This window comes from Vicia villosa, linkage group LG2 (assembly GCF_029867415.1).
Source record: "Vicia villosa cultivar HV-30 ecotype Madison, WI linkage group LG2, Vvil1.0, whole genome shotgun sequence".
NCBI classification, from domain to species: Eukaryota; Viridiplantae; Streptophyta; class Magnoliopsida; order Fabales; family Fabaceae; genus Vicia; species Vicia villosa.
The window spans coordinates 172,819,572-172,891,660 of NC_081181.1; the positions used below are offsets into that span (position 1 = coordinate 172,819,572).

Genomic DNA, 72,089 nt, shown 5'->3' on the forward strand with positions numbered 1-72,089 from the left:
CAGAAACCACCAATTCCTCCTACAGCGCATGGGAGATGTTCCCATCTGCAATGGTTATATCCGACGGGGGTTTCAGCAAACTGATCGTCGGATCCGTAAAACGCAAGTTCGACGAGCTAATCTCGGCCAGCGCAAGCGTAGCCTCGACCTTCGACCACGCCAAAGGCAGTCCTTCCTCAATATCTTTTTACAAAGAAGAGCTGCCCGGAGGAGCACCTAACGCGACCATCCCACTCCTCATCCGAGCCCGGATGGCTAATTTTGATGTGCGACGCATATTGGTCGACCAGGGAAGATCAGTGGACATCATGTACTCCTAACTATTCAAAACATTGCAGCTGAACGACAGTCACCTTACCCTATACGTGGGGTCGGATTTACAAGGATTCAATGGCACGGTAACCAAGCCATGGGGGTTCGTGGAACTCATAGTTTCGATCAGATCGGTAGAGGCCACAAGGGTAGTGAAAGTCTAATTTCTGGTCATCGACTGTCCATCAATATACCAGTGCATCCTCGGACATCCCACTCTGGCCGAACTAATCGCGGTCCCCTCAACCGTACACCTCAAGCTTAAATACTATACGACCAAAGGACAAGTAGCAACACTCAACGGCGACATTGAAGCAGCAAGGAGGTGTTTCGAAGCCTCCGCCAAAGGCCTGAGCACGATAAAGACACCAGCCCAAGAGAAGACGGCGACCAGCGCTACCTCAAAAACCAACAAATATATGCCCCGCATCGACACTGTCGACCTCGACAGTCGTTTTCTGGGAGAACCTGAGCAGAACATCAACTCAAGCGCATCAGAAGGGATCCTCCGGCCGATCCCTGACGGAGACTTCAAACTCGTGGCCCTCGGAGAAGATCCGACCAGGGGAGTCAAGATCGGATCAGACTTGCCATACCTGGCCAAAAGACAACTCAAAGCTTTCCTCCGTGAAAACGCCAACCTATTCGCTTGGAGCGCTGCAGAGATGCCCAGACTCGACCCAGAAGTGGCTTGCCATCACCTGACCATCGACCCTGCCTGCAAGGCCGTCGCTCAAAGGAGAAGAAAACAGTCACTAGAAAAAACGGCTGCGACCGAACTAGCTGTAAAAGACCTCCTAGAGGCCAAGTTTATATCTGAGGCCAAGTACACTACTTGGCTCTCCAATGTTGTACTTGTTAAAAAATCAAATGGAAAATGGCGCATGTGCACCGACTACACCGATCTTATAGGGCTTGCCGAAAATATGCTCATCCTCTCCCTAACATAGATAAACTAGTCGATAATTCCGTCGGTTTTAAATTACATTCATTTATGGACGCGTATTCCGGGTATAATCAAATACCCATGGCTAAAACTAACAAGAGATACACGGCCTTCATGACCGAATCGGGCAATTATTACTACAACGTAATGCCCTTTGGTTTGAAGAACGCTGGTGCGACATACCAGCGCATGATGAACAAAGTATTTCGAGCCGAGATAGGCGATATGCTCGAAATCTATATGGACGATATGATCGTCAAATCCAAAAGGGAAATCGATCACGCCGCTCACCTTAAAAATGTTTTCGAGCAAGCCCGAAAGTGTAAAATGAGATTCAATCCGGAAAAATGCACAGTCGGCGTCCGCGCTGGAAAATTCCTCGGCTTTTAATTAACAGAAAGAGGAATCGAAGCCAACCCGGATAAATGCAGGGCCTCCGCGCAGCATGCCCTGCCACTATTCAAACTCCTGCACAAAGAGACCGCATTCGAATGGACGGAAGAGTGCGAACGCGCCCTCTCCCACCTCAAGCGGGCACTACCCAGCCCACCAATTTTATCTAGGCCAGAAGCCGGGGAAATCTTGTACCTCTATCTCGCCGTATCCATCGAGGCCGTCAGTGCGACCTTGATACGAGAAACCCCGGAAGGCCAGAAACCCATTTACTTCACCAGCAAAGCACTCCAGGGCCCCGAGATCAGATATCAACAGATCGAAAAGGTCGGACTCGCGTTAATAACCGCATCCCGAAGACTCAGACACTATTTCCTAGCACATACCATAGTCGTGCGAACCGAGCAACCCGTAAAACAATTGCTTGCACGCCCCGACATGGCCGGGAGAATGCTCCAGTGGTCGTTGGAACTTGCAGAGTTCTACATCAAATACGAAGGAAGAAAAGCCCTTAAAGCACAGGTCTTGGCAGATTTTGTAGCCGAAATGGCCTTCCCCGAAACAACAAACAACAACGCCCGAAGATGGACCTTATACGTGGACGGTGCTTCAAGCTCAACCGGCAGCGGAGCAGGGATCATTCTTGAAAATGGAGAAGGAACCCTCATAGAGGCATCCATTTCACCATCATTCCCAACGTCCAACAACCCAGCAGAGTATGAGGCCCTGCTAGCCGGGTTGCGCCTCGCAAACGACTTAGAAGCCGAAGACATTGAGGTGTTCACCGAATCTCAACTGGTCGCATCACACATATCGGGCGAATATCAGGTCAAAAGCGAAGCCCTCGCCGAATACTTGGCCCTCTTAAAAGAAAGACTGGACCGATTCAGGAGCTCCAAAGTAAAACATATCCCAAGGGAACACAACGCTCGGGCAGACGTCCTATCAAAACTGGCAAGCACAAGAAAGAAGGGAGGTAACAAATCCGTAATCCAAGAGATATTGCCAAAACCCAGTAGCGAGACACCATCCTCAATATCACTCGTAAGCGTAATTGGGGACACGTCTGGTTGGATGAACCCCGTATACAATTACCTAACAAGTGACATCTTGCCCACTGATCCAAAAGAGGCATCCACCATCCGAAGGAGAGCCTGCTCGTACGTCTTAGTCGAAAATCGCCTCTACCGACGAGGATTTTCCATACCTCTTCTCAAATGTATAGACGAGGGCACAGTTCCCCACATACTCCGAGAGATACACGAAGGAATCAACTCCCAACATCTAGGGAGAAGATCACTCGCTCGGAAAGCCCTCCGAGCAGGCTACTATTGGTCGACGATGCAAGACGACGCCAAAGAATACATGAAGAAATGCAACAAATGCCAACATTTCGAGGACATGCACCTCGCACCCCCCAACGAACTCAAGTCCTTATCATCTCCCTGACCGTTTGCGTGGTGGGGGATGGATCTCCTCGGGCCATTCGTGACCGGAAGCAATCAGAACAAGTACCTAATAGTTGCGGTCGACTATTTCACCAAGTGGATCGAGGTCGAGCCATTGGCCAAAATCACATCCTTGAACGTACTCCGCTTCTACAAAATAAACATCCTCGCCCGGTTCGGGGCACCATTGGCTATCATCACCGACAACGACACCCAGTTCACAGACGGACGCTTCCAAGAGTTCGTCACGAAATTGGGAATGAAGCAACATTTCGCGTTGGTCGAACACCCACAAACGAACGGGCAAGCAGAGGATGCTAACAGAGTAATCTTGAGGGGCCTCAAAAGAAGACAAGACGAGATAAAAAGGGGATGGGTAGAAGAGCTGCACAGCGTCCTGTGGGCCTATCGCACCACCCCACACTCCACCACCGGGGAGACCCCTTTCCGACTGACGTACGGAACGGAGGCCGTGATCCCCGTCGAAATACATGTGCCCTCGAGACGCATCAAAGAGCCACTCGAGACAGAGCGCAACGTCGAGACAATCAGGGAAGAACTCGACCTGGTCGAGGAGATTCGCACCGGGGCCTCTCTACGCGAAGCTTCACTCAAGCAAAAATTCGCCCTAAGACATAACGCGAAGGTCATTAAACGGGAATTTAAAGTAGACAGCTTAGTGCTAAAAAGAAACCACAAAGATTCCAGAGAAGGCAAACTGGCCGTGAATTGGGAAGGCCCCTATCGCATCCGAGCAAGGACAGAAAACGGGGCCTGTTACCTAGAGAATTTGCAAGGAGAAGAACTCGTTCGACCTTGGAACGCTGAAAAACTTAAACAATACTACAGTTAAAACCACAGGTGCGGCCTGTTATGCTCCGAGCACCTATAAATGTAACAAAATGACAGAAGCCTGCTCTGTTAATCGAGCAGAATCCTTGTCCTTCGGGGGGGCCCGAATACCGAGCATCCCCGTCGTAATCATGTACCACGAAGGTAGAACGCCCCGCTCGCGAGGGGACCGTTCACGCCATGAGCCCCGAAGCTCAGCACAACGAAATCCGAGACTCACCCAACGTCAGGCACATGTCCCAGGCAATCGACCACAGATCCACACACTGGGCGATCAGTAAATTATAATTCGAGCAAATCTTCATAAAATGCAAAATAAACACACAAAAGAACAGCAACGATATTTTTATTCATCGTTCATGAAAATTACAAGACAAACACCAATTGAAAAGAAAATGCTTCATTCCTCCCGATTGGCAAATTCCTCCGAGTGAATATACTGATACCAATCTTCATCCCACTCGGTCTCAGAACCATTAGCGTCAACCACGAATCTCACACCAGTCACCCGAACACGAGCATCTGAACTAAGAGAGCCATGAGAACGAGAAGCAGAACCGGTCGAAGCCTGCTTCTTCTCCTTCACCTTTTTCACTTCACGGGAACACGAGGTTGAGGATATCTTCTTCTTGTTAGCTCCACCCATCCCTGCGAGAAATGAAGAAAGAGAGGTCCATAAGACCTCCTTTTATATAGGAAGAAGGGGAACAACAACATCGGGAAGCAAACAAAGCCTTTAAAGAGAAAATACGTTGGGAACCAATAACACATTTCCCAAAAACGCATAACGCATGCGCACAAGTTCCAAAGAAAACAACATAAGCGTTAAAAACTAAGTACGATTAAATAAAAACGGGCAAAAAACCCGAAAATATGCCCAACTACGGCCATCTAGGCCGAACTGGTGAATGTGCATACAAAATCAAAATGGGGGGCATACCCCCCAGAAAAACAACATTACAAAATACGGGCGCGCAGGCCCCACACTTAGACACAAACAGAAAATCTTCAAACACCTTTCTCAACTTGGACCTCCTCGGCTTCCTGCGTCACTGGCTCCTCCCCGAAGGCCGGAGAAACAATCTGGTCGCCCTCCACTCGATGGTAAGGCCCGATACCTTCGATCACCAACTCCACCCCCGGATTCTTCAATTTAAGCTGGGCCACAGTGGAGTGATAGGTATCCTCGGCATCCGCCACACAGTCGCTCCCCAAAACTCTGATATATTGAATCAAGTCTGCCCAGGTTAAAAGAGCCCTCTCCTCTTCCGACTCATCCTCAGCAGAAGCCTGAGAACGGCGAAGAGAGGCCTCCCTAACCGAGGAAGACAACATTGTTCCCTATAGAGTCCTAGAGAGCAAGGTGTATTGACTTTGCACGTCCACCAGAGCAGCCTCCCTTTCGTTCAGCCGAGCCTTCACCGCGTCCAGTTCCTCGCCTTGTTCTTTCAGCAACTGGTCCTTATCCTCCAAGGTAGAGGGCTTTATATTAACCTGTTCCTGAAGCAACCTCGTTGCTTCCACGGACAAAGGTGCCGAGCGAGCATAGAGGGTAGCCATCTCCAGAAGCCGAACCATGGCCGAAGCATCCTGCACAAGGAACCTTTGACGAACAGAAGGCTCCAAACCCTCAATGTGCAGAGATTCAGCACGCGGAATAGTCAAGGAGGGCCCACCTTCGAAGAATCTAGGCTGAAGAAAGCACGAAGGGAGGGTGAAGATATCAACATACTCTTCTTGAGTAAGATCCACGGCTTCGGTTCTCTGGCGCTTGCGGCGGACCAAGGCGTCCGGATCGGGCTGTGGGCAAAGGGGAGAAGAAAGCACCGTAACTGGCCTCAAAGATTCGTCCTGGTCAGAATTCCTCAGGGGGGAACCAGCAACACCAGCAGAGGAGGAGGAAGAACCCGAACCCACAGCCGGGGACCTTTGCACAGCTGCCAACTGAGGACCGGCACTTTTCTTAACATCCCCCTTCAACTTGCTGGCCTGCCTAAGCATCCGGTCATGACGGGCACGATCAATTGACTCTGCAAAAAGAAAAACGTGAGAAATCTACCCCTCATAAAACCACTAACAAAGAAAGCTACTAAAACAACAGAGCCAAAATAAAAGACGGGGAGAAAAAGAAGGAGCAGATACCCAAATAGGCAAACGCCCCCTCATCGGTTCCCTCAGCTAGAAGCTCCTTAATATTAATCACCCCGGCTCCCTGATAGGCTCCCCGTACTCGCCAAGGATAGGTATCTCCGAGCGATCCACTTTGGCGACTACGGGAAGACCCTGCACTAGCCGCTGGAGAGCAGCATAATCCCCTCGAGCATCATTGTCCAAATCCGAAAGCCTGGTGATATATTGATCGGTTCCATATCTGAAGTGTTCCCGCGACCAGAAAAACCTAAACTAATACCGACGAGAGGTGACAGGATCCCCAATGTCGTTGAGCACCGGACGACCATGGACATCCAAAGTCGGCACACAATCAAAGACACTTTCTCGAGCTTCCCGAGAGAGGACGAATGAGGAAGAAGCGAGGCTTATAACCCTTCAAAGAATCAGAATAAGACTTGAAAATTTTCTTGGACTGCTTTAAAGACACCCATCCATAACGGCCATCCTTCACCGTACGCTGAACACAGAAGATATAAAAGAACAGAGGGATTGTTGCCCCTATCTTTAAATGCGTACGGACCAACTCAAAGGCCCGGATAAAATCGATTGAGTTGGGGTGAAGATGCTCGGGAGCCACCTCCAAATGGTTAAGCACCGCCACTTGAAACTCGGTGAAAGGGGCACGAAAACCCATATCCCGAAACACAACCTCATACATGGGAATCAAATCCGGGGTGTACACATCACAAATGCGGTCATCCTCGGCCGGAATCAGAACCGACCACCCTTCTCCCACCTCGGTAAAAATATCAGAATCATCCTCCACAAAATAACTCTCTATGTCCAGTGCTTCCTAATGCACCCAGGCCAACTGAGGCGCCTCTTGCCGGGCTGGAGGGGTAGAGGACGCGAGTCCGACGCCATCGGACGAGTTTCATCGGTCATTTTCACCTGAAACACAGGAGAGAACAGTGAATTCGACAATTAAATCAAATCCATTCTTCCACCATCGTCCAGAGTGAAAGGGCACATCAAACGGCCCATAGACCAGATGAACCACGTCCTTGCCCCCTCCATAACCACAAATTCTGAGCTAGACAAAGTTCGCGCCCGGGAAAAGGACAAAAACGCATGACATCTAACTATGACGCACACATACGAAGAGAAACACCAAGAGAATAATCAAACGAATATCGACGATACAGAAAGCTAGAATCTAAAGATAAACTCAACAAGACGCAGTCGTGGACGACGAAGAAACCTCCTATCTCCGCCATACACCACCACATTCATCATCTATTTTCATCAAAGTCTTACTAAAAACCTACCCTAACCACATGCAATCAGTTCTAAACAACGATCGAAGCATAAAAATACAGAAAGTAAGGATTAAAGATTGACTTACAGGTACGATTTTGATGAAAGGTTGAAGAATCTGTAACAAACACCACTGCAAGAAAGAAAGGTCGGCGGAGGGAGAACGAAGTGACTGAATTTGAAAAGTTTGGAAAAATGAGGGGTTCTTCTATTTATAAGATACCTAAGGCACCACACGCGCCGCACGTGCTATACTGTTCAGAGGAATGGCAATCATTAACCCTATAGCCTAGGGAATAAATTAGCCATCATTTCGCATTAAATGCGACACGCCCCCTATCAACTTTTCTGAAACGACACGCTTCCCTACTCCCGGTCTGGCCTTTCTTCTCCCCGGAAACGCACGACCTACCTCTCTCGGATATCTTAGGCTCGGACCCCCGGATCAACTTCCTATAAGTTGTCACTCCTCTGATCGGAAGCAACGAATTGGGGGGCTCCTGTCCTGGACCGACCCAATCTAGTCAATTGGGCCATTCTCGCCTTCGGCCCAATACGCGTTGGGTCACATATGGCAGTTTCTGCCCGACCAGACCGAGCAAACTTGCCAAGCACCTGACCACGAGGACCCCTCGTGCTCGGCAAACAACCAGTCCACGCGTCTCCTAAATATCCGCCCCAGAATGAGGAGTTTAATCCGCTCAAAAACATCATATAAATAGCCCTCTGCATACAGAGGGCAAGGTATCTTTTCTTACCCCAAAAACCCTCTCACTTTGTTGTACCTTGTGGAATACATACTTGCTTTGGCATCGGAGTGCCTTGCAGGTACAACCCCTTTTTTACATATACAATCAATCAAATTCCTTACACTTGCCATGTCATATTAGTTTCTTTAAATTAAAATTGTGTTTTAATTGGATACATGATTGTGATTGGTTGACAGTGTAAAAATATTTTACTCTGTCAGTGCATATTCCTTTTTCTCATATATATATATATATATATATATATATATATATATATATATATATATATATATATATATATATATATATATATATATATATATATATATATATATATATATATATATATATATATAATGGTTAAAATTAATAAATATTATTTTCTCTCTGCGTATTTAATTACTTATTGATTTTAACCATTAGATTGAGAAGAATCAATGGTCAGATGAGGAGTAAGTCTTGATAACTTACTTTTGGAGTAAAAATATCCTCCTTTTATATATATATATATATATATATATATATATATATATATATATATATATATATATATATATATATATATATATATATATATATATATATATATACACACACACACACACACGAAGGTCAAATAAAAACTTAATTAAAATATTATTAAAAATTAACTAAATACATCCATATTCACTTATGTTTACATTTGAGATCGAGGGAAAAATATATATTAATTCTTAAACGAACAATATTGTAACATTTATTTTCAGAATTCCCTCATCTTCAACAATTTTTTTATAAAAAAAAATAATTATATTTTGGAATATTTCAAAAAGTTTATCCAAAAAAAATCAAAATGTAACAAAGATCAATAAAATTAAAAGAACTTCAAAATTGATACCTATAAAAAAAACCAAAAATTAACAAACATCAATAAACTTAAAATATATTATAATATTAACAAATAAAAATAAATTAAAAAGTTATTGTTATAACAGTCATTTTTTAGTGTTTTATTTTCCAAAATCTAACTTCTGCATCAAACCATAATCTTATCTTAATCTTAATATCTTAATCTTAATCTTAATATATATAAATGCAAGGTTGTCATGATGGCAACCCTAGCCACATGTCAACCTGATAACAACTCTAAGCCCAAACTCTAATTCTAAATTTACTAATTTGACCCCACACCCTAATTTTAACTTTACTAATTTAACCCTACATTATGAATAAATATAATAATAATAATAATACCATTAATAATAATAATCATAATATAAATAATAAATAATAAATATTTATTGCCACAATCTGAAATCTATTAGTTATTGAATTGACATAATATTAATAATAACCATAACAACAACAACAAAAATAATAATAATAATAATAATAAAAAAATAATATTAATAATAATATAAATAAATAATAAATAATATATATTTATTGCCACAATCTTAAATCTATTAGTTATTAAATTGACAAAATATAAATAATTAAAATAATAATAACCATAACAATAATAATAATAATAATAATAATAATAATAAAAATAATAATCATAACAAAAATAATATTAATAATTATTATTCATCTTAATATATATAAATGCAAGGTTGTCATGATGGCAACCCTGACCACATGTCAACCTGATAACAACTCTAAGCCCAAACTCTAATTCTAAATTTACTAATTTGACCCCACACCCTAATTTTAACTTTACTAATTTAACCCTACATTAAGAATAAATATAATAATAATAATAATACCATTAATAATAATAATCATAATATAAATAATAAATAATAAATATTTATTGCCACAATCTGAAATCTATTAGTTATTGAATTGACATAATATTAATAATTAAAATAATAATAATAACCATAACAACAACAACAAAAATAATAATAATAATCATAAAAAAAATAATATTAATAATAATATAAATAAATAATAAATAATATATATTTATTGCCACAATCTTAAATCTATTAGTTATTAAATTGACAAAATATAAATAATTAAAATAATAATAACCATAACAATAATAATAATAATAATAATAATAATAATAATAATAATAATAATAATAATAATAATAATAATCATAACAAAAATAATATTAATAATAATTATTAATATTAATAATATAATAATAATAATAATAATTAAAATAATACTAATCATAACAAAAATAATATTAATAGTAATATTAATAATAGTTATTAATGTTATTATTAATAATAATAATAATTATTATTATTATAATATAAATAATGAGTAATATATATTTATTTCCACAATCTGAAATCTATTAGCTACTTAATTGACATAATATTAATAATTAAAATAATAATAATAATAATAACCATAACAACAACAACAAAAGTAATAATCATAATAAAAATAATATTATTTATAATATAAATAAATAATAAGTAATATATATTTATTGCCACAATCTTAAATCTATTAGTTATTAAATTGACAAAATATAAATAATTAAAATAATAATAATCATAACAACAACAATAATAACAATTAAAATAATAATAATCATAACAAAAATAATATTAATAATTTATTAATATTAATAATATAATAATTAAAATAATACTAATCATAACAAAAATTATATTAATAGTAATATTAATAATAGTTATTAATGTTATTAATGTTATTAATAATAATAATAATAATAATAATAATAATAATAATAATAATAATAATAATAATAATTAGATATGGTGATGTATCATCTTCAAAATAATTGTTGCACAACCCTAATTTTATATTCACTTTTTTGTCCATCTAATTTATCAAATTATTATTTATACAAAATAAATTATTTACTTAAATACTATTTTTTATTAAACTCCTACATTAATAATTAATTATAACGATAATAATAATCAAAAAACTCTTCAATCTAAGCATAAACCCTAATTTTAATTTTACTAATTTGATCCTATATAAAAAATAAATACTAATTATAAATATAATAATAATTATTACAATAATAATAAAAATAAAAATAATAAAGAATATATTATTGAATAATTTACACAATAATATTAATTAAAATAACAATAATAATAATTTAAATATAATAATAATATAAACAATAATATAAAGAATAAAGAATAAATAATATATTATTTAATAAGTGACACAATATTAATAATTAAAATAACAATTTTATTTATTTTTTAATCTCTAATAAAACTAAAAACAAATATCATAAAATTACTATTTTGATATTCTATTTGTGTAGTATTTTATTTATATTTTAATCTCTAATAAAATATCTCAACAAAATATTAAATAGAATTGTATTATTAATCTATTTAAATCTCTCATATTTTATTTTTTTCAATTAATCTATTTCATCTTTGTTATTCCATAACCACCTACCATTCATTCCATCGGTTATAAAATTTATTTGTACATTCAATTAATTTTCAATTTTATTCTTCAATTACTCTTATTCATTAAGATGGCCTTTTATTCCATATCTTCGGTTACAAAATTCATTTACATATTCAAATGATTCTCATTTTATTCTTCAATTCTATATATTCTGTCACATCTTTCCTGCTTCTCAACTATCCTAATTATTCTCACCACGGATTCCAGTCATATATTTCTCAACAATCTTACTAATACTACGTCAAATACTATGATTAAAGTTAGAATCAGTCAGATGTGAAATAATATGAACATTACTAGAAGAAAAGAATTTATTTACACATATATGATCTTAATAGATGAAAAGGTACTCTCATTTCATCTATTTTTTTATTAAATTATTTTTTGTTAATATTTTCTTTTACTTTTTTAATTTTAATTTTTTTTAGCAATTACATACATGAAATGATACCAAGAAAGTTTTCATGCAAAAAAAAGTTTTGGAAGATGAGATGATTTATGTTATCGAAGGTTTTAAGGTATTAAAGACTAAGACAAAATATGATGTTGAAAATAATTATTCAATGCTTCAATGGTGTGGTGCTACAAAAGTGACTGCTCAAGAATGCGACTACAGAAAAATCTCTAGCTACATTTTTTACTTTGTTTGCTGTGTTTGCTGTGTTACTTTATTTAATAAATTTTAATTAATAAAATGAAGTACTGTCGCAACCTTATTTGAAGTGAATGATGAAGACCTGCAACAAAATATATAGTACAGATATATAAAACTCATTTACCAGTTATGTATTTATATACATAAGAATGATTATTAAAAAGACAATAACTCTTATTTTGTAACTCATATGTTACAAAAAAAAAATTGTAACCGACCGTATTACCAATTAAAATCTATTATTAACTAATATTAATTAAATTTTTGTATTCTAATTAAAATATATTTACTTTTATCTTCATTATAATAATTTCATAGTATTGCAAATGACGAATATTTATGGAATATATTTTAGCCAAGTAAAAAAATCTAAAATTATGAAATTTGTTTATGTAGAAGTTTATATCTATAAAATGAATAATAATAATCAATCAAAATATTGACTAATTATTTTTAATAAAATCTTGTCCTAATAATTTTTTTTCTCGTATTAGTCCTAATTGGTCAATCAATTATTTTTAATCAAATATAAGTAAATAAAATCAAACATTATATATTATTAAAATAAACTAAGTTTTTAAAACTAATAATAAAAAAATTTACATATTAAAGTATTGACTTCAAATATTTTAATATCAATTTTTTTTAGTAGTGAGACAATTTATTAAAAATTATTTATTTATTATAATAAAATTAGGGTATTAGATTGGATAAATGTGATGATTTGGTGTGAAGAATAAAAAGTGATAAAAATTCAAAATTTCAATAGGTTTCTAATATGATGCCACATTGGATTTAGGGTTAGGGTTGTTTCAAAGGTTGTCATCATGACAACCTTGAATCACATATGATCACAAAATAATATTTTTTAATTGGCATGAGTGTAAATTGGGTAAGTGAGAATATATTATTTTTTAATCATCAAATAATACATTCATTATTTCTTTTGGTTGCTAATATATTCCATCTTTTGTATACTATTTTTTCTCTCCATTCATTTTATACATACATATAAATTTTTAAAAATATATGGTTACTTTGTTACCTGCGCTATTTGTGTTTTATTATATGATTAATAAGAAAATCTTAGTAATAATATTTGTTAATTACACTAATTTTTAAATATTTTTCAATTCTATTCCTTAAATATTAAATCAATCACTTAAAATGATATTAATTAATAATAAATTTTAATTAATAAAATTTATTGTCTTATTAATATTTATTATTTTGCATACAAAGGTATAACTGGTCCATATTTTAGTAATGAATTGTTCTTTGTAACTTCTATTATCATTGTAAGAGTCATGTCATGTATGATATTTTTAATTTTTAATTTACAAAATATATTATTTGGCATAAAAATATATAGTTGGTGTGTATTTTAATAATTAATTGTGATAATATTCAGATACGGTAAGATGTTAGAGTAAAGAGAGTGGGTCTTAAATATTTTAATGATAAATAAAATTAAAAGTTAATAATAATTTGAAAAATAAAAATTTAATAATAATAACATTATTAATAAAAAATACAATTTTGATATAGTATTTAAGAGTTTAAAATATGAAGAATTCATATTAAATAACGAATAGAAACAATATTATAGAAGGATATGTAAGAAAAATAGAATAACATAATATAAAAAATTGACACAGTAATAAAATATTCTAATCATGAGGCTCAATTCTTGATTTCGTCTTACAATTAAAGTGAAGGATTTTGATTATAACTTTTATCGCAACCCATATTTAGAAATTTATAATTTTTAAGTTTGTAAATTTCTAATAATCGAGGCTTATAATAGTGAAATAAAATTTCTTAAATATTTTCTCTTACCTTTTTAAAATAAGAAAAAAATGTTAAATTGCATTAAAAAATGTTTATAATGATGTAAGTAAAAATTTTGGGATTTTAACACATAATTTAATGAGTCGAAATATTCACTTTCTAAAATATATAAATGGTAATAAAATTTATTAAAGTTAATGAGTATTAATAAAGTTTAATGATTATTAACAAAATTTAATAGTAACATTAATTAAATTTATTTACACTGATCAATATAACATTTGAGAAGTGATAATAAAAAAGTTCAAATAAGTTTATTATACTAAAAGAAATTAATATAATCTTTAAAAAATTTAAATATTTCACTCCCGCCTTTTATTTATATGGAATCCTAAAAATTATCTTCTATTTTTTATTTTATAATATTATATCATATCATTTAATCAATAATAAACATTGTAATTTATTTCGTTAATATTTATTATAGGAGGTTAAAAGTAATGCACTGCACACTGAATGTCTCCTAAAAAATTGTAACACAAATGAGTTACTATTAAAAATTTAAATAATAATAAATAGGTAAAATATATAAATAATTACAACAACTAAAATATACTTAAAGTGTTTATATGTGCAATATTATAATTAAATATAATATATTATTTAAATTTATTGAACACTTTATAGTTAACAAAAATTATCTTAATTAACTTTATAACATTTATAAAATTTAAAATCTATATTTAGATGCACTCTCGAATTTTAAGTAATTTATTATATTTTTTATAAAGTTTAATATTAAATACATGTACATTACAATATTTAAAAAATTACTTTATAATTTAATTTAATTTATTAAAATTATCAATTTTATATAATTAAAAAAACGTAAACTATATATTCTGAAAAAACCCGTGCAACGCACGGGTAATTTACCTAGTTAATAACAAACAAACCATAAAAAAATATTAATGGTGTGGAGGAAATTATTAGAAAAAAGAACGAATGAATTCAATATACAATTTCTCTATTTTTGGCATGTTGATACTTATAAATTCAAAATAAAAAATTAAATAATTACAAATTAATAAAATAAATAAAACATAAAAAAATTTAATTATTAAAATTTAATAAAATAAAAACTTAAAAACTTTATAAGTGTTCAAAGTTCAAATTCTCAAAAATCTTCACCAAATCCATTATTTATGATAGGTGTTCACTTATTTAAGATTTAAAACAATTGTGAGTTTTAAGTTGAGTCATTTGTTTAACATGCATGGAATGCTGCACAAAAATATCAACTCCATATCATTAAAATGAACACCCAATGAACTAGTATTAATTAATCATAAGCATCTTAATATATAAAATGAAGGTAAACACAATATCTTTAAAAAAAAAAACCAAAGGTATAGAAACGTAACATTTTTTAATCGATTTTTAGTCAGTGGCATTTATTAATCATTAATTGGTAAGTTATAAAGGATAAATTAGTAATAATAAGAAATAATAATAATAATAATAATAATAATAATAATAATAATAATAATAATAATAATAATAATAATAATAATAATAATAATAATAGAGAACCAAAACAGAAATAGAAAAAAGAAGGCCTACATGGAAACCAAAACAGAAAACTACATCTGATAGAGAACCAAAGGTACCAAAAGCAGGGATAGCACAGGAGACACCAAAAGAAGGCCCTACACAGGAGGTAACACAAGAGGATTGGAAAATAGTTGGCAACACTAGTAATCTGAAAGGCAAGAAACCACTGAACTCAGGCCCTGAGACTGTTATTAGATGTACCAATGTTTTTTAGGCTCTCAAGGTTGGGGACTGTTTTGAGAGTGGTGGACCAAGTGTGATCCATGATACTTAGCTGGAATACAAGAGGGCTCAATAAAAAATCTAGGAGCATTGAGGTTGGAGCCCATCTCAAGAAGCTTCAGGTGAGTTGTATTGCCCTTTTAGAGACTAGAGTTAAGGTTAATAATGCTGACCATGTAAGGAATATCTTGGGTAGACAGTGGAACTACATTGATAACTATAAGGATCATGAAAATGGGAGAATTTGGCTTTTGTGGGATTCCAATGTCTGGGACTTAAAAATGTTGCTATCTACTGATCAAGTGATATTGTGTGAGGTCTGTAACCATAAGGGTGAATTCTCTCATTATATGTCAGCTATCTATGCACACAACCAGTTAAAGAAAAGGAGAATTATGTGGGAGACTATTGTAGAACATAGTAGGAACATTAAGGGGCCTTGGATCCTACTTGGGGATTTTAACAATGTTCTAAAGGTTACTGATAGAATGGGAGGAAAAGAGGTTCATAGTAAAGAGTTTGAGGATCTGGAGAGGATGATGCAGAGCCTTGGTCTTACTGAACATGAAACTAGAGGTTTACCTTATACTTGGTCAAATAAACACTGGACAGGTGTGATCTACTCCAAGATTGATAGGGTGCTATGCAATATTGATTGGTTCTTGAAATACCCTGAGAGTGACTTGGAGAGTTTAAATCCCCATATGTCAGATCATTCTCCTCTGAGACTGACTATGCAGAATGGGAGTACAACTCAGAGAATAAGGCCTAGATTTAAATTCCTCAAATGCACAGGAGAAGATCCTGAGTTTATGGATATTGTTAGGAGCAATTGGACTATAAATGTTTCAGGCAGACCCATGCATACACTATGGCAGAAACTTCTTAAATTGCAAGGCCCTTTGGGGAGATTGAACAAGAGGATGTATCAGAGAAGCCAGAGTATACAAGAAAGCAAAGAAAGTTTACATGTAGCTCAAGACCATTTGAGTAAGGATCCCTTCAACTCAGAATTACTCACAGAGGTTACAAAGTTAACTGATGAGGTAATCCTGAAGATTGAGACTGAGGAAAAAATCTTGATGCAGAAAGCTAAAATTGAATGGATTCAGTTGGGAGATGGGAACAACAGATATTTCTTTGCCAATCTCAAGGAAAGAAATAGACAAACTTCTCTTACCAAGCTGGAGGATAAGAATGGAGCCAGAATTTGGGATTTCAAAGATATTGAAACAGAAATCTTGCAGTTTTATGGCAAGCTGGTAGGGACTACCACCCCAAGCATGATTCATGTGGATCTTGAAGCACTTAAAAGAGGGCCTCAGCTTAGTAGTGACAGTGCTAATAGCCTCATCAGGCCTGTTACTGAAAATGAAATATGGCAAGCATTGCAAGGGATTGGAGATTCAAAAGCCCCTGGGGCTGATGGCTATAATTCTAGTTTTTTTAAGCAAAGTTGGAAAATTGTTAAAGGTGATGTAATTAGTGTTGTCCAAGACTTTTTCTGTCATAAAAGGTTGTATGCTGAAGCAAATTGCTCTTTGGTAACCCTCATTCCAAAAACAAAGGAGGCCAAAACAGTAAAGGATCTAAGACCCATAGCTTGTTGCACCACTATCTGTAAAATAATATCCAAAGTCCTCACTAGGAGATTGAGTAGAGTGGTGGGAGATATTGTTGATGAGAGCCAGTCTGCATTTATTCCTGGCAGAAATATCCAAGATAACATCCTGATTGCTCATGAGTTAATTCGAGGCTACAGTAGAAAACACTTGTCCCCAAGATGCACCATTCAAATGGATGTGCAAAAGGCGTACGATACTGTGGAATGGATAGCTTTGAAACATATAATGCAAGAGTTAAACTTTCCTGGAGAATTCATTGAATGGATTATACTTTGCATCACTACTGTTACTTACAGATATGCTATAAATGGGAGAATTAGTAGTAAACTCAGAGAAAAAAGAGGTCTCAGAGAGGGGGACCCCATCTCCCCCATCCTGTTTGTGTTAATTATGGAATACTTGCATAGGTGCCTAGAAAAACTGCAAGATAATCCACAGTACAAATACCACCCGAAGTGTGCTAGACTAAAGATTACTAACATATGCTTTGCAGACGATTTATTATTATTTGCTAAAGCTGATCCCATGTCTATAAATCTGATGATGCAGGTCTTCAACCAGTTTTCTAATTCCACTGGGCTGAAAGCTAACCCTAACAAGTGCAAGGTTTACTTTGGTGGAACCAATGTAGAAGAAAAAGCAGCCATCCTGAGAATAACTGGGTATGAAGAGGGAGCATTACCTTTCAAGTACTTAGGTGTTCCTCTATCTAGCAGGAGACTTAGTATAACACAATGCCAACCTTTGGTGGATAAAATTGTCACAAGAATTCACCACTGGAAATCTCATCTGTTGAGTGCTGCTGGAAGGAGTCAGTTGGTTAAGAGTGTGCTATTCTCAGTCACATCATACTGGATGCAGGTATTCCCTCTCCCAAAGAAGATTATAAAACAGGTAGAGAGCATATGCAGGATCTTTCTATGGAGTGGAAAACAAACTAACAGCAACAAAGCACCTGTGGCATGGGAAACAGTTTGCAATCCGAGAAATGCTGGAGGTTTGAACATCACCTCTCTGATGGAATGGAATCAGGCCACTATGTTAAAGCTCTTGTGGAATATACAGGGTAAGAAGGACAAGCTATGGGTTAAGTGGTTGGAAACTTATTATGTGAAAGGCAGAAATGTACAAGAATGGATCCCACCCCAAGACTGCTCATGGATAATAAGGCAGATAATGAAAAGCAGAGGCCTTATTGATCAGCAAGACTGGGAGGTTAGGCTTGGAGAAGAGAAATTCTGTTTTGCGAAAGTGTACAAGCATTTGAGGGGAGAAAAACAAAGAGTAGATTAGAATGTTGTCTTTTTCAGTAACATGGGTGACCTAGGGAAAAATTTCAGTTATGGATGCTATTCTTGGGAAGGCTTGCTACTCGAGATAGGCTGAGGCGATTTGGCTCAAACATTGAACAGTCGTGTGTGTTCTTCCCTGAACCGGAATCCATTGATCACTTATATTTCAATTGCAGAGAAACCAAAGGAGTATGGCATAGCATTCTTAGATGGCTTGGATACACCCATGAAGGACAAGGATGGAATAGTGAAAAGGATTGGCCTGTGCAGGAACTAAAGAAGAAAGGTTGGAAACGGCAGCTACTTAAAATTGCGCTTGCAGAAACAACCTATGCATTATGGAGGGCACGAAATGAAGCTGTCTTTAATAACAAACCGATGACACAAGACTTGACAACCAATATCAAGTATATGGTTGCAATGCGTAGCAAGTTACATAGGAGCACGCGTGAGCATGTTTGTATAGAAACTCTTAGCATAAAGTAAACTGTGTTAGGAGTCACTTTGTCTGTTGGGTATTTTGAAATGTATGGATGTCTGGACCTAAAAGAGGTCGACTTGTATGCGTGACTGTTTTTGAGGAATAAAAAGTTATCTATTCTAAAAAAAACAAAATAAAAAAACAAAATAATAATAATAATAATAGTAATAAAATCAATTATAACTATGTTATTTTATCCATTTTAGTTGGGAGTTATAAATGAACTAGTTAGAGGGTTAATGAATTTTATTATTATTATTATTATTATTATTATTATTAATCTTAATTAAATATTTTCATTATTATTGTTAAAATTTTATTTTAATTTTTAATTAATTAATATGTAAATTAATTTTGGAGAAAAATTTTGGGAGAAAAAGTTGTAGGATTATAATTTAGTATAATTATAATATGTAATATTAACTAAAATAGATTATATATTTTGGTATTTTTTTGGGAAAAAAAAACACTATTTACTTTTGAGTCTAGAATAAAAAGATTAATTTGGAAAAGTAGAAAGTTGTTTCATTATTAGAATACACGTATTACCTGCGGAATTTCCTGCAGAAATACTTCCGCAGGTTTACTTGAGGATTTTCCTGGGACTTTCTTAAATAAAATAAATTTTCCTGCGGATCTTGAGTTGGCAGAAAATTCCGCAGGTATACCTGCGGATTTTGCTGCGATTTATATATTTCAAACATAAAACGAAACTATAATGCAAAATCCGCAGGTAAATCCACATGAAACTTTCCTGCGAATATCTATTTTATTAAAAGGAAACTATTATACAAAATCCGCAGGTAACTCCGCAGGAAAGATTCATGCGGATGTTGCTACAAATTTAACTATTTTCTTAAAATAATAGTAATTTTTGTCTTAAATTTATTCTAAAAATGAATCAATATATTTAATGGTTAATTATTTATTATTATTATATTAATTAATATTTTAATGTGAATTATGTTATTTTTAAATTCTCATCTTAATTTTTTAATAAAATAAAAGGTATTAAAAATTTTGAGAATGGGTATTCAAGATTTTTTTTATAATAATCAAGTTTTCAAAAAAATACATAAGTAAATCATATTTCAAAATATTACTTCAATAACCATGTTTGACCATTCTATATTGCGCCTCCTATTTTGTTAAAACAATTTCAATAACCCGTGAATTTACTGTTACTTACGGATTTACCTGCGAATTTACCTCCAGATCGGACATTAAATTTAATTATTTAATTTTTATTAATTATTTGTATGGTGTTTTTATTTATTTTAATTTTAATCTTAATTTTTTTATGTTATTAATTATTTTTATAATGTATTTTAGTTAATTTTTAATTTCAATTTTAGTTTTTAATAAAATAAATGGTATGTAAATTTTATATATATATATATATATATATATATATATATATATATATATATATATATATATATATATAATTCTTCAACTAATATTTTAGTAATAGCTATGAAAGTTTTAAAACATAAAATTAAAAAACTAAAAAAAAATTAGAAAAAAAACTTTGATAAAAATTAAAATTAAGAAAAGGTAGGACTTAAACTCCTGTTCTGACATTCATTGCTCCAATTATTTACCACAGAGCTGTTAAAATGGGCTAGCCCGTCAGGCCCAAAAAATTATAGTGTTTGGGTCTTTTTCAGGAATTTTTTAACCCAATTCTGAAAAGTCCGCTACCCATTAGGGCTAGCCCATATGGGCCATGGGTAGCCCATTAGGCCCGCATAATTATAAATTTTAAAAATATATATTTATATTATCTTAATCCAAAATAGCATATTAATTTTACTTACTTCACTAAATTTTATCTCTATTCTATTTAATCTTTCTCTTTTAAATATTATAGATTAATATAATCAACAATTTTTTCACCGTATTATATTAATTTTTCTCTTATAATAAATTTTCAAGTATTATTTTATACAATTTAGTCATATATTGTATTTAGAAACACATTATTGTATTTATAAGAGATAATATAATGGACAAAACTTAGGTACAATTCACTAGGTGTGGTTCTTACTTTATTCCAATAAAAATATGACAAGTATATTTAAACATCATTTAAGGAGTGAAAATAGGAGCAAGAAAATTTGAGCAATTTGCATATGTGTAAGAGGAAATTATACACTTGTCATATTTTTATTGGAACAAAGTAAGAACTACACCTAGTGAATTGTACCTAAGTTTTGTCCTAATATAATACTTAAAAATATATTATGTTTAAAATAACATAATTTTTAATTTTATTTATAATAAATATTATGGAGTTTTTATTTTAATTTTTTTAAATAAGAAAACTCATTTAGGGTCGGGCTCGGGTAGTAAATCTCGAGCCCATATTACACATTGCCTTTTTGGCCCCGCCCTAAAAAGCCCAAAGCCCGCCTGGACCGGCCCGTTTAAAGTCGGTTAGTCCATTTTGACAGCTCTAACCACTAAGACACTAAATTCAATTGATATTTTATTGTGAAATTTAATATAAAAAATATAAATTTTAAATAAAAAATAAAAAATATTAATATGATAGGATATATAAGATAATATTTTCTTTATAATTATAATAATAATAAAATAATATTAATAAAATAATAATAATAATAATAATAATAATAATAATAAAATATTATGAATATAAATCTAAAAAAATAGAAAAAGAGTTATCCTTCAATGTCGAAACCCTATCGAACATTCTCATGCCACTCTCATCTCTTCATTGGCGATCGTTGTCGTTCGCGTCCTCATCGCCGTCCGCCGTCCACCGTCCTCCCATCCACTGTTCTCCCGTCCACCGTTCGCGTCCTCACCGCCGTTCACCGTTCTCGTCACGGTTCGTAATCTCATTCTTTGTATAGCTTTTAATCTTGAATGAGTGACAATGATTTTCTGAATATGAAGGATGATAAGATACATTTTAGAATCTTATTTTCTTTGAACTTCATGCCAATCATAGAAGTTTATAATCATTGGGTATTAAAGTTAAACAATAACATTTCATTTTCTGCTCTGTTTTATGACTTCTAGCTGTTTGATGAAATGCACAGCTGAAACAAAACTTAATTTGTCATATTTTCAACTCAGCAAGTTAGGGAAGGTTTGAATGACGAGTAAGGACAATGTTGTGGAAGAGACGCTAATAGTAGATGTTGTGTTTATTTAAAAGTGTACTACTGCCTTTCAGGATGCATTGGGTGGAGATGACATTGATATTGTAGCTGCTTCCCATGAAGAACTAGACGCGGAGTTAGAATCGTTGAGGGAAAAACTAGCTGAGGTAAAAAGAGTGCCAGAATTGATACTTAGTTTGTTTCTCATTTTATTTATATTGGTAATGAATATCTTTCTGTTGAAAAGTGTAACGTTATGTTTGTTTCGGTCAAATCGATGGGTGAATTCAGAAATACATCTCCAAAAACATCCATAAAAAAGTGAAATATGGTGCGTTCATATATACCTCTCTGAATTCAAAGAGTAAAACTATAATTTCGCCAGAAACTTCTAAAAAGGTTAAGGGTGTGTATAAAAAAATTCCTAAAAAGTTTAGAGATTGATTGTCTGAGTTTTTTTTTTTATAAAAATGCCAATTAAGTTAACAGTGACTAATTCTTATTGATCCACTTCATTTAAGTACCAGCACCATTGAAACCACATATTACCTAAGAGTTTGCCTAACGTTGTTATCCGTAGAGACTATGATGTAGTTATAGTCTACTAATACCTAGTCTAAGATAAGGTAAACAATATTTTGTTGTATGATTGTGTCAAAGACTAAGTGCAAGCACAAGTATCCTTCTCTCTATCTGTTAATCTTAAACTAAGTTCATCTCACTCACACTGCATCTATTTCTTGAGATAAGGTATGATGCTTTTCGATTCAGAATATCATATGGTCAAAGTAATTTGTTGAAGTCCAAACTAGATTCAATCCTATTACTTATATTTTACAATTTTCACCAATCTCAAAATAAGCTTTGTATTCTAAATCATTAGTCTTTTGTGTTCTAAATTTGACATTATTTCCTGAATTTTTATTCGACTCAAAGTTAATATCTCTTTTGCTTATATCCGTACATGACAGATACTGAGATGTTTTTCTATCATCAAGAAATTAAGTGACTGATTCATACATACCATACCATGGATCTTTGACTGACTGAATTTTGTTAATCATTTTATTAACAGGTTTCCTTAAATTATGGCAAATATTGCTATGGTTGTTGCAAGTAATGTGGGTAAATATTTGGCGGGACCAGCCATTCGGGAAATTCAATACCTTCTTTGTGTTAATAATGTAATCAATCTTCTTGAGAATGAAAGAGAGATGCTGGCAGCTGAAAGAAACAACTTGCAGACTCATTTTGCACAAGCAATGGAAAAAACTGAAGTAACAGCCATTCAAATGAGATTCTGCTTTGGTTTCTTCATTAAATACATATTGAATTGATGAAGGGAAGTATATCATCATCTGCTTGATTTTGTTACACTGAATTTCTTTTGCTATTAGATTCGAGGATTGACATGGCCTTGTTTGCTTGTTGGATTGGTTGCTCAGAGTGCAAGGTGCAAACATACTATTTTTTTTCATCCCTTCCTGTTTTCAGGTTGTTGCTTCGTATATGATGGCTATAATTAGTCTTTCCGCTTCTGTATTTATTTCCATGATGCTAAAGATTGAATACAATATTTTTGTTATATTTGTTGCTCTTTATCTCGAGTAGTCGAACCCTTAAATGTAACTGAAAGTTTCGATGTTTATTCAGGCTGGATAGGATCTACGATTTATAAGTTTGTCGACGACTGGATGCTTTTGTTTAAATGCTTTAGTATTATCGGTAACAACCCTTTCTTGGTGTACATAGAAATATTGCTTGACTAATTGTTCTCTAACACCCAATTTACCTCAATGCCAGATCTTATGTAGTAGATATGGTTTGCAAGGCTGTTGGTTTTCCCTTGTTGGATTTCAATGGGTGAGACTCGGACCTAGAATTTATAGAAAGTGCTAGTATTTTTTTGTGAACAAATACTGACATGGAAATATCGTGTTCATTAGGCTCGGTTTTTTGTGGCCCTTCTGCGCCTTCTATCTCCCAACGGCATTTTATACTCAGAAGAAAGAAACAAGCCAATATGAGCTGCAAAAGTTGAAGACTGCATAGTTTTGGAGCTACATTTTAATTTTAGTTCATTATAGATTATACAAGTATAAGCATGTTGTCTGTTACAATTCAGTGGAGGGAAACTACTGGTGCTGAGATGTATCAGAAACTAAGCAGGGAAATGGGGACGTGATGTGGGGAAATTAAACCCACCGCCCCTAACATATATCCTTGGTGATCAAAAGGAGGTGCCACGAGGTAAAGGTAATCGGTAAACCTTTCTATTTTTATGGTGGCTTTCAACATGAATCTGGCTTGAAAGCGTTGAAGCGCTGAATTTTTGGTTAACATTTCTACTGGTTTTTTACCCTCCTTGTAATACTTCTAGGGGAGCAAATATTAATATAGATATATATTTTTATTTTTTAAATATATTTCCTGCGGATTGTTTTCTGCGGATTTAGCTGCGGAATTACCTGCGGAACTTCCTGCCGAAAATATTGTCTCCGAAGGTTTTAGCTGGGGACAAGAAACCGCAGGAAAATCCCCAGGTAACGTGTTTCCTGCGGAAATTTAGCCAGAATCCGCAGGTAAATCCACAGGAAATTTGAATATTTCTAGTAGTGTTTCTTAAGTGAAAATGTTTTAGAAGTGAGAAATCTATCAAAAACTTTATTAGTGAGACTGAAAAAACGACTTGTTTAAGGAAGTGAAAGTGAATGAATGTTATTGTTAACACAAAAAAAGAGATGATTCTTACTTTATAATATAGCATTCACTCTTGAAAAAATAATTCAATATACAATAAAATAAAAATAATATAAAAATTGATAATGAAAAAAATAATAACATTAGTATTAAATTAATATCAAAATAAATTATTTTAATTAAAATCACTAAAAACTACTATTAAATTAAATAAGTGCAAAATCAATATTACAACCTAAAAGTTCCATTGTGAGAATATTATATGACGATTCGGGTTCGAATCCCGATCGCTATACTTCAATCTACCTGATAAATTTGATTGTAAAGACAAAAAATTCGTATACTTTCTCCTAAAGTAATTATAAATACTTAATAGTGTTAGTCATTATAAATTATTATTCATTATTTTTTATATAATATAATGCATTTTAATTCTAAAGGTAATTTGGGTATTTTTAAATAATTTTGTAAATTACAAAAAGAAAATACAAAACTTAAAAATTACATAATTAATTGGAAAAAAAATTAAAACATTGCAATTTTTTATTTGATGTGGTATTTTTAACATATCAAACAAGTACTAAGATAATATAATATTATAGAAATATTTTACAAAGTCAATTTAATGAATGATACTTATTCATAAGTAATATTTTATATGATTTTAAAAAAAGTTAAACATCTACAGAAATTTAACGTTTACGAATAATCTAAAATTATTTACGGTGTCGATGCATCTTATCTTATTAATTAAAGTTGTTAAGTCTCTTAACAAACTTTTTAGCGCCAAAAATCTTATTGATGTTTGTCAAGTCTTGATTTTTGTTGTTGTAATAATTATGTAATACCCGGTATAATTATCACTAATGGATGTCACTAATTAAATTTGGTAAGAACATTAATAGATAAAAGTATATTAGCACCTTATTTATTTATTATAAAAAAAATAATATAAATTCCATAAGAGTATTATTGTCATTTCACCCATTAATTGAACAAGTTAGGGACTTGTTTAGCATGTCTCACTCTCTCATTTGAAACAAAACCAGAATTTAGGAGGGAGAGAGGAGAAAGAAACGTGGAAGAGAGGAAGAAAGGAAGAGGGAGGCTCCACCAAGTTCAAGCTTCATCCCTTGTATGCATTTGAATATGTCCCAAGCCTAGTTTCGGATCATCATCTTCTTGTTGCTTAGCTTCTCCATCATCATCGAGGTGAGTTCAATAGATAGAGACTTGGGATTTTCGGGAAATGTATGAAATTTGGATTTATGGGATTGTGATGAGAAATTCTGGTTGCATGTTTGATAATCTATGTTCATTCATATCAAATTTTGCTATATGTATGTATAAACATGATTTAGAATGTTGTGGCATGTTGGGATTGATTTGGATTGGAGTTTAAACCTTTAATATGCTGAATTTTGGGGTCTATCAGCGATGTAATCGGTTTTTGGACCATGCAACCCGTTTATTTAACTCGTTCATGCAGTCTTGATGGCGTATTTACCATTGTGACGATCACATCTGCGTATGGTGATTGACAGGGCCGTGACGCCACATAGGCAATGTCACCATTGTAACTCGTCACAGATGAATTTCCATGTAGGACTTATCTGATTCACTTGCGGTGTGCGTGTGCAAGTCTCTTGACATTAGGCATGGGAGGTAACCCATCGAGGGTGTGATTATATGACCGACATAGAGGTATTAATGTGCTCCTAGATTCCTCGTACACGGGTACAGGTTTGCATACTTGTGTGTTTGATTGTTTGTTTGTTGCTATCTCATTGGTTAGTTATGAGATTTCCAATGATGATATTGTCCCTTTTGTGTATTTGTACCCAACTGTGAGGAAAATCCCGGATCCATAATGGATCTGTTGATTGTATGCACCTTGTAGAACCGAGTGAACCCTTAAGATAGAGAGACTCACTAAGATTTAGTAATCTCCCCCCATTCCAATTATCTTATTTTCAGGTGGTTTGAGGCAGGACAAAGACAAGGGTAAGATGACTTAGTCTTGCGACGGTGTTTCTTGGCGATGTTTCATTATTTTGTATCTTTCAACTATGTAGCTTTTGAACTACGTATTAGTACCTTATTGGGATTTATGTATTTTGGCTATGACATTTTCGATTTTTATACTTATACTTTATCCCATTCTACTGCTTATGTATGATATTCATGTACCGTTATAATATCATATACGTATTATCCTATGCAATGATATATATGGAATGTTATAAATTATTTTATGTAAACTTTGTATTTAGTAGTCAAATATAGCAGTTATTTTAAATTTTTAAAATTTAAAACACAATCAATATAAAAAAAAAACATTTATATACTACTATTTCATTTTACTCATTCTCTCTATTTCTCTCTTACAACTATTGTCACTATCGAATCTCATTTTATTTTATTTTACTCTATCTACAATCACTACCACCACTTACTTACTCTGTGAGATATTGGATCGAACTCTAGTATGGTCGAATGGTAGCTTCTTGGTTCGATAGTGAAGGATAGAAAAACACTTAAAAAGAGGGGGGTTTGAATAAGTGTGACTTTAAAAAACTCTTAAGATAAAAACAATTAACACAATTATTTTTATCCTGGTTCGTTGTTAACGAAACTACTCCAGTCCACCCCCTTAGTGTGATTTACCTCAACTGAGGATTTAATCCACTAATCAATCTTGATTACAATGATTTTCTACTTAGATACCCTTTAAGTCTTCTAGAGTATTCTGATCACAACTTGATCACTCTAGGAAATCACCACTTAGAAACTTCTAAGTCTTCTAGAGTCTACTGATCTCACTGATCACTCTAGGAACCTTTTACAATCAATGTAAAATAAATGTTTACAAGAGTATTGAAATGCTTCTTAGAAAGCTATAATCACAACTGTGATATTTCTCTTAAGTTCTAAGCTTAACTCTCATTAAGATTTTACAAGATAAGTGAGGTTGAAGATGAAGTTCGTGAGTAATGAATTCAGCAGCGTTTCAGTATTTTGCAAGAGTTGTTCTATTTCTGATTCTGATCAGAACTTCATATTTATAGGCGTTTGAGAAGATGACCGTTGGGAGCATTTAATGCGTTGCGTGTTCCGTACAGCTCTGCATTTAATGTTTCACTCTTTTGTCAACTACCTCGAGCCTTGCTTTTGTTGCTTTTACTGACTTTGCCTTTTGTAGCTTCTAACGTTCCTTTTGTCAGTCAGCGTAGCCTGTCATCTTGTACTTGCTTCTTATATGATGTTTGTAGATACAACGTTTGAATAATCAGAGTCAAACAGCTTGGTGCAAAGCATCTTCTTGTCTTCTGACTTTGAAGTGCTTGAGCGTGATACCATAAGAACTTCAGTGCTTCTGCTTCTGATCTCATGTTCTTCTGATGCTTCATAGACCATGTTCTGATTCTGCTTGACCATCTTCTGATGTCTTGCGAGAGCATGTTCTGATGTTGCAATCTTGAACCTTCTGAGTCAGTGCTTCTAGCGCTGAATTGTGCATACTCTTTATATATTTCCTGAAATGGAAAATGCAAAGAATTAGAGTACCACATTGTCTTATACAAAATTCATATACATTGTTATCATCAAAACAAGAATATTGATTAGAACAAATCTTGTTCTAACAATCTCCCTCTTTTTGATGATGACAAAAACATATATAATTGATATGAATTTGCAATTAGAATATCATATGACACAAGACAATTTCACAAATATAGCATAAGCATATAATCAGAGTGTGTGAATATGTCTCCCCCTGAGATTAACAATCTCCCCCTGGAATAAATACTAGAATAATTTATAAATAAAAGACTTCCCTGAGTATTTTCCATTTCGGTAGAGACGTTCACTTTGCCTAGAACTTCAGAACATTCAAAGCTTCTACTTCTTGCTTCCATAGGATAGCTTCAGAGCTTTGAATTTTTTCTTGAATCATAGCATGCTTGATTGTATCAGAACATTCTTGAATGTATCAGAGCATCAACAGAGCATCTTTACATCTTGAAATGTTTCAGAGCATACTAGACGAAAATAATCAGATCATGAATGGATCAGGACATTCTTTTAAGAAAGAGCATGTATCAGAGAAAACTTTGATAGATTCTTAAAAAGAATAGCATGTATCAGAGCATATGAGAGAAGAAAATGTATTAGAGTAATTCTTCAAAGAGAATATCAGAACATTCTTCTTGCTTCTGATCTTGAAGCTTCACAGCACTAAGCTTGCTTCAATTTTCCAAGAACATGCTTCTTTATAGAATTTCTTTTCCTCATGTATTTGCTTCTCATGTTGAGCTTTTTCAGAATATCTTCAATCCTGCAAAAAATCTCAAAGACATAGAACTTGCAAATAATGTTAGGAATGTTGAGACTTTATCCCAGCAACTGATATAATAAACCAAGTCAATTATCATGTTTCTGCCCCTTTTTGTCATAACATCAAAAAACATTAAAAAGATTCAGATGATAAAACAACATAAAAAGTGAAGCAGATAATATTTCATTAATCAACAAAATATCATAAGTACAAAAGGGATGGAAGAAGATGCAAGAAACAGATGCAAGAAACAAGAAAACATCTAAGACTAAGACACACTACGACTAGCCTAGCTTAGAAGCTATCTTGGACAGAAGGTTTTGAATCTCAGCAGTGCTTTCTGTCTGCGTCTTCATAAAAGATCTGAACTCTTTGTGAGTATGCTCATGCTTGTCCAGACGAGAAGCAAGACCAGCTTGCTTCTGTTGAAGAGCCTTCATGGTGTTCATCAGAACAGAAGGTCCAGCAGAAGAAGCATCAAAGCTATTGTCCATCAGAGGATTCTCAACAGCAGCATCGAGCATGAGAACATCAGCTTGATTTTCCTCAAGAGGAGGTTGCATAGCAGGATGATTCTCAGCATCTTGAGTTCCAGCACCTTGATTCCCAGCATCAGCTTCTGATTCAGAAGCATCTTCAACAAACATAGACGAAGGGATTTCAGCTTCTGAAGTCTCTAAAGCCAAAAGAATTTCAGCCAAATTCTTTGGAGGTGAAGGTTCAATATTGTGTTTCATGTGTTCCGTGCTTCATACGGTGTTGTAGTGACAAAATTGTGTTTCAGGTGTTCCGTGCTTCATACGTTGTAGTGTCAATCTTGTGTTTCAAGTGTTCAGTGCTTCAAAGATTGGACACTATACACTTAAATGATATGTTCAGCTACATCTGCAACCTTTTTCAAAGTGTTATTGATATTTTTTGAATATTATTCATAGCTACTTTGCCTGTGGTTTGTGAGTCTGTTTATGTATCTGAGTTTTGAGAAACATGGCATGATGGTGGGTGCTGAAAGATGTGTTTTTTTATGATGTGGGTTTCTGTAGAGTTATTGCTTTGTTCAAAATCAGAACTTTCTTTTATTATTTAGATTTACAGAAGTGTATTTTTTTTCTTTTGAAAATCCACTAAGATTGGTGACTGAGTTTAAACGAATAAAAAAAGTTTATTAAACATATGCTATTTGTATGTGGCTTGTATAGAAGAGTGCCGGGGAGGAATTGAATCTTGCTAAACATATTTGTCATGCATGAGAAAAGTTTGATAATATATTGGCTATATGTGACTAGTTTTTCTGGCTATATGCAGCTAATACTAACAGGGTGTGTAATTGTAACTAACCATAACCATCTAACTAGTTTTCTGCTACCTAGTTAAAAAGTCAAAAGTTTAATAAACAAGTATTCATATGTGGGAATTAATAGATGAAGCTATAAATTTGTTGTCTATGATAATTACATATGGTTTGAACTTGTAGGTTGCATCACAACGAAGGAGCTTGGAACTGTTATGCGATCATTGGGACAAAACCCAACTGAGGCAGAGCTTCAGGACATGATCAATGAAGTAGATGCTGATGGGAATGGTACCATTGACTTCCCTGAGTTTCTCAACCTCATGGCAAGGAAGATGAAGGACACCGACTCTGAGGAGGAGCTGAAAGAGGCATTTCGGGTTTTCGACAAGGATCAGAATGGATTCATCTCTGCTACCGAGCTTCGCCATGTGATGACCAACCTTGGTGAGAAGCTCACTGATGAAGAAGTCGATGTGATGATTCGAGAGGCTGATGTTGATGGTGATGGCCAAATAAACTACGAGGAATTCGTTAAGGTGATGATGGCCAAGTGATTGATCTCTCTCACTTTATTTCTATTACTTGTATAACAGTGCTTTGTAGTAGTCGTTGTCGTTTCTTACATTTTTAATTCATGGTTAAATGTTAATTAGTGGTAAGTGTTGCTACTCATGATTGTTGTCGAACGGTGTCTGTAATACGGTGAACTGACTTTTTATAATCGAAAAATGTCGCGGTTAAGCATGAGTCGCCACCAACTTTTATTTTATCCAAATAAATCAGAAAGGCCAAAAGAACAGAAAAAAAACCTTTTTAAAAGAAAACGGGTTCGGGGGATAATTTATGCAAAGGGAAGGTGTAAGGCACCCTTTGCATCCATGGTTATCCATGGGCTCTTAATTGCTTTGCTCGTTTGATTTCAGAAATGTAGAAGAACTGAATATGGACTTTAGCTCGTAAATGAGCGTAGCCATTTTGAAGGTTTATGAGAAAGAATATGAAAAAGATTTTTTAGAGCAAGGCAAAGCAATTAGGGGCAATTACCTTATAGTTTGAAAAAGAGGTTCTTTTAGCCTTTCAGGGTGAAAGGGTCTATCCATGCCATAAGAGGGCAGGAAGCCTTTCATTTGGAGGTTGAAGGGTCGTCGTATTATCGTTCGCCATAAGACTGACCCATGCCATAGAGAGGCAGGTAGTCTAAGGGAAGGATTAGAATAGCCTTTTTCGTAGGCAACCAGAGGATACCTCAGCCTTTTTCGTAGGCAACTTCCGAGGGTCGAGGTCATATTAGTGTATCGGAGGCAGCATCATTAGGAACTTATGACCTTTATTTGTATCGAGGCAACATGGCTGAGGTATCCTCGTATTCGAGGGACATGGCTATTCTACAAAAACACAAGGCAACAGGCAACAAGACAACAGGCAACAGGCAACAAGGCAACAAAGAGGTTACCAAAAAAGTGTGCGTGGGTGCAACAATCATGTGATTAAATTCAGTTATTTATCTTGTAATTAATTATTCTAATTCAGTTCAAGACTTGCACTCCCTAGGATTACTAACCACGCAATAGATACTAACAGTAGTAATGGGGAAGGGAAATTGTAACCAGTGGAGGAGAGGGGAATTGAAACCAGCGGGATATAATAAAAACAGAAAATATAATAGTTTAGGGTTTTAGGGTTACCGATGCGCGTAGCTTTGGCAATTGACAAACCCTGAAGATTGGAAAAGAAAGAATAAACAAAGAAGGGGCAGTGAGTGCATTATCAATTCAAACGATAATTAGGGTTAACCCTAATTTGTTAAATAAAATAAAATAAAATAGATCTTTGAAATAAAAATAGAACTTAGCTTTTGATTTGATCTGATATGGTTCGTAGTCGGGAGTACTCTCGAGCATTGACTCTGATCATCTGAGAATTGACAGAAAAATGACAAACAGTGAGTGTATGACAATTCTTCATTAACAGGGTAGAACAAATATTTTAAAAAGAATGAAGGAAAAATAATATTATATTAAATATAAAGAAATAATAAAATCAATCGGGACTTAGCTTTGTGAAATGCGTGGTGCGTAGTCGGAAGGCATCTGAAAAATTAACCCTGAAAAGACACAGAAAAAATAATATTTTTAGTGTAGGGTTACACTACAAGAAAATTATAGTTTTACGACACAAAAATTGCGACAATTACTTGATAACTGTCGTAAAAGTAATATAGAGACGCGTATCGCGACGGTATACACCTACCGCCCTTAAATTTTTAAAAAATTATTAAATTTAACGACGGTTATACACCTACCGTCCTAGAAATCAGGTCACGACTGTTTAAAAACCACCATAAATTATATGTCGCCCTTTAAACCAAATAACACAACTCTTCACCACGAGAAACTCATCAAAAGTCACGACGGTGAACCAACTGTCGCGCCCTCTTGCTTAAAAATTATTAAACTTCACGACGGTGAACCTACCGTCACTCACAATTACAAAACAATTATCGAGAAAAATAATCTCCTGCATTTGTATATCACAAAGTCACCTGTAGTCAAATGTAATATCAAGGTCATTTTAGCAATGACGAATTCAAAAATTTTAATTAATAGAGACAATATTTTTCTATAATTTTATGTTAAAAATTGTTTAACAGTGATGATATATTATCATTACGTTTTTGTTCTTAAGATTTTTTGCTATATCGATAATCGATAAAAATTATAAAACTTGTAAAAATTTATAAAATTATTTTTAAATTTTATTTATTTGAATTAATAATAAAATAAAATTGACAAATAATTAATTTAAATAAAAAACCAAAAAAAAACTTTAATAAATAATATTTAATCATTGCCTTATTTAATCATATAATATTTTAGTCATTGACTTATTTAATTACATTTTTTTCCAATTAAAATTTAGTCAGTTATACTTCTCCATAATATATTTTTCCAATTAATATTTTTTCAATATTTTAATTGTGTTCAGTATATCTAAGAAAAATTAATGTTTCCTTCATATATCAGAAAGGGCACGACGGTGAAACCTCCCGTCGCCACCTTTCACACGCAGATAACAATTTCGCGACGGTGATTTCACCCGTCGTCAACCATTAATTCATTTTTCGCGTTACCATTTATTCCGCTTCTTATGATTCTTCTTCTCTTTTTTTTTTAAATCACCGTCAAAGGCAGCTAAGGCTCTTGGAGAATCACCGTCAAAGCATTTCTCTCAGCCATTGCGAATCACCGTCAAAGAAACCACCATCACTTTGAATCTTAACAGGTTTGTCTTCTCAAACCCTAAATTACATCTCAAACCCTAAGTTCCTTCTCAAACCCTAAATCCCTTCTCAAATCCTAAGTTTTTTTTATGCAAATATGTGTGTTCGTTTCATATGGTATATCCATGGGTGTTTTTCCTTTCATCTTTCATCTCGTAAACCCTGATTCGGACGTAAATTGAGTAAAGCAACGCAATCGATTTAATTAATTATTGGTTTCGCAACCTAATTAATTAAATCAGAGAGAAAAAATAAAATCAGGCAAAAAAACCTTTTTATGATTTTTTATGGATTAAAATAAAGTAAATATGATTTTTATAACGATATATAAATAAAACATCTAAAAATAAATAAATATATAATATTAAGAAAATAAAATAATTTAAATAAACTAAGTATATTAAAATAAATAAAAGAAAAATGATAAATATTAAATATTAATAAATAAGTATATAATATAAAATAAATGAATAAGAAAAAAGATAAACAGTAAATATGTTAAAATAAAATAATTATTATTATATATAAAGAAAAAGGTTTTAGAATATATATATATATATATATATATATATATATATATAATATGACCGTTACCAACTGGTCTATGTCACTTATTCGAAACCCTTACCAACTGATCTATGTCACTTATTCGAAATAAAATGACATCTACAATATATGAAAATAAATTGTTCTGGAAAAACCATTTTTGCCCTTCTTTTCTCACAGCTTGCCACATGGATGCTCTTAAAAAGCTCCATTTCAATTGCTACTGCCTTTTATTTTTGACCAATTATTATATTATTAAAGATTTCTATCACTTTTGTTATCTTTCTCTCTTTCACATAATCCACTTCATTTTTTCTCTTTTTTTCTCTCTCTTCCTACGATCTCTCTTTCTCTGAGTTCTCATATTTTTCTCAAATCCCTGACCCTAAATCTTCTTATTTCTTCTCCTTCTACACGCCTTTTGCTTCCTTCTTCCTTCTCCATCTCATTCTTCCTTCTCCCTCTTATTCTTCCTTCTTCTTCATTGTTATTATTGAGTATCAGATATGTTTGATTTTGATTTACTATTTGTTGTTTCAGGTTTGGTGGTGTTGGCTCACGCGGAAGGAGGAAGGTTCGTCTGCGGTGCGTTTCTGATGATTTGTCGGCGTTGGTTGCAGTGTAAGACGATTAATATTTTGAAAGAGGTTCAATTTTAACTTTCTTTTTTTTCTTCTTATGATTTGTTTACATGTGCAAGTTTTTTATAAGCTTTATTTAGTTGTGCAGATTTTAGGGTTTCTTACTATTGAATCATATTTTAGAATTTCTTCCTCTACATATACTTTTAACTCATATTTTTGGATTTTGAACCATGAGTTTTCTTTGTTTTTTTATATTCATTGGAAAAAATATAATCTTTATGGTGATACTCTTGTCATTGACAATCATTTACCTGAATCGAAATAAACGGTGATACCTTGTATTATACTGATTATGTTGTTTACTTTAACAAACTGATTTGAAAACGTTTTACACTGAAGTAATTTGGATTATATTATATTAGCCTTCAAATGAGAAAATTGTGAAAATAAAAGGTTTTAAAAAACAGTATCTGATCTATGTTTCTAAAATATTGGAAATATTTTTATACTGAAAAATATTGAAATATTATATCTGAATGAAGCCTTGCAAAATGTTGAAATATTCTTTTTAATAAGCCAAAATGTTGATCTGATGAGCTTTTGCAAAGAAGAACGTCCTCTGATACAGAAAGGGCATTGGAACGTGCTGATTAGTATGTACTCTAAAAAGTTGCTTGAAATGAAAGCAGAGGCTCTTTTAATAGTTTGTACCTCATTCTTATAGTGTGCTCCAATATCACTAGAGCTTATATTATGTTTAATAGTATACATACCACACATAATATACATAGTAAGTATTTTAGTAAAACTAAATTTTGATTATTTTTATTTTTATTACATTTTAAAAATAAAAACGTGCGTACAACACCAATACCCGTGCGAACACACGGGTTTAATAAATGAAAAGTTAAAATATATATTATTGATGTAAAACAAAATTGATAGAACAAGTTTTTAAAAAAAATTGGTAAAACAATTTTGTTTTTCTAATATACACTTTTATTACATTTTAAAATAATTATATATATACGAAAGAAAATATTGAAACCAATTTATTATATCTTTTAAAAATAATAAATTATTTTCATTAGACAGTTTGGTCTTTTTTTCATTTTATTTTTTGATTATTTTATTACATTTTGAAAACAAAAGCGTGCGTACCACATCTGTATCGTGTGAACGCATGGGTAATCACATCAGTACCTTGTGAACGTACAGTACCGTGTGAGTGCACAGATAACTATACCAAAATTCGTGCAAACGCACGGATTATTATTTTTTTATACAATTAAAGAAAATAAACATAAAAAAAATGTCTTAATCCAAACACGATATAAATGTTTTGTTTTTACCACAACTCTATTAAGAATAACATTTCATTTTTAGCTATTTTGCACAATTGTTTTTTGTCTAAGTGGATGTTTAATATTTTTCTATACATTCTATTATTATTTTTTCATAGGTATCAGACATTTTTCTATACATTCGTTTATTATTTTTTCACGGGTACTAGACATTTTTTTATACATTCAATTACTATTTTTTCACGGGTACCAGACATTATTCTATACATTCAATTATCAATTTTCTACGGGTACCAGACATTTTTCTATACATATAATTATTATTTTTCACGGATACCAGACATTTTTCTATTAAAAATATAGATCTGAAACAAATGCGTGTCCCGTACTAGAACCCGTGCGAACGCACGAGTTTGTTACTAGTTTGGCAATATATGAGGGTAAATTTCGGGGTATGACAGTGTCTTACTAGCTTTTTCTTGTAATTTTGTTCCTTAAAAAAGTTGTAATGTTGATTTCACTTCAGGTTCTACCACTTGTCATTTTTTGGTGAATGGTTATGAAGGTTACATATGCGATTTTATAAGTTTCACTATTAAATTTATCCGCTTAAGTATTGTCTTTTATTTATTTAAGCGCAATAAAATAACCACAATTTTTGTTTAATAAAATAATGTATACTCAAATCACAATAGTAAAAACAATTTTATAAAAACAATTTAAACAATATAAATCAATTATTTCAAAAGAATAAAATTTATTATTTTTAAATTATAAAATATTTAATATTAAATATTTTATTAAAGTATTAAATAATGTTTTGAAATAATATTAGTTTTGAAATAATATTAATTTACAAAACTAGTCATTTAGTTTCCTATTTTATCTATTTCACGAAAAATATGTTGCAATTCTTTTAATAAATTACACATGTTAGATTTTTTTTTTTTTCAGACATATTTATAAGAAAAATAATTATTCATTTACTATATAATAATCAAAAGTAACACACAACAACTTTTTATTTCCAGTTATTATATAATAATCAAAATTAAGGCACAACAACTTCGTATTCGTTGATCAGAATTTCTATTTTTAGAGTTCTGATTTTTCGAATAATCTATTATGTTGTCCCCTTTATCTGAAGACGTTTTCTTTGAAGTGGAAATGAATTAAGTGCTGATGAAATTAGAAAGGCGTCAATTCCAGATCTATTTGTTGGCCTGACAGCATTTTCTGAAGTTATTCCAATTTTCTCTGAAACCATTTTTTTTTGGAAGATCCTAGTCCCGCCGTTTTCTTTGAAGTGGAAATGAATTAAGTGTCAATCAAATTATAGAGCCCAGCAATTCCAGATCTAAATGGTTGGAATTTAGATTTTTAAGAAATTTCTTAACTGATATCCACTTAATTTCTTACAAAATTTAGATACAATTTTTTATATGTGGTTGTTACTATTTTTTAATGAAAATATAATAAATATATGATTTTCTCTTAGACGTATATAAATTTCTCCTATTTTCACTCACTATATGATATTTAAGTATATTTGTCATATTTTGATTGGAAAATAGTAAGAACCACGCCTAAAGAATTGTACCTAAGTGTTGTCCTAAAGTTTATTAGTTTTTTATTTAAACATTACTAATAATTCTATTAAAATATAAATAATTCATCATTCTTGCGCAAGTCATATAAAAAATGCAACATATTAAAAAAATGCAATTTTAATATTTTTTGGATGAAAAATGACCATGAAGAACCAAAACTATCTTAAAAATAAAATAGAGAAACTGATTTCGTGAAATAGGTAAAATATGATAATCAAAACTGTAATTTAATCTACTTTTAAAAAAAATTATGAGTTTTTAATATATATATATATATATATATATATATATATATATATATATATATATATATATTCTTGTCTTGTATACATAAATAATAGAATTCAAAATTAAAAATAAATAGAAAGTGGACAAATCATGACAAAGAAAAAAAAGAATAGTAAACAAATGAAAATAAACTAAATAAGAAATAAAAATAGTTCCTACAATAAAACCTTTTTATATAATAAATTAATATAGTTAAATAATACAATTAATTAATATAATTAAAAAAATAGTTAACTCTATGACAATTATTTATATATTTTTATCAATAAATAATATAATTAGTGGTTAAAATAATAAGAAAAATATGAATTTTATACTTATAGATTTCATGAGCCTAATTAAATTTACATATATGAAGGTAAAATAAAAACACAATTGAAATATTATTAAAAATTAACTAAATACATCCACTTATGTTTACATTTGAGACTGAGGGAAAAATATATATTAATTCTTGAACGAAAAATATTATAACATTTATTTTCAAAATTTCCATCATCTTTAACAATATTTTTTTTTAAAAAGTATATTTTGTATAATTTCAAAAATTATCTAAAAAAATCAAAATTTAACAAAAAATCAATAAAATTAAAAGAACTTTAAAATTACCTTTAAAAAAATAAAAAATTAACAAACATCAATAAATTTAAAAAAATATTATAATATTGACAAATAAAAATAAATTAAAAAATTATTGTTATAACTGTCATTCTTTTAATGTTTTATTTTCCACAATCTAACTTCTGCACCAAACCATAAATAAGGAGCAAACAAACCATAAAAAATCAATATACAATTTCTCTATTTTTGGCATGTTTATACTTATAAATTCAAAATAAAAAATAAAAAAACAAAAAAAAATTAAAATTGATAAATAAATAAATGATAAATAAAAAATTAAATAATTTAAAATTAATAAAATAAAAACTTTATAAGTGTTCAAATTCAAATTCTCAAAGATCTTCATCAAAACCACTATTTATGATAGGTGTTCACTTATTTAAGATTTTAACAAATTGAGAGTTTTCAGTTGAGTCATTTGTTTAACATGCATGGAATAGATGCTGCACAAAAATATCAACTCCATGTCATTAAAATGAACACCTACAGAACTATTAATTAATCATAAGCATCTTAATATATAAAATGAAGGTAAACACAATATCTTTAAAAAAACCAAAGGTAAAGAAACGTAACATTTTTCAATCCATTTTTAGTCGGGTGGCATTTATTAATCAATAATTGGTAAGTTATAAAGGATAAATTAGTAATAATAAGAAATTGTGAGATATTGGATCGAACTTTAGTATGGTCGAAGGGTAGCTTCTCGGTTCGACAGGATTAGGCATGAAGTCGAAGGTTGTTCACATGCTTGTGTCGAAGATGCTTGGGTTGTTAGCATGTTAAATTAGGTTTTAGTGTTTAAACCCTAATTTGTTAAGTTAGCTTGTTTATTAAGTTGACTTGTGTAATGGGCCTTGCTGAAAAAGCTCATTAATTAGTATGTTATGATTTATTATAAATAACATACTAGTCTCTAATCATTGCTAAGCTGCAAATCCTAATTTAGGGTGAGAGAGATTATTTGTAATCTTGTTTTAAGAGAAAGTAAAAGAATAGCAGTTATAACCAATTCTTGTGTTCTCCTTTTCTTCCCTAATTCCCTATTATACTTTGTTATTGGTATCGTTTTTCACAATAAATTGGTGCGGTGTGCGTGGAGAAGATGCCTTCAACAAAGTATGAGATTGAAAAGTTCACCGGAGTGAATGATTTCGGTCTGTGGCGCTTGGAGATGAAAGCCCTACTGGTTCAGCAGGGTTGTTTGGAAGCGTTGAAGGGAGAGGCAACCATGAATGCTGAATTAACGGCAGCGGAGAAGACAACTATGATCGAGAAAGCCCACAGCGCAATTCAGGGTTATGGGCGAAACTTGAAAGTTTGTATATGACAAAATCGCTGGTAAATCGACTCTACCTAAAGCAGACTTTGTATTCATTCAAGATGATTGAAGACAAAGTGTTGGCTGAGCAGTTGGATATGTTCAACAAGCTGATTCTTTATCTTGAAAATATTGATGTGAAGATCGATGATGAAGATCAAGCGTTGTTACTATTGTGCGCTTTGCCTCGATCACATGCTCACTTTAAAGAAACTCTCTTGTATGGAAGGGAGTCCCTGACGTTTGAAGAAGTTCAATCAGCCATGTATTCAAAGGACTTGAACGAACGAAAGGAGCATAAACCTTTGACTGTTGGTGAAGGTTTGGCCGTTAAAGGAAAACTCTTACGAAAGGATGGCAAGTTCGACAAGAAGAAAGGAAAAAGCCATTCGAAGTCTTACAGTGGCGAAGCATCTGGCATTCGATGCTATCCTTGTAAGAGGGAGGGTCACACAAGAAAGGTGTGCCCTTAACGCCTAAAGGATCATGGAGGTAAGGATAATGGCAACGCTGCCATTGTTCAAGATGATTTCGAATCATCTGATGTTCTTGTGGTTTCAAGCAGTGACTCTAAGAAGGAGTGGATTATGGATTCAGGTTGCACTTGGCACATGACTCCAAACAAAGACTTGTTCGAGGAATTATGTGATCAAGATGGTGGATCAGTATTGCTGGGAAACAACAAGACTTGCAAGATTGCAGGTGTTGGATCTGTGAGATTCAAGCTCCATGATGAGTCAATAAGGTTGTTAACTGAAGTCAGGTATGTTCCTGATTTGCAGAGAAATCTGCTCTCTCTCTTGGTGAATTCGACAAGAAAGGATATGTTTTCCAAGGAGAGAAAAGTATCCTAAAAGTCATGAAGGGTTCGAAGGAAGTCTTGAGAGGCGTGAAGAAACAAGGCTTGTATACCCTTAAGGCTGAAGTTGTAAGTGGTTCGACAAATGTTGCATCCACGAAACCTTTGTCGTAGACAGAAATCTGGCACATGAGATTGGGCCATGTCAGTGAAAGACAATCATCTAACTAGTTTTCTGCTACCTAGTAAAAAAGTCAAAAGTTTAATAAACAAGTAATCATACGTGGGAATTAATTGATGAAGTTATCAATTTGTTGTTGATGATAATTATATATGGTTTGAATTTGCAGGTTGTATCACAACGAAGGAGCTTGGAACTGTTATGCGATCATTGGGACAAAACCCAACTGAGGCAGAGCTTCAGGACATGATCAATGAAGTAGATGCTGATGGGAATGGTACCATTGACTTCCCTGAGTTTCTCAACCTCATGGCAAGGAAGATGAAGGACACCGACTCTGAGGAGGAGCTGAAAGAGGCATTTCGGGTTTTCGACAAGGATCAGAATGGATTCATCTCTGCTGCCGAGCTTCGCCATGTGATGACCAACCTTGGTGAGAAGCTCACTGATGAAGAAGTCGATGAGATGATTCGAGAGGCTGATGTTGATGGTGATGGCCAAATAAACTACGAGGAATTCGTTAAGGTGATGATGGCCAAGTGATTGATCTCTCTCACTTTATTTCTATTACTTGTATAACAGTGCTTTGTAGTAGTCGTTGTCGTTTCTTACATTTTTAATTCATGGTTAAATGTTAATTAGTGGTAAGTGTTGCTACTCATGATTGTTGTCGAATGGTGTCTTACTAGCTTTTCATGTAATTTTGTTCCTTAAAAAAGTTGTAATGTTGATTTCACTTCAGTTTTCTACCACTTGTCATTTTTTGGTGAATGGTTATAGAGGTTACATAAGCGATTTTATAAGTTTCACTATTATAGATTTATCCCTTTAAGTTTTGTCTTCTATTTTTTTGTCTAAGTTTTTAAGTTATGCTGCACTTGAAATGTCATTTAAGCGCAATAAAATAAACACAATTTTTGCTTAATAAAATAATGTAATACTCAAATCACAATAGTAGAAACAATTATATAAAAACAACTTAACCAATGTAAAGCAATTATTTCAAAAGAATGAAATTTGTTATTTTTGAAATTATAAAATATTTAATTATTAAATATTTTATTAAAGTATTAAACGATGTTTTGAAATAATATCGATTTACAAAACTAGTCATTTAGTCCCTTATTTTAATGAGTGTTGTTATGATGTTGAGTTGCATTTCAGTGAAGTATTTGAGTTTTGGCTAGAGAAGACGACCGGAGTTGGTAAACTTTTGTTTTGTCTTTTAACAGAATACCATAAGATTACAAATAATATAAGTCACACGTGAATCATGGGCCTAATGCCTTTTTCTTTTTCACACCATCATAATTCAGGCCAATTACGCCAACAAAGGAATTTAGTTCATTTCAAAACTGTCAATGTTTGTTATACTTTTTGTTTTAATTTTGTTTCTTTTCTAATTTTTTATTGGTAAATTGATTTTAGATGAAATAAAAAATAGATGAAAATACATTTTAAATACTTTGATGTGTTTAGATATTTTTTATTTTTTTTTAGTTTTTTTACAAACTGTTTTGGTATTTTAAACGAGTCCTTAAACATGTTCTTAATTGTTGTTATTTTGATACTTCGTGCAATTTGATTTGATTAATTGACTTGTAAATTGAATTTTGTCACAGTTTTCCGTGTGTATACAGTAGAGGCAAATAATACTATGTATAAAAACTTAAGTTTTGATTTTAATTTTTGATTAGGTTTTATATTAATTCTTTGACACTCGATCCATGTATGTTTGTAGTTGTAGCTCATATGAGATGCACTTGTGCAATAATTGGAGTTCCTTTTGAAGACATAAAGGACCATTAGAGGTCTTAGGACATGTAGTTTGGTATTTTTTATCATTCCTTTGTGACTTCTAATTGCATGCTCGCTTTAGAACTAAATCCAAACTTTTGCTATGTTAATATTAGGATAGAATTTCCCTTGTCATTTCCTTTTGTTTTTCAATTTTCAAAACATCTCATAAATAATAATGCGAATCACACTATTACCAACATTAGTGGGAGAGAAATGAGTGAGTGTAGTCCTAAATCTGTTTCTCTACCATTTATATACTTTTGTGTGATTCAAATCGCAAATTAATTCTCTTAAAAAATACCAACAAAAATGCATAAAAGCCTTAATAAATATTGATAAGAATCATGTTTTCATTTACACAATGGAGAGAAGCGAATGGGTTTATTTCCTAATCTGTTTCTCTTCCATTCACACACTCACATTGTTTAAATCTCGGGGTTTAAACAAAGTTTAGAGGGGGTGAGTGACCCGGTAGTGGGAGAGAAATGAGTGAGTGTAGTCCTAAATCTGTTTCTCTACCATTTATATACTTTTGTGTGATTCAAATCGCAAATTAATTCTCTTAAAAAAAATACCAACAAAAATACATAAAAGCTTAATAAATATTGATGAGAATCATGTTTTCATTTACACAATGGAGAGAAGCGAATGAGTTTATTTCCTAATTTGTTTCTCTTCCATTCACACACTCACATTGTTTAAATCTCGGAGTTTAAACAAAGTTGAGGGGTGGTGAGTGACCCGGTAGTGGGACTCGTTTATCATTTATCTATATTAAAAAACAAAAAATAATTCATTTTCTTTTTCGTGTGAGTTTCAATTTTTAGGAAATTTCTTCCCAGTTAATTTCTTATAAATAATTTATTAGTTTTATTTTAAAATTACTAATAATTCCATTAAAATATAAATAATTCACCTGTTTTATACAAGTCATATAAACAATGCAACATATTTAAAAAAAAATAGAACTTCAATATTTTTTGGATGAAAAATGATGAGGGACTGATTTCGTGAGACAGATAAAATAGAAGGATTAAAACTGTTATTTAATCTACTTTTTAGAAAAAATATGAATAATTTATGAGTTTTTAATATATATATATATATATATATATATATATATATATATATATATATATATATATATATATATATATATTGAGTTCTTGTATACATAAATAATAGAATTCAAAATATAAAATAAATAAAAAGTACACAAAATCATGACAAAGAAAAAAAGAATAGAATAGTAAATAAATGAAAAGAAACTAAGTAAGAAATAAAAACAGGTCGTGGAATAAAAAATTGTTATATAATAAATTAATATAATTAAATATTTAAATAATACAATTAAATAATTTAATTATAAATAAGTTAACTCTATGACAATTATTTTTATATTTTTAACAATAAATAATATAATTAGTGGGTAAAATAATAAGAAAACAATGAAATTTATTTTAGGGGAAAAAATGTTTTCATTAACATTAGTAAGTGGTGGTAGTGGTGATAGAAAAAAGAATAAAATAAAATAAAATGAGATTGTGGTAGTAATAAGGTTGGTAGAGAGCAAGAGAATGAATACAACGACATAATGATATCTAAATGTTTTTATATTGGATTGTGCTTTTAATTTAAAATATATATTAATTATTTTATTTGACTACTTAATAAAAATTTAGATAAAATTTATAAATATTTTACTAATAAGATATGTGTAAAGCAACAATAATAATAAAAGTAAAAACAATTATTTTAAAATGATAAATGATAAAATTGAAGAGTTCAAAAAAGTTATACTTAGAGTTAGATTTCATGAGCGTAATTATATATATATATATATATATATATATATATATATATATATATATATATATATATATATATATATATATATATATATATATATATATATATATATATATATATATATATATATATATATATATATATATAAAGGTCAAACAAAAACTTAATAAAAATATTATAAAAAATTAATTAAATACATTCACATTCGAGAGAAAATATATATTAATTCTTGAATGAAAAATATTGTAACATTTATTTTCAAAATTCCGTCATCTTTAACAAAAAAAATTATAAAAAAAAGTATATTTTATAATATTTTAAAAAAATTATCTTAAAAAAAATCAAATTTTAACAAAGATCAATAAAATTAAAAGAACTTCAAAATTGGTACCTAAAAAAAATAATCAAAAATTAACAAACATCAATAAATTTAAAATATATTATAATATTGACAAATAAAAATGAATTAAAAAATTATTGTCATAACAGTATTTTTTTAGTGTTTTATTTTCCAAAATCTAACTTCTGCACTAAACCATAAATAAGAGCAAACAAACCATAAAAAAAAAAAATATATTAATGGTGTGGAGGAAATTATTAGAAAAAAGAACGAATGAATTCAGTATACAATTTCTCTATTTTTGGCATGTTGATACTTATAAATTCAAAATAAAAAATTAAATAATTACAAATTAATAAAATACATAAATAAAAAAATTAATAATTAAAATTTAATAAAATAAAAACTTAAAAACTTTATAAGTGTTCAAAGTTCAAATTCTCAAAGATCTTCACCAAAACCACTATTTATGATAGGTGTTCACTTATTTAAGATTTTAAAAAAGGAAAATGCTTATTAGTAAGAAAGTGGAAAAATAAGAAAGGCAAGAATAGATCACAACCATCAATTATCACCACAACCACCATGATCCCTATTAAAAAGGAAGTTAAATTTAAAAATAATTTAAAATTTACCACTAAAATAATGACACATACTCATTCTTGCATTTCTTCTTCAAATTGTTTCGTACTAAACAGCATTACTCTTTAAAAAATTGTGAGTTTTAAGTTGAGTCATTTGTTTAACATGCATGGAATAGATGCTGCACAAAAATTATCAACTCCATATCATTAAAATGAATACCTAGTGAACTATTAATTAATCATAAGCCTCTTAATATATAAAATGAAGGTAAACACGATATCTTTAAGAAAAAAACCAAAGGTATAGAAACGTAACATTTTTTAATCGATTTTTAGTCAGTGGCATTTATTAATCAATATCTGGTAAGTTATAAAGGATAAATTAGTAATAAAGAATTTTATTATTATTATTATTATTATTATTATTATTATTATTGTTATTATTATTATTATTAATATTATTATTTTTTTGAAATAAAAGAATATATATTATTTCAAAAGTAACTGTACAAACATACAAAATCCATTCAATGGACTAATTACATCATGAGTAAAGCTATTTTCCTTCTAAATTTGTCTTTTAACCAACCTCTAAACACTATGGATTCTATAATCTTGTGAACAAACTGTAGTAGTATCTTCATTTGTATTAGAACCAAAAATTTGTTCATTACGATACTTCCATATACCATGAACTGTTTCCGCTATTGCAATTTTCAGCACACTAGCCTTGAACCCTTTACCCTTGGTGTGCTGAAGAAGCTAGTTCAATTCCTCTTGCCATTGATGCGGTTTATGATTCACTTCTATCCATTTAAGCACATCCTGCCAAATATGCTTCGTAACTCTGCAACTGATAAGCAAATGGTTGATGTCTTCTATGTTTTCATTACACAAACTACAACAATCATCATGGAGAAGCCCAAGTCGTTTCAGTTTCAGTCTGGCTTTAGTAGCCAACCTATTGTGGCACACAAGCCAGAGACAAACTATGGCTCTAGGCAGGGCCGGTGATTAGCCCGTGCAACCAGTGCTTTTGAACAGGGCCTCCAATAGTGGGGGCCTCAAAATTTTGTTTAATAGCCCAGTCCAATTAACCATTATTATATAATAGGTTAGATAGGTTAATACTATTAAGTTTATTTATCTTCCGTCTTTGGCAAATCACAATACAATACTATAATTAATTTTCAAAATCAATTTTCTCAAAGGTACAATTTAGTTCGTCCACGTTACCGCATTGAGTAGAAATTTATGTTGGTTTCAAGTGAAATTTATGTTGGTTTCAAGTTATTTTGTCAAAAAAAAATTCTTTGCAATTTTGGAAAGACATGAAGATGATTATTGATCTTTGACTGTATCTTTATTATACATTTAAATACAAGCTATTTTAATATAAAATAATGTGGTGAATTTGTCATTAGTTTAAAATAAAATTTAGTTAAAATAATTTGTCACTAGTTTTTAGTTGTTATTTTTTTAATTGTTATTTATTTATTTGTTAGTTTATGATTTTATTTATAAATGTCTAATTATTAACATAAATTGCAACTTTGAAGACTTGTTGTAATTATTTTGAAGAGACATTAAAATATAATGATCAATATGATATTGATGGAAAAGAATTATACGTGGAGTTAAGATTACTAAGAGACAAATTGCCTATATAAAAAAGGACCTATTGATATATTGCAATTTTTGAAAGGCATGAATTGTTTCCCCAGTACGATTATTTCTTATAGGATTTTACTTACTATTCCTGTGACAGTTTCTTCTGCCGAAAGAAGTTTCTCAAAATTGAAGTTGTTGAAGTCTTACTTGCAGTCTTACCATGTTACAAGAAAGACTTAATGACTTATCACTAATAACAATTGAGAATGATTTGTTAGAGACAATTCAATATGAAGACTTGGATGATGAATTTGCTTCAAAAAGTATAAGAAGGATGACTCTTTTTAAATAGGTAGAATGATGATAATATATTAACTTTGAATTGTGTGCTAATGTTATTGATTATAGTTTTTTTTATGTTACTTACAAGCATAACTATTTTTGATATTATTGATTTTATGTATAATTTAAATAGAGAAATTTATTTGAAATTTGTACTTTTTTTAGGGGCCCATTTTTAATATTATAACAGGGCCTCCAAATTATTTGAGACGGCCCTGGCTCTAGGACGCGCAACATTGTGCTGGATTAAATGACACCAGTTAACATGTTCCTCAGACTGGATCATATGATCATACATTTGCTTCATGGAAAACTTCCCTCTGCTAATCATACCATTCCAGATTTGCATATGGTGATGGATGTCCTTGTTAGGTGCCAAATTGTGTTTATATTTAGTTTAATTAATGGCACCTTTCGACCGTTTTTATCGGATATTCGTGCAATTCCCTGAAGTTTTAGATAATTATTTATAGTTTATAATATTAAGCTTTCATTTTATGTTAATATGTGTTTTAGTTATGATTGTGTAGGTTTTGGCCAATTTTGGGATGTTTGGAGCTTGTCTTGATCTTGACAAGAGATTCACTGGCAGAAGTATGCGCGCGTCGCGCTGGGATGTGGGCGCGTCGCGCCCTGGGCAAGATATTTTGGAGCTTCCAGACAGAGAGTTGCGCGCGTCGCGCGCATGGGCGGTTTATAATTTTAAGTGTAATGGCGCGTAGCGCGCTGGAGGGCGCGACGCGCCCTGGACAGAATTCAGAAATGCTATATAAAGGGGTTTTCAGATATTTTGTGTTGGTTGGTTGATCTTGAGAGCTAAAGAACACTTGTGCACTGTAGCAAACAAAGAATTGAAGATTGGAAGCTTTGATCGTCGATTAATCGCCTTTGATGCTTGTTGATCTTCATCCTTTACTTCTTGAGCAAGCTACCATTCTCATGGATAGCTAAATCTCTTTTGTATCAAGATAAGATGTAATCTTCCTAGCCTTTTGTAGGTTTTTCTTGTGAATATATGTGTATGAACAAGTGATGATCAATATAGATGGTTTAGTTTGTTTATTAAAGCTTTTTCTTTGGTATAAGTGTTTGAGACATCAATATTTGTATCTAGATCTAACTTTATCATCTATCAAACTATAAATTGCAGACATGGATTTAGCGTTTAATGTTTACTTAGTATCGGTTTTAAAACGTTATTTGTATTGTTTAAACGGTGGAGAAATCGTCGGTTAAACAATACGGTAAATCTAACTATATCGTTGCGGACACGGACGATATAGGCGTCGATACGTAATTATGTTGATCGTTACCATGTTCATATACGTATATTTATAAGGAGACATACAAATTTAGGTCGATGAAATCGAATCTTGATACATTTTCTTTAACTTAGAACTTTCATTAATTTACTCTTTGCTACTAAAAGAATTGAATGACCTTTTGCAAACCCAAATTTAAAGTAACATTAACTCAAGACAAAATAGGCTATAGAACGGCGGTGATATCGCAATAATCCCTGTGGATACGATAATAACGAAAAGTACACCACAATACTCTTTCAACAAAATGGCGCCGTTGCCGGGGATTGTTGTTTAGATATTGCAAGCATTGCAATAGTTTGTTTTGTATTGAGTCTTATAATTAATATCTTGTTTCTAAATTTATTTTCCTTGTGTTTGTTAATTTGCTTGGTTAGTTTTTCAGATTACAGTTTATGCGAGGACGTGTACCTGCAGATCAACTCCTTTTTTATCCTGAGATTGAGAGGACTGCTCGTAGAGAGAATAGCAAAACTCGTAGGAGGAGACAACTAGCTAGGGAAAGAAGACAACAACAAGAGGCATCTTCTTCTTCAACTCCGGTTGAAAACTTAGTTGAGGGAGAAATGGCAGGAGAGATTCCTAATGTTCCAGTTCGAGGGCCTTGTGTTAATAGCCCTCGACTCAATGCACAATTTGCTCGTGATCAGGCCAATGGAAGAAACTCCGAGATGAAGACGGGGTTACTTCAATTATTATACCAAAATCCGTTCACAGGGGCAGATCACGAGGATCCATTTACTCATCTAACAAAGTTCTACGAGATCGCCAGAACAATTGGTGCTCCGGAAGACCAAGAAGAACAGGTGTTCAGGAGACTTTTTCCTCATTCCTTAATTGGAAAAGCTAAGGAATGGTACCTTGATCAACCTAATAATGTCATGACAAATTGGAACGAGTTAGAAGAGAAGTTCTTGGATCGGTTCTTTCCTCACAATAGGTTCATGGAAGCGAAAACTTCTATTGCGGTGTTCTCTCAAGGGTCGAATGAATCTCTCAATGAAGCATGGGAGAGGTTCAAGTCCATGGTTAGAAAGTGCAAAGGTCATGGGTTTGATGAGTTGTCTCAAATCCATATCTTTAGAAATGGACTCCAACCTCAACCAAAAACTCTTTTAGATGCTACCGCGGGTGGTTCGTTGATGTCAAAAACTGCTGCAGAAGCGATTGCTATCATTGATAGAATGGCTTTGAATGATCATCAAGGGCAACACAACCGTAGTGCATTGCAAAGAAAACCGGGAGTTCTTGAATTGAATACTAGTGATGCAATACTTGCTCAAAACAAGTTATTGACACAACAAGTAGAATTGCTCACTCAACAAATGTCAAAACTCCCTCAACAAATCAAAGAGAGAAATGGGAGCCCTTCTAAAAATCAACATGTGATGTGTTGTGAATTGTGTAGGGGTGACCATCAAACAGGTTTTTGTCCTCCACCGGGTGAAGAGGTGAATTATGTGTCTAATCCTAATCAAGGATATGGTGGAAGACAACAACAACAACCTTACAACAATAACCAAGGTTACAAACAAAGAGGTAATCAAGGTTATCAACAAGGATGGAGGCCGGAAGCGGGCCCATCGAATCGTCAAAATCCTTATCAAGGCGGTTACAATCAACAACCTCAACAAACAAAGCTTTCAATCGAGGACACTCTTAGCCAATTCATGCAATTGAAAATTGCAAGCCAAAAGAGTACGGATGCCGCAATTAAGAACCTTGAAACTCAAGTCGGGCAATTGTCAAAGCAACTTGCCGATCAAAACAAAGGTCCTTTTCCGGCTACTACACAAGAAAATCCTCGTGAGCATTGTAAGTCAATTCTAACTCGTAGCGGTAGAAATATTGATATGGGTGTAGGAGAAATAGTTGAGGAGGAAATTGTTGAGAGTGAAAAAGATAGGGTGAATGAAGTAGAAAAAAATGTTGAGGGTGATTTAGTTGAAAATGAGAAAGAGAAAGAATTAGTGGAAAAAGAAACTCTTGAGAAGGTTGTAGAAAAAGAGAGAAAAAAATTGAGTGTGAGTGAGAAGGGAAAGAAGAAGGTGGATGATTCTATACAAGTGAAGAAATTACCTTACCCTCCCGGTCCGTCAAAGAAAGAAGATGCAAAGCACTATGCTCGGTTCTTGGATATTTTTAGCAAGTTGCAAATTAATGTTCCTTTCTCCGAGGCATTAGAGCAAATGCCGATGTATGCAAAATTCATCAAAGACATCATCACTAAGAAGAGAAGATTCTTGGATCCGGAGGTAGTAACGGTGAGCTCTTGTTGTAATGCGTTAATTCAACGCACTACTCCGATAAAATCGAATGATCCTGGGCGGGTAACCTTACCGGTGTCTATTGGAAATGTTCACATAGGCAAAGGTTTGGTAGATACCGGTTCTAGCATTAATTTGATCCCATTGTCTATGGTGAGAAGATTAGGAATCAACGATTTGAAGCCGACAAGAATGACGTTATCATTAGCAGATAAATCCACAGCTCATCCTCATGGAGTTGCGGAAGACTTGCTTGTCAAGGTTGACAAATTTTGGTATCCTGTTGATTTTATTGTCATAGACATGGAAGAAGATCCTGAGATTCCATTGATCTTAGGAAGGCCTTTTATGAAGACGGCCCGAATGATGATCGATATTGATGATGGCTTAATGAAATTAAGGTACCAAGATGAAGAATTATGTCTTGATCTCTTTGAAGCCATCAAGCATCCTAATGATGAGGATGATTGTTTTAGAATCGATGCTACCGAAAGGGCTATTATGAAAGTGGAGAATCAAATGCACTTGTCGAATCCTCTTGAGAAGACTTTAATGGAAGCTCTCGAAGTTCTCACCAAAGATCAAGAGAAGGAAATTGAAGATTGCTTGAGAAATTTAGAGGCTTGTGAGGAGATGAATCCATTTGAAACTCAAATTGAAGAGTTGAAGGATGAACCTAAAGTTGAAGAGCAAAAGGTGGAGTTGAATGTGTTACCATCTCACTTGAAATACGTGTTTCTCGGTGACAATTCTACTAAGCCGGTTATCATTAATAGTGGTTTGTCTAACAAGGAAGAGCATCGATTGAAGGAAGTGTTGACGAAGAATCAAGAAGCAATAGGATGGGTTTTATCCGACTTGAAGGGTATTAGTCCGGCCTATTGTATGCATAAGATTATGTTAGAAGATGATTTTCGGCCCGTGGCACAACCTCAAAGGCGATTGAATCCAACCATGAAAGAAGTTGTTAGAAAAGAGGTTGTGAAGTTATTAGAGGCGGGGATGATTTATCCCATCTCCGATAGCGAATGGGTGAGCCCGGTGCATGTGGTTCCTAAGAAGGGTGGATTGACAGTTGTGAGAAATGAGAAGAACGAGTTGATTCCTTCGAGAGCGGTGACCGGGTGGCGTATGTGTATTGATTATAGGAGGTTGAACCAAGCAACAAGAAAAGATCACTTTCCATTACCTTTTATGGATCAAATGTTAGAGAGGTTAGCCGGAAGAAATTTCTATTGTTTCTTGGATGGTTATTCGGGATACAATCAAATATCAGTGAATCCGGCGGACCACGAGAAAACTGCTTTTACATGTCCTTTTGGCGTTTTCGCTTACCGAAGAATGCCATTTGGACTATGTAATGCTCCTGCAACATTTCAAAGGTGCATGCAAGCTATCTTCTCTGATTTGATTGAGAAAAGCATTGAGGTGTTCATGGATGATTTTTCTGTGTACGGGTCGTCATTTGACTTGTGCTTAAAGAACCTTGATGTGGTAATGGAGAGATGCATTGAAACAAATTTGGTTCTCAACTGGGAGAAATGCACTTTCATGGTGACGGATGGGATTGTTCTTGGCCACAAGGTTTCTTCAAAGGGTCTTGAGGTCGATCCGGCAAAAATTGAGGTTATTGAAAAGCTTCCCCATCCGGTGAATGTTAAAGGCATAAGGAGCTTCTTGGGACATGCTGGGTTCTATAGAAGATTCATCAAGGATTTCTCCAAGGTCGCAAAGCCTTTGAGTAATTTGCTCAACAAAGGTATGGAATTTAATTTTGATGAATCATGTCTAAAAGCTTTCCTAGAACTTAAAGCAAATTTGACCACCACACCCATAATTGTCGCTCCTAATTGGTCGCTTGAGTTTGAACTCATGTGCGATGCGAGTGACTATGCGGTTGGTGCGGTCTTAGGCCAAAGGAAGAACAAACAATTCCATGTTATACATTATGCGAGCAAAGTTTTAAATGAGGCACATGTTAACTATGCCACTACCGAAAAAGAATTGCTCGCAATTGTATTTGCATTGGAAACGTTTCGCTCTTACCTTATTGGTTCTAAAGTTGTGTGTTATACTGATCATGCCGCAATCAAATATCTTCTTACCAAGCCTGATTCAAAACAAAGGCTTATTCGGTGGATTCTTTTGCTTCAAGAATTTGATCTTGAAGTGAAAGATAAGAAAGGTACAGAAAATTTGATTGCGGATCATTTGTCTCGGTTAGTGAATACCGAGGTGACAAACAATGAAAAAGAGGTGAGGGAAGAATTCCCAGATGAAAAACTGTACATGGTACAAGAAGTTAGACCCTGGTTCGCAGATATGGCTAATCACAAAGCATCTGGCTGGATACCGGAGGATCTAACTTGGAATCAAAGAAAAAAGTTTTTAAACGATGCTAATTTTTATGTTTGGGACGATCCTCACTTGTTTAAGTTGAGTAGTGACAATCTTTTGAGAAGATGTGTCGCGGATGAGGAGGCAAAAAGCATTTTGTGGCATTGCCACAATTCGCCTTATGGTGGTCATTTTAATGGTTTGCGTACGGCCACAAAAGTCCTTCAATCGGGATTTTGGTGGCCTACTTTGTTCAAAGATGCTTACCACCATGTTGCCTCATGCGACAGTTGTCAAAGAACTGGTGGAATAGGGAAAAGAGAGGAAATGCCCCTCCAAAGTATTGTAGAAGTTGAGGTATTCGATTGTTGGGGCATTGATTTTGTTGGACCATTCCCTTCCTCAATGTCAAATGAATACATCTTGGTAGCTGTTGATTATGTGTCTAAGTGGGTGGAAGCGATTGCTTCACCCAAAGCAGATGGTAAGACCGTGATAAAGTTTTTGAAGAAAAATATATTTTCGCGGTTTGGCTCGCCAAGAGTATTAATTAGTGATGGTGGATCTCATTTTTGTAATGCTCCGCTTGAAAAAGTGTTGGAGCAATATGGAGTAAAGCACAAGGTAGCTACTCCATATCATCCACAAACTAATGGGCAAGTTGAGAGGACCAATAGAGAGATTAAGAGAATTCTTGAGAAAACTGTGTCTAGCTCTAGGAAGGATTGGTCAATGAAGTTAGATGAAACCTTGTGGGCGTATCGGACCGCTTTCAAAGCACCGATCGGTCTTACACCATTCCAAATGGTGTATGGTAAAAGTTTCCACCTTCCCGTAGAACTAGAGCATAAGGCATATTGGGCCTTGAAGCTTTTGAATTTTGACCACAAGTTGTGTGGAGAGAGAAGAAAAATCCAACTTAATGAGTTGGAAGAGAAGAGATTGCATGCCTATAAGTCCAATTCAATTTACAAGGAAAAGACCAAATTCTATCATGATAGTAAGGTTAGAATGAAGGACTTTAAGGTAGGGCAATTAGTTTTACTCTTCAATTCTCGGTTAAGACTTTTCCCGGGAAAGTTGAAGTCTAAATGGTCCGGACCGTTTTTGGTCAAAGAAGTGAGAAGCCAAGGGGCTATTGTGATAGAGGACCAAAAATCAAACCAAGAGTGGGTAGTAAATGGTCAGAGGTTGAAGGTGTATCGGGGAAGCGATTTTAATCGTGAAACTTGCGTTTTATCGTTTGGCGATCCTTGATTGCCTTTGACCGTCGAGCTGACCGACGTTAAACAAAGCGCTCTTGGGAGGCACCCCAAGTTGTATATATTCACTTGTATTTGTGTTATTTATGCAGGTGGGATTTTTAGGTTGTCGTCGAGCCAGAAGCGATCTACCGGTATTTTTGGGCGTGCTGAAACAATGCAGTTTTTCTGCTGTTTCTGGTGTAGCGCGCGTCGCACCCATTTGCGCGCGTCGCGCGCTTTGTGAGTTCTAAGACCCCTTCCTGGCAGAGATGAGGGCGCGTCGCGCCGGTTCTCCGCGCGTCGCGCGCTGTACATATTTTTGAAAAAAAAAAATAAAATAATTTTGGTTTGGGCCTACCCATGCTGGGCCCGACCCGGTTTCGTGGCTGAAGAGGTTCTTAGGGTTGTTGGAGGTTTTGCCTCCATTCTTCCCTTTCTCCTCTTTGTTCAAAGAAAAGAAAAACAACTCACACACTCTAGTTCTTAATCTCTTGCATTTTCCTCACTATTCTCGTCTCTCTATTGTCATCATCATCAAAGGTATGTTCTCTCTTCCCTTCTATTTCCATTAGTTTAAGTTTTAGAAGTTTAGGTTTTTAGATTTAGGAATTTTGAAAAAAAAACTAGGGTAGAAGACATCTTTTGCTGCATCTTTTGCCTGCTGGAACCCTTAGAAGGGAGGAGAAGCAAGTTCTTCTCTTCTGTTTTGCAGAAAAATGAAGCTTTTTTCTGGGTTTCGCAGAGCGCGCGTCGCGCCCTGTTCAGCGCGCGCCGCGCCCTGGGTTCAATTTTGAAATTTTTTTTATGTTGTCTGTGCTGTTGTATAGGTCTGTTTGATGATTGATGATGACTCTGGCTTGAATTGTGCTGTTAATTTTGAGCATGTGCTAGCTTTATTTCAATTGTTGTGTGTTTTGTTTGAATTGCAATTGTGCAGGAATGGCACCCTTTTTAAAGAGAAAGAAGACTGGTTCTGGTGAGGGATCTTCCTCACAAGCTGGCAGGTTTGATCGGACGAAGTTTCTAGGTCCGGAGCAAGAGGCGAGGTACCATGAGCTTGAAAGCCGCGTTGTGTGGAGTGAACGAACTGTGGTTCCTATTGACCACGGCCTCTTCCAAAGGGCGTGGACTGCTTTGTCTGAAACATGCTGGGACAAGTTGTTCACTCCACCACAATTCTATCAGGTGGAGATTGTCAGAGAGTTTTATGCAAATGCCTTGCCTCCGAGCAGTTGGTCAGGTACTGAAGCTTACCCGTTTAAAACATGGGTGAGAGGTAAGGCCATTGATTTTAGCAAAGAGGCTATTTTTGATTTTCTGGATAACCCTCTTGCTTTGGTAGAAGAGTGTGAGTACCATCCCAGGTTGAATAGAGGAAATTGGGATGCAGACAGCATTAGGGACAGGATTTGCAGGACTGGTTTCACCTATACTCTGACTAAAGCTGGGCTGCCAAAGACTTTTACTCGTAGTCAGTTGACGGAGGAGGCTCAGTTGGTGACTTCGGTGGTCCTTTACATCATTAGGCCACGGAGTCACACTTCTTCCCTCACCATTGATACGGCAGGTTTGGTTCAGGGTATTCTGAATGGTGATAACATTGATGTGTCCAGGATTGTGGCGAATGAGCTGAAAAGAGTCGCCTTGAATGGGACTCTTCATGGAGATGGGGTGAAATGTAGGTTGATTTTTCCTGGTTTAATAATGGGTTTGTGCAGGAAGGCTGGTGTCCGGTTCCCAACTGGTGGGATGATCCCCATGGATGGTGTTATAGATGATATTTTTGCTAACAGGTACTGTTTGCCTGGAGGTCGTCCTTTTGGTGTTGCTGCTGGTGCATCTGACCTTCCCGATGCTTCTCAAGCTGTTCCGGTTGCTGCTGCACCGCCTGCTGGTCCACAGTATGGTGATGCAAGTGATTGGAACTATCAGATGCATATGGCGCATCAGAGAGCGTTTTTGTTTTTGCAGGATTCTATCCGGCAGCTTTCTCTGCAGCAGCCTGTTGGTTCCAAGGATGATTTATCTGCCTATGCTTCATGGCCTGAGGGCAGGCCAGATCCTGAGGAGGGGATGGAGCAGGATGATCCGGAGACTTCCGATGAGGAGTAGTTTTGTTTTACTGTTTTATGTTTTATTGTTTTTAGTTTTATGTTAGAACAATTTTTAGTTACTTTGTTTTTAATGTTTATAGTTTTGTTCCATCCTTTTGGATGAGGTACTTTGAAAGGCTAAGTTTACGCCTTTGGATAGTTAACACCTGTTTGGTGTGGTTTTTATTTTATATAAGTTCAGTTTATTTTATTTTTGCATTTATTTATTTTTAAGTAGTTTATTTTAGTTTAGTGTTTATATTTTAGAAATAATGGTTTGATAAGTTGTCCTGATGATTAATTAGCTGGAACACGAATTTTTGTTGCCACGATGAATTTGGATGATGCAACACAATTTGAGTGGTGATGATATAAGTTGAAAACTGTACGCGCAAGGTACATCCTTTATCATTTTTTTTATCAAGTACCTTCGATTCTGATGCTTTTAATTGTACAAATTAGTTGTCATTAATTTCTGTGGATAAAATTAGTTCAATTGTGAATCACTTTAGCCTAGCTGTAGTTGTGAGGAGACTTTCCACTGTGTATATATATAAATTGTGCTGGATACCAGCAATGTGCGTTTTAACTCGTTTTTATTATGATTAATCTTGCATTGTTATTAAATTGTGTTAAGCATGAAAGTGATCAAGGCGTTTTGTTCTGCACTATGAGAAAAACTTCCAATCCAAATATAACCTACCCGGTGAGTGTGTGAGTATTTGCTAACCACTTTGAGCCGTTTTCCAAGATTCTTATCGGTTAAGCTTATGTTGTATATAGATCTCTATACCGATTTTTGATAGAATCTTGATGACCTTCTTTTCTTTCTACCTTGAACTGTTGCCATTTGATATGGTAAGGATTGATCCCTTTTTGCCTTAGAATAGGGAGCATTCTTAGTGATGTCTTGGTAATATACAAGTTGGGGAGAATGAAATAAAGGTGTACATTGGTGAGGATATATCAAAAGATAGTGCTCAAGGGGTATATATATTTATGTATATAATAAAGAAAAAAAAATAATAATAATAAAAAAAAAAAAAAAAAAAAAGAAAGAAAAGAATTCTGTGACCCTTGAGCAAGTAATAAATAATGTGGTAAACTTGGTTGTTTAGGTTGTGATAATTGAATTTGAATGCTCTCTTAGGTTTTGACATTTTCGATTCAATGGCCGTGAGATATGAGACACTTCCTTGTTAACCAAGCCAAGCTACAACCCGAAAGTCCTTAGTGATTCATGCTTATACACTTTTTATATATCTTATGCTTAGATGAGTTTATAATTAATTCGGTATGTTTGCGTCATTGTCTGGTGAGTGTTAGGATCCTCCATTTTTGTTCTCTCAGTAGAGAAATACGTAGGTGTGATTCATTCTTGAACTTCTTTTGCTTTGTGGAATTTCTGACATAGAATTTGTATATAGGATTAGCATTGCTATCATGGTATTTTGATGAAAACTGGTAAGGATTGATCTTTGTGTACTTTTGGAATTTGAACCATTCAATTGTTCTTGTTTCTACCTTGTTGTTTCATTTGTGATATTTTGTGTTCCCGGTAATTTATCATTGTTTTGTTTGAGGACAAACAAGAGTTTAAGTTGGGGAGAGTTGTTAGGTGCCAAATTGTGTTTATATTTAGTTTAATTAATGGCACCTTTCGACCGTTTTTATCGGATATTCGTGCAATTCCCTGAAGTTTTAGATAATTATTTATAGTTTATAATATTAAGCTTTCATTTTATGTTAATATGTGTTTTAGTTATGATTGTGTAGGTTTTGGCCAATTTTGGGATGTTTGGAGCTTGTCTTGATCTTGACAAGAGATTCACTGGCAGAAGTATGCGCGCGTCGCGCTGGGATGTGGGCGCGTCGCGCCCTGGGCAAGATATTTTGGAGCTTCCAGACAGAGAGTTGCGCGCGTCGCGCGCATGGGCGGTTTATAATTTTAAGTGTAATGGCGCGTAGCGCGCTGGAGGGCGCGACGCGCCCTGGACAGAATTCAGAAATGCTATATAAAGGGGTTTTCAGATATTTTGTGTTGGTTGGTTGATCTTGAGAGCTAAAGAACACTTGTGCACTGTAGCAAACAAAGAATTGAAGATTGGAAGCTTTGATCGTCGATTAATCGCCTTTGATGCTTGTTGATCTTCATCCTTTACTTCTTGAGCAAGCTACCATTCTCATGGATAGCTAAATCTCTTTTGTATCAAGATAAGATGTAATCTTCCTAGCCTTTTGTAGGTTTTTCTTGTGAATATATGTGTATGAACAAGTGATGATCAATATAGATGGTTTAGTTTGTTTATTAAAGCTTTTTCTTTGGTATAAGTGTTTGAGACATCAATATTTGTATCTAGATCTAACTTTATCATCTATCAAACTATAAATTGCAGACATGGATTTAGCGTTTGATGTTTACTTAGTATCGGTTTTAAAACGTTATTTGTATTGTTTAAACGGTGGAGAAATCGTCGGTTAAACAATACGGTAAATCTAACTATATCGTTGCGGACACGGACGATATAGGCGTCGATACGTAATTATGTTGATCGTTACCATGTTCATATACGTATATTTATAAGGAGACATACAAATTTAGGTCGATGAAATCGAATCTTGATACATTTTCTTTAACTTAGAACTTTCATTAATTTACTCTTTGCTACTAAAAGAATTGAATGACCTTTTGCAAACCCAAATTTAAAGTAACATTAACTCAAGACAAAATAGGCTATAGAACGGCGGTGATATCGCAATAATCCCTGTGGATACGATAATAACGAAAAGTACACCACAATACTCTTTCAACAGTCCTCCCTTCTTGATAGAATGTCCTTTGTAATCCACGAAGCAGAGGCTGAGATATTAGTAGTCCAGATAGTTGCAGTCTTCACATAATAAGTATGCATCCACTTTATCCATAAGCTATCCATCTTCATACTAAGACTCCACAGACATCTCATCATGGCTACTTTGTTCCAACACTCCATATTAATGAGATTCATCCCTCCTTGCTTAACAGATCGACAGACACGGTTTCAGGCTATTGGACTTTTCTTACTCTTCTCTGTACCTGTCCACACAAAAGCAATTATTATTATTATTATTATTATTATTATTATTATTATTATTATTATTATTTTTAATCGATTTTAAGTCAGTGGCATTTATTAATCAATAACTGGTAAGTTATAAAGGATAAATTAGTAATAAAGAATTTTATTATTATTATTATTATTATTATTATTATTAATTTTAATTAAATATGATTATTATTATTATTATTGTTAAAATTTTATTTTAATTAATTAATATGTAAATTAATTTTGGAGAAAATTTTTGAGAGAAGAAGTTGTAGGATTATAATTTAGTATAATAATAATAATATGTAATATTAACTAAAATAAATTATAAATTTTGGTATTTTTTTTGAAAAAAAAAAGTATCTAGAGATTCTATTTACTTGAGTCTAGAATAAAAAGATTAATTTGGAAAAACAGTAAGTTGTCTCTTAAGTGCAAATGTTTTAGAAGAGAGAAATCTATCAAAAAATTTGGAAAATATGACTTGTTTAAGGAAGTGAAAGTGAATGAGTGTTATTGTTAACACAAGAATAAAAGAGATGATTCTTACTTTATAATATAGCCTTCACTCTTGAAAATATAATTTAATATACAATAAAATATAAATGATAAAAAATTGATAATGAAAAAAAAAACATTAGTATTAAATTAATATAAAAATAAATTATTTTAATTAAAATCACTAAAAACTACCATTAAATGAAATAAATGCAAAATCAATATTACAACCTACTTCCTCCGTTCCTTTTTAAGTGTCGTTTTAGCAAAAAGCTCTTCAACCAAGATAGTAAATTATTAGAGTTATTTTTCCTATTATACCCTTATTTATTTTTCTCTTTCTAAATAAATTCAATCATACATTCTCTTTTTTCAATAACTAATTGAAAAATTTAAGGTAGAGTTATTGAGAAAATAAGGATATAAATGACAAATTATAACATTAAATTATAAAACGATACTTAAATAAGAACAAAAAAATTCTTCTAAAACGACACTTAAAAAGAAACGGAAGGAGTAATAGTTTCATTGAGAAAATAACTTATCTGACGATTCGGGTTTGAATCCTGATCCCTATACTTCATCCTACATGATAATTTGATTGTAAAGACAACGAATCCTTATACTTTCTCCTAAAGTAATTATAAATACTTAATAGTGTTAGTCATTATAAATTATTATTCAATATTTTTGAAATAATATAATGCATTTTAATTCTAAAGTTAATTTGGGTATTTTTAAATGGTTTTATAAATTACAAAAAGAAGATACAAAACTTAAAAACTACATAATTAATTGGAAAAAAAATTAAAAACATTGTAGTTTTTTATTTGATGTGGTATTTTTAACATATCAAACAAGTACTAAGATAATATAATATTATAAAAATATTTTACAAAGTCAATTCAATGCATTATAATTATTCAAAAGTAATATTTTATATAGGATTGTAAAAAAAGTTAAACATCTACAAAAATTTAACGTTTACAGATAATGTAAAATTCTTTACGGTGTCGATGCATCTTATCTTATTAATTAAAGTTGTCAAGTCTCTTAAGAAATATTTTGGTGCCAAAAATCTTATTAATTAAAGTTGTTAAGTCTCTTAAAGGACTTTTTGGTGCCAAAAATCTTATTGATGTTTGTCAAGTCTTTTTTTTTTTACCAAACGAAAATCAACTCATATCATTAATAAGTAAGGATGCAATACAAGGAGGTGCCAAATGAAAGAAACTACGCCTAGTCCAAGAATCGGCCGCCTTCGTTATGGCGTGAGCAACCGAGTTCGTTTGGCGCTTTACAAACTTTACCTCAAAGTTAGGACAATTAAACAATAAACTACGAATAGAAGAGATAATAGTCCTAAAATCGGAGGACCCAACAAACTCCTTACGAATAGCATGAACCGTATTTTGAGAATCACTTTCAAAGGTAACATTCGATAAATTAAGGTCAATAGCAATCTGGATAGCTTCTTTGAGAGCCAACGCTTCCGCTTCTAGAGTTGGGAATGAAAAAAAAATCCCAAGCTACTCCGGCATAAACAAAATGTCCCATGTGGTCTCGTATACACCAACCTCTATTAGTGGTACCCCGATTAACATTAAAGCCCGCATCAACGTTGCATTTCAACCTACCAATTAACGGTGGATTCCAATTCAAAATAGGTTGATGAGTTTGCTCCCGGACGCTACTTTCTTGAGCCATAAACCATTCTTGCCAACTACAAAAAGCATTCAACCCAAGTTTAGAATACACCTCACTCTCATTATTCCAAATCATGTTATTACGGTTTCTCCAAAGAATGTCTATCAACATAGCGACTCTCCCCGCCACCATACTATCCTCCTGACTACATATATCCAGAATACGAGAAGAAGTGTCATGAAAAGTATGAAAACGGGAATCAATAATATGAGACAAACCTGTTGTACGCCAACTCTGATTCGTAATATCACACCCGAAGAAGATATGCCAAGAGTCTTCCATTTGATGAAAATAGAACAAACACTCTAACGGGCAAGAAACATGATATTGTTGCAACCTTGTTCTAGCCGGTAAACAATCCCGACAAATCCTCTAGAGAAGGTGTTTCACTCTTGGTGGTGCCTTGATCTTCCAAAGACTACGCCGATCTCCATTCACTCCACTGAACCCCGACTTTCCATGCTCCTTTAACCACAATCTATACCCCGACCGAACGCTGTAGCAACTATTTTGCTCCTCTTTCCAAACCCATTTGTCTTCCAAGACGTCTTCCACCTGGTATATTTATCACTAATGGATGTCAATAATTAAATTTGACAAGAACATTAGTAGATAAAATTATACTAGCACCTTATTTATTTGTTTTACGCAGAAAATGATATAAATTTTATAAGGGTATTATTGTCATTTCACTCATTAATTGAACAAATTAAGGATTTGTTTGGCATGTCCCACTCTCTCATTTGAAACAAAACCATAATTTAGGAGGGAGAGAGGAGAAAGAAACGTGGAAGAGAGGAATAAAGGAAGAGGAAGGCTCCACCATGTTCAAGCTCCATCTCTTGTATGCATTAGAATTTGTCCCAAGCCTAGTTTCTGATCATCCTCTTCTTGTTGCTTAGATTATCCATCATCATCAAGGTGAGTCTCAATAGATAGAGACTTAGGGTTTTGGAGAAATGTATAAAATTTGAGTTTATGGGATTGTGATGAGAAATTATGGTTGCATGCACTACGCCAAATTTAAGTTGTAGCAGCGCAGCTACTAAAGCGCTTTTAGCAAAAGCGCTCTCGTAGGGCTCGCTAAAAACAAAATTAATAAACAAGGGAAAATGATGCAAAAAAAGCGCTCTGGTAGGGGGGTTATGAGAGCGCTTTCAAAAAGCGCTCTGGTAGGGGGGTTATGAAAGCGCTTTTAAAAGCGCTCTTATAGGGTGGGTGCTACGAAAGCGCTTTTGGGATAAAAGCGCTCTGGTAGGGGGTGTTATTAAAGCGCTTTTGAAAAGCGCTCTGGTAGCCCATTTAAAAAATTATATATTTTACAAACACACGCGTTTTGTTTCAGATCCAAAACACGCGAACCTTCTTCTTCCTTTCGTTGCTCCGCCGTCCTCACTCCCTCTCCAGCCTTCAACCGACTCCGCCGCCGCCTTCCTCACTCCATCGCCAGCCTTCAACCGTCTCTTCTCTGTTCAGGTTAGGGTTTAACCAGTAAGCGCTTCTCTCTCTCTCTCTCACTCTCTCTAGATTTTCTTTCTCTCTCCGAAACCCTAGCAACCTCCGCCATGACTGTAGGCAGGTTTCTTCTCCTTTTTCATCAAATCTTCCATTTTTTTCCTCCAGAATCAACAATTGAAATTGTTTTTCATCTTTCAGGCCTCAAGATCTTCGCAGACCTTTCGGTCAATTTGGTCCTCTCAAAGACATTTATCTCCCTAAAGATTATTACACTGGGTGAGTCACTATTATAAATCATCAATTTTTTTCTTCAATTAAAATAATTCAATTGTGTTTTTTGTGCCGGAAATTTTCCTTTTTTTCATTGTTTGCTTTCAAAAATACAAAATTTTATTTAGGGTTATAGTTAATATTATTGGGGCTTTTTTAATTTATCAGTGATTTAGGTTTTATCAGTATGATTTAGAGTATTGAAGACAAAGTTTGTTAGGTTTTTATCAGTGATTTAGAGTATTGAAGACATGTATCAAGTAAGTAGAAGATGTTATTGATAATGAAGATTTTGTGAGATGTTGATGTAGGAGTTATAATCTTCTCCAGCACTGTACAACTCTATGAGGTTTCAGGAATCCAGTTGGTCCAAAGATGCAAGTTAATGGTAGAGGGCATGCGAGAATGAGACCTACAAGGGATATCTGTTTCATCAACTTTTACATGATTCAAGATTTTCTATATGTAGTTAGTAATAATCACGTTTTTCTATTGTAGGTTGAGCTTCAAACAGTGGATGGACTGGTAAAGGATAGAACACAATGTGCCCCTGCCGATTATGTTCCACAGAATATGAATCGAGTAATTGTACCCCGAAGTCTTCTGTGGCAGGATCCTTCGGGGTACAGTTACTTGATTCATATTCTGTGACACAATACAACATAGCTCAGGTGACTACTGGTTCTCCACTAAAGCATCAATACAACATAGCTCCAGATAATACAGGAAGCGTACATTGGTTGCATAAGAACTCGGAAGTTGTTTCCCATTTAGTTGTTTTGGTTTAGAAATATGTGAATTGGTTTAGTTGTTTTGGTTTAGAAATATGTATATATGTATTTTGATTTACATTAATGGTATATAATATAATACTTTTTTGTATATAATCGATATCGATTATAATGGTATATATCGATTAGAAATGATAAATTATAGGTTCATGAAAAAATACTGCCAAAAAATAGTAAATTACAGGTTCTGAAATATTGCTGCCAAAAGTGCAGGTTTAGAAATAATAAAAAAATTATAAAAATAATAGACACCTACAAAAGCGCTTTTCCTTTAAAAGCGCTCTCATAGGCCACCCTACGAGAGCGCTTTTTCCAGGAAAGCGCTCTTATAGGGGGTCTACCAGAGCGCTTTTTCCAGAAAAGCGCTCTTATAGGGGGGTCTACCAGAGCGCTTTCAAAAGCGCTTTTGTTACCTACGCCAGCGCTGGCTTTCACAGCGCTTTTAAAGCCCAAAAAAAACGCTTTTAAAGCCCACGCGTGTTGTAGTGATGTTTGATAATCCATGTTCATTCATGTCAAATTCTGCTATATGTATGTATAAACATGATTTAGAATGTTGTGGCATGTTGGGATTGATTTGGAGTGAAGTTGGATTGGAGTTTGAACCTTTAACATGCTGAATTACGGGGTCTGTCAGCAATGTAACCGATTTTTGGACCATGCAATCTGTTTATGTAACTCGTTCATGTAGTCTTAATGACGTATTTACCACTGTGGCGATCACATCTGCGTATGGTGATTGACAGAGTTGTGACGCCACATAGACAATGTTACCGTTGTAACTCGCCACAGATGAATTTATGCGTAGGACTTATCCGATTCACTTGTGGTGTGCGTGAGCAAGTTTCTTGACATTAGGCATGGGAGGTAACCCATCGAGGGTGTGATTATATGATCGACGTATAGGCATTAACGTGCTCTTGGATTCCTCATACACGGGTACGGGTCGGCAAACTTGTGTGTTTGATTGTTTGTTTGTTGCTATCTCACTGGTTAGTTATGGGATTTCCAATGATGATATTGACACTTTTGTGTATTTGTACCCGACCGTGAGGAAAACCCCGGATTCACGGCGAATCTGTTGATTGTATGCACCTTGTAGAACCGAGTGAACCCTTAAGATAGAGAGACTCACTGAGATTTAATAATCTCACCCCATTCCAATTATCTTATTTTCAGGTGGTTCGAGGCAGGACAGAGGTAAGTGTAAGATGACTTAGTCTTGCGATGGTGTTTCCCGACGATGTTTCATTATTTTGTATCTTTCAATTATGTATCTTTTGAACTACGTATTAGTACATTATTGGGATTTGTGTATTTTGGCTATGATACTTTCGGTTTTTGTACTTATACTTTATCTCATTCCGCTGCTTATGTATGATATTCATGTACCATTATAATGTCATATACGCATTATCTTAGGCAATGATATATATGAAGTGTTACAAATTATTTTATGTAAACTTTGTATTTAGTAATCAAATATTACAGTTATTTAAAAAAAATTAAATTTAAAACACAATTAATATAAAAAACATTTATATACTACTATTTTATTTTATTCATTCTCTTTATTTCTCTCTTCCAACTATTATCACTATCGCCATCAGAATCTCATTTTATTTTATTTTACTCTATCTATAATCAATAACACCACTTACTTACTCAAACAATATGATGACAATGGATACTCATTTTAACGAAAACATTTTTGGCTCCTAAAATAAAATTTATTTAATTTTTTTATCTTATAATTTTTCCACTAATAGTATTATTTGTTTAAAAAATATATATAATTATTTGTTATGGGGTTAAAATATTTTTAGTTAAATAATTCAATTTTATTTATTTTATTAATTTATTAGACTATTTAGTTTGTTTATCCTTCTATAATTTATTTATATTTCTAGGTTATATATATTTTTTCATTTATTTACTATAATTTATTTATATTTCTAAGTTATATATATTTTTTGTAAAGGTTAATAAAATTGAAAAGAATATAGGAACCAAACAAGGAGGGGGACTAGGCCAAAGCCACCCTCAAAGCATATACCAAAATTCAGGAAATCCTAACTTGATTCTACTAAGACTGCAATAAATACAGACAAAAATTAATGGAAATACACCGACGGTGTAAAGCAGTTTTACACTGTCAGTGATATCCAAACCGTTAATTTTTATAAACGTTTGACTTTTTCTTTAAATCAAATATAAAGTATTTATTTTTAAGGGTTGTGATGCACTGACCGTGTAAAAAGTTTTACAGTGCACTACCTTTAAGCTCTTATAAAAAATTGATTTGTACATGAATTTTTGTTTATAATTTTACACATTTCATTTTTTTAAAATTTTATTAATTTTTTGAGAATTTCTTTGGCCACCTCCCAACCTTCTAGCTCACCTCTGGTGAAAAACCCAGAATACCCCTGACTTCGGAAATGAACTTCCGAAATGCAAGGAAAAGGTGTTTTCGGAGATGCATCTCCGAAAGCGCCTTTTTTTTAAAAAAAAATTGACTTATTTCGGAAATGCACTTCCGAAAACACCATTTCGGAAGTTGATTTCCGAAATATTCTGCGTTTTTCGGATTAAGCAAAACAGCCCCTCCCCTAAATCATTTGCCCTAAACTTCTTCCAAACTCACACCCCAAGAGATTTTTGTGCAAACCAGTTCCAAGCTACCTCAAAGGCTCCATCTACTTGCTCTATTACATTCAAAAGTCCTCCAATCCATTCAATCGGTAAGCATTTTGATTTTAAGATCTATGATTAAAATGTATATTAGGGTGTTTACAAATAGCAAAAAATGTATTATGTTAGGTTTATACTGATATTTAGGATGTTTAGAATGTGTAGACATAGGTTTGATGTTTGATTTAGGGGTCTGCCATTGGAGGTTGCAGAGAAGTTCTGCGCAGGGGTGTTTCGGAAGTTCATTTCCGAAAACACCTCCATCCCAGTTTTCGGAAATGAACTTCCGAACTGTATCAGAAGTTCAATTTTTTTTGTTTCTTCTTTTGTCTCGCATATTAATCGATTTCAATTGTTTACAGGAACATGTCAGGCAACCAACCAGCACGCATCAGACAGGGGAGAGAGTCTCAGACTGCGTCGGCTAGACGCGAGCGGGCGGCGGCGCAGCTGGAGTCGACCCAGGGACGGGGGCAGGGCCGGGGACGCCGTGTGCGAGTTCCCGTGGAGATGGGCGAGGGTACCTCTACATCAGGATCTAGGAGTAGGCTGGCTCGGGTGTCTTCTTCCCGCCAGCGAGAGGAGGAGGAGGAGGAGGAGGAGGAGGAGGAGGTGGCCGTGCCATACCACGAGGCGGAGGGTGTACCGGATGTTGACCCTCCAGCCGGGGAGGAGGACGAGCAGGAGGATGGCTATCCGGGAGGGCCCTTTGACACTTCCGTGCTGATTCACTACCACGATCACGTCGCTCGACGGATCTGGGAGGGAGAGGTATTTTTTTTAATTTAACCGTTTATTTGTCACCATTTTTTATAATCTAACAGTTTATTTGTCGCTTATTTAATATATGGTCGCTTATTTAATATATGTCGCTTATTTGTTTTTTTTTTGTAACAGGAGAGAGAGCCGCTGAAAATGGTAAACCACGCCCGCAAGATTTTTAATCTGTTTAAACCAGCAGCTGAGTGGTTTAACGACCATGTGCGAGGTTCAGGGCTCAGCGGGCTCTGCATGACGGGGTACACCACCATCAGCACCGGCATGCAGGGGGCATTTGTGGAGCGCTGGCACAAGGAGACGTCCTCTTTCCACTTGCCGGTTGGGGAGATGACGATCACCTTGCATGACGTGCAGTGTCTTCTCCACCTGCCGATTAGGGGGCCGCTGTTGACCCACTCCAAGATCCAGAGGGTGGAGGCCATTGAGTGGATGATGCTCTACTTGGGCATGGAGCACGAGGTTGCTCACTTTGAGTGCGCCACGACTTCTGGGCCTCATGTCCGGTTCACCACACTGAGCACTTATTTTGAGCACCATCTGGACGCGGCTGTCGAGGCTGAGGGTGAGGGTGACGAGGTGTTCACACACTATCACCGCGGCTGCGCTCTCCGGTGTTGGTACATGCATGTGGTAGGCGCTGCATGCTTTGTGGACAAGAGTGTCAGGTACGTCGACGTGACCTACCTCCGCTACTTCATGGACCTTGATACCGTTCACCAGTGGAACTGGGGGGCAGCTACTCTGGCATACCTCTACCAGAAGCTGAATGAGGCCTCCAACTGGAGGACCAGGAAGTTGGTCAGATCCTGCACACTACTCACGGTACGTTTTATTTTAATTGTTTCGTATTTATTTATGTTTCGTATTTGTGTTTCGTATTTACTCATGTTTCGTATTTATTTATGTTTCTGAGCTGGATCATCTCCTACTTCTCCCGCATCCACGGCTTCCACATCGATCCTGCGTACGTTGACGCCATGCCCAGGGCCGCCAGATACGCTCTCCAGAGGGGGAACGATGCGGTGGGACCATACCGTTTGTACCTGAACCGCACGATGCACGACGACGTCACCTGGAGGCCGTTCGTCGACTACGCTCAGGTTGTCCCCTTTAACGGCATTGCTTTATATTCAGGCTGGTTGGCATGCGGGACCAGCATCATGGTCCGGTATCTCCCTGAGCGGTGCATGCGTCAGTTCAGATTCGTGCAGCGGATACCCAGGTCACCCTTTGAGGCTGCTCCCGACACAGTGACCCGAGTGCAGCTCACTGCCATATGGGAGGACTGGCAGCATCATGTGGTACCGCAGGAGTACCGTCTCATTCGGGTCACACAGGACTGGCACAGTGAGGAGGGGTACGTCACATGGTTCTACCGGGTGTCCCATCCTCTGATGAGACCCGACGTTCCCGGCGCTCCTAGACCAGCACATGAGGAGATCCTGGAGAACCAGCAGGCCGAGGATGACCACGCCATTGATCTCCTGCCGATCTGCCAGCGGATAGAGATGCTTGGGCGGGACGCCTTGGATCGGGGTGTCGTTCTTCAGGGCGGTCCAGATGCAGTCGCCGTGATGGAGGCGATCGTCACTGATGCGGGCCGTGCGGCGGGGTACAGGCGGCAGAGGAGGGCTCAGGGTGAGAGGGTTAGGCACACCCAGTAGTGGTCGGGTTTTTTTTTTCTTTTTCGGATTGTATATTGCGCACACTATTACTATTTGGTTCGGCTTGTATATATTATTTGGATTTTATTTATCGCATTAGTATTTTCTGTGTATATGTCGCTTATTTTATTTGGCGTTTGCGTTTAATTAAAATGCGAGACTGTTTAAGAAAAAACATAAAAAAAAAACACAGTTTCTGCATAATTCGGAAATGAACTTCCGAATTCACCCATGAGGTGTTTTCGGAAGTTCATCTCCGAAGACACCCCCCATGAGGTGTTTTCGGAGATGAACTTCCGAATTGTGAAAATTTTTTTAAAAAAAAAGCGCTTCGGAAGTTCATTTCCGAAGCAGGGGTATTTTGGGATTTTCGTTGGGGGTGACCCCCATAGGGAGGTGGCTAAAGAAATTTTCAATCTTTTTCACATAATACAAATCATTAAATTTGATATTTCTATTAAAAAAAATATATGAAATATTTAAATAAGTTTTGTAAATATGAATTTATTAATAATAATACAATAAAATTTATCATGTATCGTACGGATAGACGAATGATTTTAATTAAATTCTAATGTTAGAGAATAATTGAAACATAACATGCTTGTAAATTTGGTGTTATTTTACTAAAGTTAATTTAGTGCTGGGATTTTTTTTTCTAAATGGAAAAGAAAAAGTACAAGTCAAAGGTAGATTGATTTAAGGAGTTAACTCACACACCTAGAGTTCGTGTGAGTTTAAATGTCATTGTAGAAGTGAGGATCATTTTGTGAATAATCTATAAATACTTTTATAAATATTTTTTGAGTCTCGAAGATTGTTGAACTTTTGGAGTCCAACTCACCTAAACTTTTTTTATAAACAGAAAAAGAAGAAAAAAAAAGATACAAGAGTGAAGAAAGAGAAATTAGACCAAAACTCTTTAACAACAAACAAAACAAACAGGCTAGTGAAACATAAAGTTAGGAAGTGTTAACTTGTTCCTAATTAATTCATGTATAATGACTAAAGGGAGGGGAGACTTATCCCATAAATAAAAATCAGGGATTGACAAATCTATGGAGGCAAGCATCTCAACTGTTATGAACATAATTTTGGGGCTAAGAGAAATAGAGAGAAAACTATACTAAAAAGATAATAACAATTCTAAAACTAATTTCTTCATTCATTTCCTTGATAATAATTACATTCATCAACCATCTATTTATAATATTTGCATACACTAATTACTTACTATCTAGATCCTTCTAAAAGATAATGACTCAACCTATCAACCTATTAACCATAACCAATTACTTACAATGATTTTCCTCGATTTTCCTCTTAAAAAATTTGAGTGATTATACAATGCAAGTCATTTGCTAAAGTCATACAATTACTCTACATGTTCCTAAGTTGCCAAGGAACCAAGTTAGTTGTCTTGCAGGCCAAGGTCTTATAATATGTTTCAATTTAAAGAAACTTCCAATGTTTCTGTATGTGCACATTCTATAAATATTAAACCATGTGAAATGCATATGCAAGGAATGTCACATCTCAAACAACAGATTAAAGGATTAAAAAAAAGTTGCCACTGCCAAAAATAATATAAAAGGCATTTTTGTTTTTGTTGTTTCTAACTTTCAAGTAGTCACTAATGCCATCAACAATCAGAATGAAGAACACAACAATGGAAATACTAGAGAAGAAAGTATCCACAACAAAGTTGTGACATCATTTTGTCAAAAAAATTAGACTTGATTACATATCAAGAGTCAATTAGTTCAAAATATATTATATGCTATGGCAAAAGGAAATAAGCTAAAACTTGGTGCTTCTAATCCTCTATGTAAGAAAAAGAAAAATAATGTGTTTGGTTTCATACAACATTCTCTCAAACCAAAGGTGCCAATAATGGCATGGGAAAGATTAAAATTTAACACTAAATTAATTGATAAGAGCAGACTTTAAATCACTTTGAAACAGTTCTCCAAAAGGACATTGAATCATCAAGAACCAAACAAAAAATCCAACTTTTGAAAGCCTGTGAATTTTCTTTAGATAACGATTATTGTTTACAATAAAACTTATATAAAAAAACACCTAAAACAGCACAACATATTTAACATTATACAACAATCAAAACAATTAAAACAATAAATAAAAAGACTTAACACCACAACTTATCTAAA

At 33.8% G+C, this 72,089-nt stretch overlaps 3 protein-coding genes and 1 long non-coding RNA gene across 9 annotated transcripts; all 4 read left to right on the plus strand.

The window, feature by feature from the left end:
* Positions 1–18,793: 18,793 nt before the first annotated feature.
* Positions 18,794–19,225, plus strand: LOC131650673 (uncharacterized). The gene has a single exon (XM_058920374.1). It carries the CDS (start codon positions 18,794–18,796, stop codon positions 19,223–19,225), a length of 432 nt encoding a protein of 143 aa, XP_058776357.1.
* A 2,702-nt stretch (positions 19,226–21,927) lies between these two features.
* LOC131652990 (uncharacterized) lies at positions 21,928–26,242 on the plus strand. Of its 6 annotated transcripts, XR_009298921.1 has the most exons (7): positions 21,928–22,077; positions 22,429–22,521; positions 23,430–23,631; positions 23,752–23,848; positions 24,008–24,079; positions 24,158–24,217; positions 24,301–25,497. It is a non-coding gene; the product is annotated as an uncharacterized LOC131652990 (long non-coding RNA). The 6 variants fall into 6 exon arrangements; XR_009298919.1 differs by adding an exon at positions 26,104–26,242 and having other exon boundaries at positions 23,430–24,079; positions 24,301–24,610; XR_009298920.1 differs by having other exon boundaries at positions 23,752–24,079; positions 24,301–25,499.
* Positions 26,243–30,835: 4,593 nt separating this feature from the next.
* Positions 30,836–31,386, plus strand: LOC131652989 (calmodulin-2/4-like). Its single transcript, XM_058922994.1, has one exon. It carries the CDS (start codon positions 30,900–30,902, stop codon positions 31,239–31,241), a length of 342 nt encoding a protein of 113 aa, XP_058778977.1. The 5' UTR covers positions 30,836–30,899; the 3' UTR covers positions 31,242–31,386.
* Positions 31,387–41,372: 9,986 nt separating this feature from the next.
* On the plus strand, positions 41,373–41,957 carry LOC131652988 (calmodulin-2/4). The gene has a single exon (XM_058922993.1). It carries the CDS (start codon positions 41,423–41,425, stop codon positions 41,762–41,764), a length of 342 nt encoding a protein of 113 aa, XP_058778976.1. The 5' UTR covers positions 41,373–41,422; the 3' UTR covers positions 41,765–41,957.
* The last annotated feature ends 30,132 nt before the right edge of the window (positions 41,958–72,089 follow it).

Bases quoted from the DNA above. Each gene is read 5' to 3' on its own strand.
- LOC131652989 (XM_058922994.1), top strand. From the start codon at position 30,900: ATGCGATCATTGGGACAAAACCCAACTGAGGCAGAGCTTCAGGACATG.
- LOC131650673 (XM_058920374.1), top strand. From the start codon at position 18,794: ATGCTATTCTTGGGAAGGCTTGCTACTCGAGATAGGCTGAGGCGATTT.
- LOC131652988 (XM_058922993.1), top strand. From the start codon at position 41,423: ATGCGATCATTGGGACAAAACCCAACTGAGGCAGAGCTTCAGGACATG.